Source organism: Eucyclogobius newberryi, unplaced genomic scaffold (assembly GCF_026437365.1).
Source record: "Eucyclogobius newberryi isolate DKJ021-1_F unplaced genomic scaffold, fEucNew1.0.hap1 SCAF_123, whole genome shotgun sequence".
NCBI lineage: Eukaryota > Metazoa > Chordata > Actinopteri > Gobiiformes > Gobiidae > Eucyclogobius > Eucyclogobius newberryi.
Genome location: NW_027315750.1, coordinates 1 through 69,553, shown reverse-complemented (window position 1 = coordinate 69,553; position 69,553 = coordinate 1). Strand labels below are relative to the sequence as shown.

Below are 69,553 nucleotides of genomic sequence, written 5' to 3'. Positions count from 1 at the left end.
TAGTATAGCACCATATGCCCCTGAGGGACTTAGAGTAAAAACCGAAATAGTACACTATACCTAAAGACTCTGTCGTTTTTCGGCAATAGTACACTATATACCGTTGGACTTAGTCGTTTTTTGGGCTCGTGGAAATAAGCGTTCAGCTCAAGAGTCCCGGGCTAAATCACGCTGCTCCCGAGAAATTCCTACGCTGCTCTCACGCGGGATGTGCAAAATGGTAATGCTGGGAGGGACGGGCGGGCGGTTTTTGAGAATGACGTTTTTCGCAATCGAAACAGGTACATTTCCTGGTTGTGCGGCTACCGGGGGAGGAGCTCGTTTGACGGACACACGAGAACCGCGATCGATGGGCCCCGTTCTGGTTTTATCCAGCTTCCAAGGCTCCTTCACAGCCGTAATCTCAAGTCATGGTTCGGAGGTGCGGAGGTGAGCGTCGGATCACGGAGCCTCTGAATGGAGCCCCGCCCTCCGCGCTCCTCCGCGCTCTAAGCGCCGCTCAGACCCGGCATGAGAGGGTCTATTTTCGGCTTGATTTTACCAGACTCCCGGGCACTTCCAGAAGCTTGCTGTTTGCTCTGATTGCTCGGGGCAGAGCACAGTGTCACGCTGACCACGGGCTGTACGTGGAGGTGAGAGCTGGTTGTAAGGCGGATCACGGAGCCTCTGAATGGAGCCCCACGCTCCGCGCTCCTCCGCGCTCTAAGCGCCGCTCAGACCCGGCATGAGAGGGTCTATTTTCGGCTTGATTTTACCAGACTCGTGGGCACTTCCAGAAGCTTGCTGTTTGCTCTGATTGCTCGGGGCAGAGCACAGTGTCACGCTGACCACGGGCTGTACGTGGAGGTGAGAGCTGGTTGTAAGGCGGATCACGGAGCCTCTGAATGGAGCCCCACGCTCCGCGCTCCTCCGCGCTCTAAGCGCCGCTCAGACCGGGCATGAGAGGGTCTATTTTCGGCTTGATTTTACCAGACTCCCGGGCACTTCCAGAAGCTTCCTGTTTGCTCTGATTGCTCGGGGCAGAGCACAGTGTCACGCTGACCACGGGCTGTACGTGGAGGTGAGAGCTGGTTGTAAGGCGGATCACGGAGCCTCTGAATGGAGCCCCACGCTCCGCGCTCCTCCGCGCTCTAAGCGCCGCTCAGACCGGGCATGAGAGGGTCTATTTTCGGCTTGATTTTACCAGACTCCCGGGCACTCCTCGCCACAGGGGATTCTGGTCTCTGAATGGAGGCGTGGGTTCAAATCCCACTCCTGACAAAAAAAATTATTTCCTTTGGAAAGGAAGCCATTTTTACACCCTAAATTACAAGCACATATGCGTGACAATGGACTGAAAACTTGTCGTATTGGCTTAACCTTTTAAGCGCCAAAGTTGCAGAAATGCAACTTTACCGTACAAGGAAATTAATGAAATAATAGTAGAAAATGAATCACTTCAGTCATTGGTCGGTTCGGTGCAACTTCCCTTTATTAGCCAGGTATGATCCAGGGCAGATCCGGTAAGGAAAAAAATGGCTGGAGGAAGTACACGTGGCATGCAATTTACAGCAGATTCTGACTCTGAAGGGTATTATCTCCCCGAGAGTGACGATGGATTTCCAAGTGGAGATGAAGGGACTTCGAAACAACGGACAGGTGCAAAGGACAGACGGAGGCGAGGAACCAGTGGAACCAGTGGCTGCAGTAAAACTTGCCCGGTGGATGAGAGCTGGGACATGCTGAGAGAGGTCGAGGTATTTGAGGCATGGATCAAACCTTTTGAAGACCCAGTTGGCTACACAGGAGAGATGGATCTGATGGATGCTAATCCATTTGATATTCTGTCACTCTTTCTGACCGATCAGTTTTGGACTTTCATTACTGATGAGACAAATAGATATGCACATCAGTGTATGGCACCTATGATTCTGAAGCCACATTCAAGATTTCTTGAGTGGTATGATGTATCAGTCACCGAAATGAAAGCTTTCTTCGCTTTGCATCTCTCCATGGGCCTTGTTGAGAAACCTGAAATTGAGGATTACTGGGGAACATTTTGGCTTACACAAACGCCTGGATTTGGAAATGTAATGTCAAGAAACAGATTTGAAATCATTCTTTCGTTCTTTCATTTTGTCAACAATAATGATTATGTGAGAACAGGCGAGCCCGGGCACGATAAACTGTTCAAAGTCCGCCCAATAATAGATTTGATTATTCCCAAATTTGCAGCAGTTTACAGTCCAATCAAGGAGCTTTCTTTAGATGAAATGACAATAGCTTTCAAGGGGAGATCTTCACTAAAATGTTACTCTCCGAATAAACCTGACAAATATGGCTATAGAGTGTATGCCCTGAGTGAAAGCTGTTCAGGGTATGTTTTGCGCTGGTCAATGCACACTGGACAGTACAAAAATAATGCAAGCAACATCAGTGCAACACACGCAGTTGTCCGTGAGTTGGTTTCTCCCTTTAGGGGCAAAGGACACGAGATTTACATGGACAGTTACTATACCTCGCCTGTAATTGCAAATGAATTAGCAGATTTGGAAACTGGACTGTGTGGGACGGTAAGGATTACCAGGTTGGGGATGCCAAAATGCCTTGGTAAAAGTGTCTTACAGCTGAAAAAAGGAGATGACCCAGTTTTTTGCAGAAAGGGAAAACTCCTGGCTTGTGCTTGGCACGATACTAAACGTCTCACCATGTTGTCCACAGTCTATGGAAATGATTGTGTTCAGAGGAGGATCCGATCCAAGACAGATGACACTGGCTTCCGTGACATCAAAAGACCTGTATGTGTCGACCAGTACAACGCCTACATGGGTGGAGTGGACACTGCTGACCAGAGGATGAAGACATACCTCTTTCCACACAGGTCCCGGAAATGGTATCATCGCATATTCAATGCCATTATAAGCATAAGTATTGTCAACTCACACATCATATACACCAAATCCACTCCAGGCCCACACAAACCTTTAAAGGTTTACATTCAGAACATTATTGATGCATTACTGGCTGATCACTCCAAAAAACAAGAGAGGCGCTCAAGACCGGAGGGTGAAATGCCACAGAGACTCACAGAGCGTCATTGGCTTTGTCAAGCAGAGCGACGTCCAGACTGCGCCGTGTGCTCTGACCGCTCTCGTACCAAAGGCAGGCGGCAAACAAAGTACAGGTGCCGTCAGTGTGGCGTTGGCCTCTGTGCGGTTCCATGCAACGAGAGATACCATACGCTAAAAAACTTTAAATGCTGTCATTTGGATATGTAAAAGTGCAGGGTACCTTGACCCTGGATGGACATCTTTTCTGTGATGGCTCTCTCCTTTCTTCACTGCTTTCTCCACAACCTGCCTGGCACCAATGATGGATGTATAAGTTGGAAAAATAAAAAAAATGAAAAAAATACATAATAAATACCGTGTTTGTCATCATTTGGTCAGAACTTGTAATCAGGGCCCGAGTTTGAAGATGTGAGCAAAAGGGGTGAAAATGGGTTAAAATGTGAAAGAAACACCAAAATGAGCAAAATGAAATAATCCCCCATCATCAGTGCACTGTTTGCCCCCAGAAAAGCACTCCCCTGGGGCCTGGAGGTGATCTGACCACCAGAATATAGTACCATATACCCCTGCTGGACTTAGAAAAAAAACCGAGCTTCCAGCCAATAGTACACTATACCCGAGGGACTCTGTCGTTTTTCGGCAATAGTACACTATACCGGAGGGACTCTGTCGTTTTTCGGCAATAGTACACTATACCCGAGGGACTCTGTCATTTTTCGGCAATAGTACACTATACCCGAGCGACTCTGTCGTTTTTCCGGGCCGTAGTATGAAGTTGTGAGCAAAAGGGGTGAAAATGGGTTAAAATGTGAAAAAACACCAAAATGAGCAAAATGAAATAATCCCCCATCATCAGTGCACTGTTTGCCCCCAGAAAAGCACTCCCCTGGGGCCTGGAGGTGATCTGACCATCATAGTATAGCACCATATGCCCCTGAGGGACTTAGAGTAAAAACCGAAATAGTACACTATACCTGAAAAGACTCTGTCATTTTTCGGCAATAGTACACTATACCCGAGCGACTCTGTCGTTTTTCCAAGCCGTAGTATGAAGTTGTGAGCAAAAGGGGTGAAAATGGGTTAAAATGTGAAAAAACACCAAAATGAGCAAAATGAAATAATCCCCCATCATCAGTGCACTGTTTGCCCCCAGAAAAGCACTCCCCTGGGGCCTGGAGGTGATCTGACCATCATAGTATAGCACCATATGCCCCTGAGGGACTTAGAGTAAAAACCGAAATAGTACACTATACCTGAAAAGACTCTGTCATTTTTCGGCAATAGTACACTATACCCGAGCGACTCTGTCGTTTTTCCGGGCCGTAGTATGAAGTTGTGAGCAAAAGGGGTGAAAATGGGTTAAAATGTGAAAAAACACCAAAATGAGCAAAATGAAATAATCCCCCATCATCAGTGCACTGTTTACCCCCAGAAAAGCACTCCCCTGGGGCCTGGAGGTGATCTGACCATCATAGTATAGCACCATATGCCCCTGAGGGACTTAGAGTAAAAACCGAAATAGTACACTATACCTAAAGACTCTGTCGTTTTTCGGCAATAGTACACTATATACCGTTGGACTTAGTCGTTTTTTGGGCTCGTGGAAATAAGCGTTCAGCTCAAGAGTCCCGGGCTAAATCACGCTGCTCCCGAGAAATTCCTACGCTGCTCTCACGCGGGATGTGCAAAATGGTAATGCTGGGAGGGACGGGCGGGCGGTTTTTGAGAATGACGTTTTTCGCAATCGAAACAGGTACATTTCCTGGTTGTGCGGCTACCGGGGGAGGAGCTCGTTTGACGGACACACGAGAACCGCGATCGATGGGCCCCGTTCTGGTTTTATCCAGCTTCCAAGGCTCCTTCACAGCCGTAATCTCAAGTCATGGTTCGGAGGTGCGGAGGTGAGCGTCGGATCACGGAGCCTCTGAATGGAGCCCCGCCCTCCGCGCTCCTCCGCGCTCTAAGCGCCGCTCAGACCCGGCATGAGAGGGTCTATTTTCGGCTTGATTTTACCAGACTCCCGGGCACTTCCAGAAGCTTGCTGTTTGCTCTGATTGCTCGGGGCAGAGCACAGTGTCACGCTGACCACGGGCTGTACGTGGAGGTGAGAGCTGGTTGTAAGGCGGATCACGGAGCCTCTGAATGGAGCCCCACGCTCCGCGCTCCTCCGCGCTCTAAGCGCCGCTCAGACCCGGCATGAGAGGGTCTATTTTCGGCTTGATTTTACCAGACTCGTGGGCACTTCCAGAAGCTTGCTGTTTGCTCTGATTGCTCGGGGCAGAGCACAGTGTCACGCTGACCACGGGCTGTACGTGGAGGTGAGAGCTGGTTGTAAGGCGGATCACGGAGCCTCTGAATGGAGCCCCACGCTCCGCGCTCCTCCGCGCTCTAAGCGCCGCTCAGACCGGGCATGAGAGGGTCTATTTTCGGCTTGATTTTACCAGACTCCCGGGCACTTCCAGAAGCTTCCTGTTTGCTCTGATTGCTCGGGGCAGAGCACAGTGTCACGCTGACCACGGGCTGTACGTGGAGGTGAGAGCTGGTTGTAAGGCGGATCACGGAGCCTCTGAATGGAGCCCCACGCTCCGCGCTCCTCCGCGCTCTAAGCGCCGCTCAGACCGGGCATGAGAGGGTCTATTTTCGGCTTGATTTTACCAGACTCCCGGGCACTCCTCGCCACAGGGGATTCTGGTCTCTGAATGGAGGCGTGGGTTCAAATCCCACTCCTGACAAAAAAAATTATTTCCTTTGGAAAGGAAGCCATTTTTACACCCTAAATTACAAGCACATATGCGTGACAATGGACTGAAAACTTGTCGTATTGGCTTAACCTTTTAAGCGCCAAAGTTGCAGAAATGCAACTTTACCGTACAAGGAAATTAATGAAATAATAGTAGAAAATGAATCACTTCAGTCATTGGTCGGTTCGGTGCAACTTCCCTTTATTAGCCAGGTATGATCCAGGGCAGATCCGGTAAGGAAAAAAATGGCTGGAGGAAGTACACGTGGCATGCAATTTACAGCAGATTCTGACTCTGAAGGGTATTATCTCCCCGAGAGTGACGATGGATTTCCAAGTGGAGATGAAGGGACTTCGAAACAACGGACAGGTGCAAAGGACAGACGGAGGCGAGGAACCAGTGGAACCAGTGGCTGCAGTAAAACTTGCCCGGTGGATGAGAGCTGGGACATGCTGAGAGAGGTCGAGGTATTTGAGGCATGGATCAAACCTTTTGAAGACCCAGTTGGCTACACAGGAGAGATGGATCTGATGGATGCTAATCCATTTGATATTCTGTCACTCTTTCTGACCGATCAGTTTTGGACTTTCATTACTGATGAGACAAATAGATATGCACATCAGTGTATGGCACCTATGATTCTGAAGCCACATTCAAGATTTCTTGAGTGGTATGATGTATCAGTCACCGAAATGAAAGCTTTCTTCGCTTTGCATCTCTCCATGGGCCTTGTTGAGAAACCTGAAATTGAGGATTACTGGGGAACATTTTGGCTTACACAAACGCCTGGATTTGGAAATGTAATGTCAAGAAACAGATTTGAAATTATTCTTTCGTTCTTTCATTTTGTCAACAATAATGATTATGTGAGAACAGGCGAGCCCGGGCACGATAAACTGTTCAAAGTCCGCCCAATAATAGATTTGATTATTCCCAAATTTGCAGCAGTTTACAGTCCAATCAAGGAGCTTTCTTTAGATGAAATGACAATAGCTTTCAAGGGGAGATCTTCACTAAAATGTTACTCTCCGAATAAACCTGACAAATATGGCTATAGAGTGTATGCCCTGAGTGAAAGCTGTTCAGGGTATGTTTTGCGCTGGTCAATGCACACTGGACAGTACAAAAATAATGCAAGCAACATCAGTGCAACACACGCAGTTGTCCGTGAGTTGGTTTCTCCCTTTAGGGGCAAAGGACACGAGATTTACATGGACAGTTACTATACCTCGCCTGTAATTGCAAATGAATTAGCAGATTTGGAAACTGGACTGTGTGGGACGGTAAGGATTACCAGGTTGGGGATGCCAAAATGCCTTGGTAAAAGTGTCTTACAGCTGAAAAAAGGAGATGACCCAGTTTTTTGCAGAAAGGGAAAACTCCTGGCTTGTGCTTGGCACGATACTAAACGTCTCACCATGTTGTCCACAGTCTATGGAAATGATTGTGTTCAGAGGAGGATCCGATCCAAGACAGATGACACTGGCTTCCGTGACATCAAAAGACCTGTATGTGTCGACCAGTACAACGCCTACATGGGTGGAGTGGACACTGCTGACCAGAGGATGAAGACATACCTCTTTCCACACAGGTCCCGGAAATGGTATCATCGCATATTCAATGCCATTATAAGCATAAGTATTGTCAACTCACACATCATATACACCAAATCCACTCCAGGCCCACACAAACCTTTAAAGGTTTACATTCAGAACATTATTGATGCATTACTGGCTGATCACTCCAAAAAACAAGAGAGGCGCTCAAGACCGGAGGGTGAAATGCCACAGAGACTCACAGAGCGTCATTGGCTTTGTCAAGCAGAGCGACGTCCAGACTGCGCCGTGTGCTCTGACCGCTCTCGTACCAAAGGCAGGCGGCAAACAAAGTACAGGTGCCGTCAGTGTGGCGTTGGCCTCTGTGCGGTTCCATGCAACGAGAGATACCATACGCTAAAAAACTTTAAATGCTGTCATTTGGATATGTAAAAGTGCAGGGTACCTTGACCCTGGATGGACATCTTTTCTGTGATGGCTCTCTCCTTTCTTCACTGCTTTCTCCACAACCTGCCTGGCACCAATGATGGATGTATAAGTTGGAAAAATAAAAAAAATGAAAAAAATACATAATAAATACCGTGTTTGTCATCATTTGGTCAGAACTTGTAATCAGGGCCCGAGTTTGAAGATGTGAGCAAAAGGGGTGAAAATGGGTTAAAATGTGAAAGAAACACCAAAATGAGCAAAATGAAATAATCCCCCATCATCAGTGCACTGTTTGCCCCCAGAAAAGCACTCCCCTGGGGCCTGGAGGTGATCTGACCACCAGAATATAGTACCATATACCCCTGCTGGACTTAGAAAAAAAACCGAGCTTCCAGCCAATAGTACACTATACCCGAGGGACTCTGTCGTTTTTCGGCAATAGTACACTATACCGGAGGGACTCTGTCGTTTTTCGGCAATAGTACACTATACCCGAGGGACTCTGTCATTTTTCGGCAATAGTACACTATACCCGAGCGACTCTGTCGTTTTTCCGGGCCGTAGTATGAAGTTGTGAGCAAAAGGGGTGAAAATGGGTTAAAATGTGAAAAAACACCAAAATGAGCAAAATGAAATAATCCCCCATCATCAGTGCACTGTTTGCCCCCAGAAAAGCACTCCCCTGGGGCCTGGAGGTGATCTGACCATCATAGTATAGCACCATATGCCCCTGAGGGACTTAGAGTAAAAACCGAAATAGTACACTATACCTGAAAAGACTCTGTCATTTTTCGGCAATAGTACACTATACCCGAGCGACTCTGTCGTTTTTCCAAGCCGTAGTATGAAGTTGTGAGCAAAAGGGGTGAAAATGGGTTAAAATGTGAAAAAACACCAAAATGAGCAAAATGAAATAATCCCCCATCATCAGTGCACTGTTTGCCCCCAGAAAAGCACTCCCCTGGGGCCTGGAGGTGATCTGACCATCATAGTATAGCACCATATGCCCCTGAGGGACTTAGAGTAAAAACCGAAATAGTACACTATACCTGAAAAGACTCTGTCATTTTTCGGCAATAGTACACTATACCCGAGCGACTCTGTCGTTTTTCCGGGCCGTAGTATGAAGTTGTGAGCAAAAGGGGTGAAAATGGGTTAAAATGTGAAAAAACACCAAAATGAGCAAAATGAAATAATCCCCCATCATCAGTGCACTGTTTACCCCCAGAAAAGCACTCCCCTGGGGCCTGGAGGTGATCTGACCATCATAGTATAGCACCATATGCCCCTGAGGGACTTAGAGTAAAAACCGAAATAGTACACTATACCTAAAGACTCTGTCGTTTTTCGGCAATAGTACACTATATACCGTTGGACTTAGTCGTTTTTTGGGCTCGTGGAAATAAGCGTTCAGCTCAAGAGTCCCGGGCTAAATCACGCTGCTCCCGAGAAATTCCTACGCTGCTCTCACGCGGGATGTGCAAAATGGTAATGCTGGGAGGGACGGGCGGGCGGTTTTTGAGAATGACGTTTTTCGCAATCGAAACAGGTACATTTCCTGGTTGTGCGGCTACCGGGGGAGGAGCTCGTTTGACGGACACACGAGAACCGCGATCGATGGGCCCCGTTCTGGTTTTATCCAGCTTCCAAGGCTCCTTCACAGCCGTAATCTCAAGTCATGGTTCGGAGGTGCGGAGGTGAGCGTCGGATCACGGAGCCTCTGAATGGAGCCCCGCCCTCCGCGCTCCTCCGCGCTCTAAGCGCCGCTCAGACCCGGCATGAGAGGGTCTATTTTCGGCTTGATTTTACCAGACTCCCGGGCACTTCCAGAAGCTTGCTGTTTGCTCTGATTGCTCGGGGCAGAGCACAGTGTCACGCTGACCACGGGCTGTACGTGGAGGTGAGAGCTGGTTGTAAGGCGGATCACGGAGCCTCTGAATGGAGCCCCACGCTCCGCGCTCCTCCGCGCTCTAAGCGCCGCTCAGACCCGGCATGAGAGGGTCTATTTTCGGCTTGATTTTACCAGACTCGTGGGCACTTCCAGAAGCTTGCTGTTTGCTCTGATTGCTCGGGGCAGAGCACAGTGTCACGCTGACCACGGGCTGTACGTGGAGGTGAGAGCTGGTTGTAAGGCGGATCACGGAGCCTCTGAATGGAGCCCCACGCTCCGCGCTCCTCCGCGCTCTAAGCGCCGCTCAGACCGGGCATGAGAGGGTCTATTTTCGGCTTGATTTTACCAGACTCCCGGGCACTTCCAGAAGCTTCCTGTTTGCTCTGATTGCTCGGGGCAGAGCACAGTGTCACGCTGACCACGGGCTGTACGTGGAGGTGAGAGCTGGTTGTAAGGCGGATCACGGAGCCTCTGAATGGAGCCCCACGCTCCGCGCTCCTCCGCGCTCTAAGCGCCGCTCAGACCGGGCATGAGAGGGTCTATTTTCGGCTTGATTTTACCAGACTCCCGGGCACTCCTCGCCACAGGGGATTCTGGTCTCTGAATGGAGGCGTGGGTTCAAATCCCACTCCTGACAAAAAAAAATATTTCCTTTGGAAAGGAAGCCATTTTTACACCCTAAATTACAAGCACATATGCGTGACAATGGACTGAAAACTTGTCGTATTGGCTTAACCTTTTAAGCGCCAAAGTTGCAGAAATGCAACTTTACCGTACAAGGAAATTAATGAAATAATAGTAGAAAATGAATCACTTCAGTCATTGGTCGGTTCGGTGCAACTTCCCTTTATTAGCCAGGTATGATCCAGGGCAGATCCGGTAAGGAAAAAAATGGCTGGAGGAAGTACACGTGGCATGCAATTTACAGCAGATTCTGACTCTGAAGGGTATTATCTCCCCGAGAGTGACGATGGATTTCCAAGTGGAGATGAAGGGACTTCGAAACAACGGACAGGTGCAAAGGACAGACGGAGGCGAGGAACCAGTGGAACCAGTGGCTGCAGTAAAACTTGCCCGGTGGATGAGAGCTGGGACATGCTGAGAGAGGTCGAGGTATTTGAGGCATGGATCAAACCTTTTGAAGACCCAGTTGGCTACACAGGAGAGATGGATCTGATGGATGCTAATCCATTTGATATTCTGTCACTCTTTCTGACCGATCAGTTTTGGACTTTCATTACTGATGAGACAAATAGATATGCACATCAGTGTATGGCACCTATGATTCTGAAGCCACATTCAAGATTTCTTGAGTGGTATGATGTATCAGTCACCGAAATGAAAGCTTTCTTCGCTTTGCATCTCTCCATGGGCCTTGTTGAGAAACCTGAAATTGAGGATTACTGGGGAACATTTTGGCTTACACAAACGCCTGGATTTGGAAATGTAATGTCAAGAAACAGATTTGAAATCATTCTTTCGTTCTTTCATTTTGTCAACAATAATGATTATGTGAGAACAGGCGAGCCCGGGCACGATAAACTGTTCAAAGTCCGCCCAATAATAGATTTGATTATTCCCAAATTTGCAGCAGTTTACAGTCCAATCAAGGAGCTTTCTTTAGATGAAATGACAATAGCTTTCAAGGGGAGATCTTCACTAAAATGTTACTCTCCGAATAAACCTGACAAATATGGCTATAGAGTGTATGCCCTGAGTGAAAGCTGTTCAGGGTATGTTTTGCGCTGGTCAATGCACACTGGACAGTACAAAAATAATGCAAGCAACATCAGTGCAACACACGCAGTTGTCCGTGAGTTGGTTTCTCCCTTTAGGGGCAAAGGACACGAGATTTACATGGACAGTTACTATACCTCGCCTGTAATTGCAAATGAATTAGCAGATTTGGAAACTGGACTGTGTGGGACGGTAAGGATTACCAGGTTGGGGATGCCAAAATGCCTTGGTAAAAGTGTCTTACAGCTGAAAAAAGGAGATGACCCAGTTTTTTGCAGAAAGGGAAAACTCCTGGCTTGTGCTTGGCACGATACTAAACGTCTCACCATGTTGTCCACAGTCTATGGAAATGATTGTGTTCAGAGGAGGATCCGATCCAAGACAGATGACACTGGCTTCCGTGACATCAAAAGACCTGTATGTGTCGACCAGTACAACGCCTACATGGGTGGAGTGGACACTGCTGACCAGAGGATGAAGACATACCTCTTTCCACACAGGTCCCGGAAATGGTATCATCGCATATTCAATGCCATTATAAGCATAAGTATTGTCAACTCACACATCATATACACCAAATCCACTCCAGGCCCACACAAACCTTTAAAGGTTTACATTCAGAACATTATTGATGCATTACTGGCTGATCACTCCAAAAAACAAGAGAGGCGCTCAAGACCGGAGGGTGAAATGCCACAGAGACTCACAGAGCGTCATTGGCTTTGTCAAGCAGAGCGACGTCCAGACTGCGCCGTGTGCTCTGACCGCTCTCGTACCAAAGGCAGGCGGCAAACAAAGTACAGGTGCCGTCAGTGTGGCGTTGGCCTCTGTGCGGTTCCATGCAACGAGAGATACCATACGCTAAAAAACTTTAAATGCTGTCATTTGGATATGTAAAAGTGCAGGGTACCTTGACCCTGGATGGACATCTTTTCTGTGATGGCTCTCTCCTTTCTTCACTGCTTTCTCCACAACCTGCCTGGCACCAATGATGGATGTATAAGTTGGAAAAATAAAAAAAATGAAAAAAATACATAATAAATACCGTGTTTGTCATCATTTGGTCAGAACTTGTAATCAGGGCCCGAGTTTGAAGATGTGAGCAAAAGGGGTGAAAATGGGTTAAAATGTGAAAGAAACACCAAAATGAGCAAAATGAAATAATCCCCCATCATCAGTGCACTGTTTGCCCCCAGAAAAGCACTCCCCTGGGGCCTGGAGGTGATCTGACCACCAGAATATAGTACCATATACCCCTGCTGGACTTAGAAAAAAAACCGAGCTTCCAGCCAATAGTACACTATACCCGAGGGACTCTGTCGTTTTTCGGCAATAGTACACTATACCGGAGGGACTCTGTCGTTTTTCGGCAATAGTACACTATACCCGAGGGACTCTGTCATTTTTCGGCAATAGTACACTATACCCGAGCGACTCTGTCGTTTTTCCGGGCCGTAGTATGAAGTTGTGAGCAAAAGGGGTGAAAATGGGTTAAAATGTGAAAAAACACCAAAATGAGCAAAATGAAATAATCCCCCATCATCAGTGCACTGTTTGCCCCCAGAAAAGCACTCCCCTGGGGCCTGGAGGTGATCTGACCATCATAGTATAGCACCATATGCCCCTGAGGGACTTAGAGTAAAAACCGAAATAGTACACTATACCTGAAAAGACTCTGTCATTTTTCGGCAATAGTACACTATACCCGAGCGACTCTGTCGTTTTTCCAAGCCGTAGTATGAAGTTGTGAGCAAAAGGGGTGAAAATGGGTTAAAATGTGAAAAAACACCAAAATGAGCAAAATGAAATAATCCCCCATCATCAGTGCACTGTTTGCCCCCAGAAAAGCACTCCCCTGGGGCCTGGAGGTGATCTGACCATCATAGTATAGCACCATATGCCCCTGAGGGACTTAGAGTAAAAACCGAAATAGTACACTATACCTGAAAAGACTCTGTCATTTTTCGGCAATAGTACACTATACCCGAGCGACTCTGTCGTTTTTCCGGGCCGTAGTATGAAGTTGTGAGCAAAAGGGGTGAAAATGGGTTAAAATGTGAAAAAACACCAAAATGAGCAAAATGAAATAATCCCCCATCATCAGTGCACTGTTTACCCCCAGAAAAGCACTCCCCTGGGGCCTGGAGGTGATCTGACCATCATAGTATAGCACCATATGCCCCTGAGGGACTTAGAGTAAAAACCGAAATAGTACACTATACCTAAAGACTCTGTCGTTTTTCGGCAATAGTACACTATATACCGTTGGACTTAGTCGTTTTTTGGGCTCGTGGAAATAAGCGTTCAGCTCAAGAGTCCCGGGCTAAATCACGCTGCTCCCGAGAAATTCCTACGCTGCTCTCACGCGGGATGTGCAAAATGGTAATGCTGGGAGGGACGGGCGGGCGGTTTTTGAGAATGACGTTTTTCGCAATCGAAACAGGTACATTTCCTGGTTGTGCGGCTACCGGGGGAGGAGCTCGTTTGACGGACACACGAGAACCGCGATCGATGGGCCCCGTTCTGGTTTTATCCAGCTTCCAAGGCTCCTTCACAGCCGTAATCTCAAGTCATGGTTCGGAGGTGCGGAGGTGAGCGTCGGATCACGGAGCCTCTGAATGGAGCCCCGCCCTCCGCGCTCCTCCGCGCTCTAAGCGCCGCTCAGACCCGGCATGAGAGGGTCTATTTTCGGCTTGATTTTACCAGACTCCCGGGCACTTCCAGAAGCTTGCTGTTTGCTCTGATTGCTCGGGGCAGAGCACAGTGTCACGCTGACCACGGGCTGTACGTGGAGGTGAGAGCTGGTTGTAAGGCGGATCACGGAGCCTCTGAATGGAGCCCCACGCTCCGCGCTCCTCCGCGCTCTAAGCGCCGCTCAGACCCGGCATGAGAGGGTCTATTTTCGGCTTGATTTTACCAGACTCGTGGGCACTTCCAGAAGCTTGCTGTTTGCTCTGATTGCTCGGGGCAGAGCACAGTGTCACGCTGACCACGGGCTGTACGTGGAGGTGAGAGCTGGTTGTAAGGCGGATCACGGAGCCTCTGAATGGAGCCCCACGCTCCGCGCTCCTCCGCGCTCTAAGCGCCGCTCAGACCGGGCATGAGAGGGTCTATTTTCGGCTTGATTTTACCAGACTCCCGGGCACTTCCAGAAGCTTCCTGTTTGCTCTGATTGCTCGGGGCAGAGCACAGTGTCACGCTGACCACGGGCTGTACGTGGAGGTGAGAGCTGGTTGTAAGGCGGATCACGGAGCCTCTGAATGGAGCCCCACGCTCCGCGCTCCTCCGCGCTCTAAGCGCCGCTCAGACCGGGCATGAGAGGGTCTATTTTCGGCTTGATTTTACCAGACTCCCGGGCACTCCTCGCCACAGGGGATTCTGGTCTCTGAATGGAGGCGTGGGTTCAAATCCCACTCCTGACAAAAAAAAATATTTCCTTTGGAAAGGAAGCCATTTTTACACCCTAAATTACAAGCACATATGCGTGACAATGGACTGAAAACTTGTCGTATTGGCTTAACCTTTTAAGCGCCAAAGTTGCAGAAATGCAACTTTACCGTACAAGGAAATTAATGAAATAATAGTAGAAAATGAATCACTTCAGTCATTGGTCGGTTCGGTGCAACTTCCCTTTATTAGCCAGGTATGATCCAGGGCAGATCCGGTAAGGAAAAAAATGGCTGGAGGAAGTACACGTGGCATGCAATTTACAGCAGATTCTGACTCTGAAGGGTATTATCTCCCCGAGAGTGACGATGGATTTCCAAGTGGAGATGAAGGGACTTCGAAACAACGGACAGGTGCAAAGGACAGACGGAGGCGAGGAACCAGTGGAACCAGTGGCTGCAGTAAAACTTGCCCGGTGGATGAGAGCTGGGACATGCTGAGAGAGGTCGAGGTATTTGAGGCATGGATCAAACCTTTTGAAGACCCAGTTGGCTACACAGGAGAGATGGATCTGATGGATGCTAATCCATTTGATATTCTGTCACTCTTTCTGACCGATCAGTTTTGGACTTTCATTACTGATGAGACAAATAGATATGCACATCAGTGTATGGCACCTATGATTCTGAAGCCACATTCAAGATTTCTTGAGTGGTATGATGTATCAGTCACCGAAATGAAAGCTTTCTTCGCTTTGCATCTCTCCATGGGCCTTGTTGAGAAACCTGAAATTGAGGATTACTGGGGAACATTTTGGCTTACACAAACGCTTGGATTTGGAAATGTAATGTCAAGAAACAGATTTGAAATCATTCTTTCGTTCTTTCATTTTGTCAACAATAATGATTATGTGAGAACAGGCGAGCCCGGGCACGATAAACTGTTCAAAGTCCGCCCAATAATAGATTTGATTATTCCCAAATTTGCAGCAGTTTACAGTCCAATCAAGGAGCTTTCTTTAGATGAAATGACAATAGCTTTCAAGGGGAGATCTTCACTAAAATGTTACTCTCCGAATAAACCTGACAAATATGGCTATAGAGTGTATGCCCTGAGTGAAAGCTGTTCAGGGTATGTTTTGCGCTGGTCAATGCACACTGGACAGTACAAAAATAATGCAAGCAACATCAGTGCAACACACGCAGTTGTCCGTGAGTTGGTTTCTCCCTTTAGGGGCAAAGGACACGAGATTTACATGGACAGTTACTATACCTCGCCTGTAATTGCAAATGAATTAGCAGATTTGGAAACTGGACTGTGTGGGACGGTAAGGATTACCAGGTTGGGGATGCCAAAATGCCTTGGTAAAAGTGTCTTACAGCTGAAAAAAGGAGATGACCCAGTTTTTTGCAGAAAGGGAAAACTCCTGGCTTGTGCTTGGCACGATACTAAACGTCTCACCATGTTGTCCACAGTCTATGGAAATGATTGTGTTCAGAGGAGGATCCGATCCAAGACAGATGACACTGGCTTCCGTGACATCAAAAGACCTGTATGTGTCGACCAGTACAACGCCTACATGGGTGGAGTGGACACTGCTGACCAGAGGATGAAGACATACCTCTTTCCACACAGGTCCCGGAAATGGTATCATCGCATATTCAATGCCATTATAAGCATAAGTATTGTCAACTCACACATCATATACACCAAATCCACTCCAGGCCCACACAAACCTTTAAAGGTTTACATTCAGAACATTATTGATGCATTACTGGCTGATCACTCCAAAAAACAAGAGAGGCGCTCAAGACCGGAGGGTGAAATGCCACAGAGACTCACAGAGCGTCATTGGCTTTGTCAAGCAGAGCGACGTCCAGACTGCGCCGTGTGCTCTGACCGCTCTCGTACCAAAGGCAGGCGGCAAACAAAGTACAGGTGCCGTCAGTGTGGCGTTGGCCTCTGTGCGGTTCCATGCAACGAGAGATACCATACGCTAAAAAACTTTAAATGCTGTCATTTGGATATGTAAAAGTGCAGGGTACCTTGACCCTGGATGGACATCTTTTCTGTGATGGCTCTCTCCTTTCTTCACTGCTTTCTCCACAACCTGCCTGGCACCAATGATGGATGTATAAGTTGGAAAAATAAAAAAAATGAAAAAAATACATAATAAATACCGTGTTTGTCATCATTTGGTCAGAACTTGTAATCAGGGCCCGAGTTTGAAGATGTGAGCAAAAGGGGTGAAAATGGGTTAAAATGTGAAAGAAACACCAAAATGAGCAAAATGAAATAATCCCCCATCATCAGTGCACTGTTTGCCCCCAGAAAAGCACTCCCCTGGGGCCTGGAGGTGATCTGACCACCAGAATATAGTACCATATACCCCTGCTGGACTTAGAAAAAAAACCGAGCTTCCAGCCAATAGTACACTATACCCGAGGGACTCTGTCGTTTTTCGGCAATAGTACACTATACCGGAGGGACTCTGTCGTTTTTCGGCAATAGTACACTATACCCGAGGGACTCTGTCATTTTTCGGCAATAGTACACTATACCCGAGCGACTCTGTCGTTTTTCCGGGCCGTAGTATGAAGTTGTGAGCAAAAGGGGTGAAAATGGGTTAAAATGTGAAAAAACACCAAAATGAGCAAAATGAAATAATCCCCCATCATCAGTGCACTGTTTGCCCCCAGAAAAGCACTCCCCTGGGGCCTGGAGGTGATCTGACCATCATAGTATAGCACCATATGCCCCTGAGGGACTTAGAGTAAAAACCGAAATAGTACACTATACCTGAAAAGACTCTGTCATTTTTCGGCAATAGTACACTATACCCGAGCGACTCTGTCGTTTTTCCAAGCCGTAGTATGAAGTTGTGAGCAAAAGGGGTGAAAATGGGTTAAAATGTGAAAAAACACCAAAATGAGCAAAATGAAATAATCCCCCATCATCAGTGCACTGTTTGCCCCCAGAAAAGCACTCCCCTGGGGCCTGGAGGTGATCTGACCATCATAGTATAGCACCATATGCCCCTGAGGGACTTAGAGTAAAAACCGAAATAGTACACTATACCTGAAAAGACTCTGTCATTTTTCGGCAATAGTACACTATACCCGAGCAACTCTGTCGTTTTTCCGGGCCGTAGTATGAAGTTGTGAGCAAAAGGGGTGAAAATGGGTTAAAATGTGAAAAAACACCAAAATGAGCAAAATGAAATAATCCCCCATCATCAGTGCACTGTTTACCCCCAGAAAAGCACTCCCCTGGGGCCTGGAGGTGATCTGACCATCATAGTATAGCACCATATGCCCCTGAGGGACTTAGAGTAAAAACCGAAATAGTACACTATACCTAAAGACTCTGTCGTTTTTCGGCAATAGTACACTATATACCGTTGGACTTAGTCGTTTTTTGGGCTCGTGGAAATAAGCGTTCAGCTCAAGAGTCCCGGGCTAAATCACGCTGCTCCCGAGAAATTCCTACGCTGCTCTCACGCGGGATGTGCAAAATGGTAATGCTGGGAGGGACGGGCGGGCGGTTTTTGAGAATGACGTTTTTCGCAATCGAAACAGGTACATTTCCTGGTTGTGCGGCTACCGGGGGAGGAGCTCGTTTGACGGACACACGAGAACCGCGATCGATGGGCCCCGTTCTGGTTTTATCCAGCTTCCAAGGCTCCTTCACAGCCGTAATCTCAAGTCATGGTTCGGAGGTGCGGAGGTGAGCGTCGGATCACGGAGCCTCTGAATGGAGCCCCGCCCTCCGCGCTCCTCCGCGCTCTAAGCGCCGCTCAGACCCGGCATGAGAGGGTCTATTTTCGGCTTGATTTTACCAGACTCCCGGGCACTTCCAGAAGCTTGCTGTTTGCTCTGATTGCTCGGGGCAGAGCACAGTGTCACGCTGACCACGGGCTGTACGTGGAGGTGAGAGCTGGTTGTAAGGCGGATCACGGAGCCTCTGAATGGAGCCCCACGCTCCGCGCTCCTCCGCGCTCTAAGCGCCGCTCAGACCCGGCATGAGAGGGTCTATTTTCGGCTTGATTTTACCAGACTCGTGGGCACTTCCAGAAGCTTGCTGTTTGCTCTGATTGCTCGGGGCAGAGCACAGTGTCACGCTGACCACGGGCTGTACGTGGAGGTGAGAGCTGGTTGTAAGGCGGATCACGGAGCCTCTGAATGGAGCCCCACGCTCCGCGCTCCTCCGCGCTCTAAGCGCCGCTCAGACCGGGCATGAGAGGGTCTATTTTCGGCTTGATTTTACCAGACTCCCGGGCACTTCCAGAAGCTTCCTGTTTGCTCTGATTGCTCGGGGCAGAGCACAGTGTCACGCTGACCACGGGCTGTACGTGGAGGTGAGAGCTGGTTGTAAGGCGGATCACGGAGCCTCTGAATGGAGCCCCACGCTCCGCGCTCCTCCGCGCTCTAAGCGCCGCTCAGACCGGGCATGAGAGGGTCTATTTTCGGCTTGATTTTACCAGACTCCCGGGCACTCCTCGCCACAGGGGATTCTGGTCTCTGAATGGAGGCGTGGGTTCAAATCCCACTCCTGACAAAAAAAATTATTTCCTTTGGAAAGGAAGCCATTTTTACACCCTAAATTACAAGCACATATGCGTGACAATGGACTGAAAACTTGTCGTATTGGCTTAACCTTTTAAGCGCCAAAGTTGCAGAAATGCAACTTTACCGTACAAGGAAATTAATGAAATAATAGTAGAAAATGAATCACTTCAGTCATTGGTCGGTTCGGTGCAACTTCCCTTTATTAGCCAGGTATGATCCAGGGCAGATCCGGTAAGGAAAAAAATGGCTGGAGGAAGTACACGTGGCATGCAATTTACAGCAGATTCTGACTCTGAAGGGTATTATCTCCCCGAGAGTGACGATGGATTTCCAAGTGGAGATGAAGGGACTTCGAAACAACGGACAGGTGCAAAGGACAGACGGAGGCGAGGAACCAGTGGAACCAGTGGCTGCAGTAAAACTTGCCCGGTGGATGAGAGCTGGGACATGCTGAGAGAGGTCGAGGTATTTGAGGCATGGATCAAACCTTTTGAAGACCCAGTTGGCTACACAGGAGAGATGGATCTGATGGATGCTAATCCATTTGATATTCTGTCACTCTTTCTGACCGATCAGTTTTGGACTTTCATTACTGATGAGACAAATAGATATGCACATCAGTGTATGGCACCTATGATTCTGAAGCCACATTCAAGATTTCTTGAGTGGTATGATGTATCAGTCACCGAAATGAAAGCTTTCTTCGCTTTGCATCTCTCCATGGGCCTTGTTGAGAAACCTGAAATTGAGGATTACTGGGGAACATTTTGGCTTACACAAACGCCTGGATTTGGAAATGTAATGTCAAGAAACAGATTTGAAATCATTCTTTCGTTCTTTCATTTTGTCAACAATAATGATTATGTGAGAACAGGCGAGCCCGGGCACGATAAACTGTTCAAAGTCCGCCCAATAATAGATTTGATTATTCCCAAATTTGCAGCAGTTTACAGTCCAATCAAGGAGCTTTCTTTAGATGAAATGACAATAGCTTTCAAGGGGAGATCTTCACTAAAATGTTACTCTCCGAATAAACCTGACAAATATGGCTATAGAGTGTATGCCCTGAGTGAAAGCTGTTCAGGGTATGTTTTGCGCTGGTCAATGCACACTGGACAGTACAAAAATAATGCAAGCAACATCAGTGCAACACACGCAGTTGTCCGTGAGTTGGTTTCTCCCTTTAGGGGCAAAGGACACGAGATTTACATGGACAGTTACTATACCTCGCCTGTAATTGCAAATGAATTAGCAGATTTGGAAACTGGACTGTGTGGGACGGTAAGGATTACCAGGTTGGGGATGCCAAAATGCCTTGGTAAAAGTGTCTTACAGCTGAAAAAAGGAGATGACCCAGTTTTTTGCAGAAAGGGAAAACTCCTGGCTTGTGCTTGGCACGATACTAAACGTCTCACCATGTTGTCCACAGTCTATGGAAATGATTGTGTTCAGAGGAGGATCCGATCCAAGACAGATGACACTGGCTTCCGTGACATCAAAAGACCTGTATGTGTCGACCAGTACAACGCCTACATGGGTGGAGTGGACACTGCTGACCAGAGGATGAAGACATACCTCTTTCCACACAGGTCCCGGAAATGGTATCATCGCATATTCAATGCCATTATAAGCATAAGTATTGTCAACTCACACATCATATACACCAAATCCACTCCAGGCCCACACAAACCTTTAAAGGTTTACATTCAGAACATTATTGATGCATTACTGGCTGATCACTCCAAAAAACAAGAGAGGCGCTCAAGACCGGAGGGTGAAATGCCACAGAGACTCACAGAGCGTCATTGGCTTTGTCAAGCAGAGCGACGTCCAGACTGCGCCGTGTGCTCTGACCGCTCTCGTACCAAAGGCAGGCGGCAAACAAAGTACAGGTGCCGTCAGTGTGGCGTTGGCCTCTGTGCGGTTCCATGCAACGAGAGATACCATACGCTAAAAAACTTTAAATGCTGTCATTTGGATATGTAAAAGTGCAGGGTACCTTGACCCTGGATGGACATCTTTTCTGTGATGGCTCTCTCCTTTCTTCACTGCTTTCTCCACAACCTGCCTGGCACCAATGATGGATGTATAAGTTGGAAAAATAAAAAAAATGAAAAAAATACATAATAAATACCGTGTTTGTCATCATTTGGTCAGAACTTGTAATCAGGGCCCGAGTTTGAAGATGTGAGCAAAAGGGGTGAAAATGGGTTAAAATGTGAAAGAAACACCAAAATGAGCAAAATGAAATAATCCCCCATCATCAGTGCACTGTTTGCCCCCAGAAAAGCACTCCCCTGGGGCCTGGAGGTGATCTGACCACCAGAATATAGTACCATATACCCCTGCTGGACTTAGAAAAAAAACCGAGCTTCCAGCCAATAGTACACTATACCCGAGGGACTCTGTCGTTTTTCGGCAATAGTACACTATACCGGAGGGACTCTGTCGTTTTTCGGCAATAGTACACTATACCCGAGGGACTCTGTCATTTTTCGGCAATAGTACACTATACCCGAGCGACTCTGTCGTTTTTCCGGGCCGTAGTATGAAGTTGTGAGCAAAAGGGGTGAAAATGGGTTAAAATGTGAAAAAACACCAAAATGAGCAAAATGAAATAATCCCCCATCATCAGTGCACTGTTTGCCCCCAGAAAAGCACTCCCCTGGGGCCTGGAGGTGATCTGACCATCATAGTATAGCACCATATGCCCCTGAGGGACTTAGAGTAAAAACCGAAATAGTACACTATACCTGAAAAGACTCTGTCATTTTTCGGCAATAGTACACTATACCCGAGCGACTCTGTCGTTTTTCCAAGCCGTAGTATGAAGTTGTGAGCAAAAGGGGTGAAAATGGGTTAAAATGTGAAAAAACACCAAAATGAGCAAAATGAAATAATCCCCCATCATCAGTGCACTGTTTGCCCCCAGAAAAGCACTCCCCTGGGGCCTGGAGGTGATCTGACCATCATAGTATAGCACCATATGCCCCTGAGGGACTTAGAGTAAAAACCGAAATAGTACACTATACCTGAAAAGACTCTGTCATTTTTCGGCAATAGTACACTATACCCGAGCGACTCTGTCGTTTTTCCGGGCCGTAGTATGAAGTTGTGAGCAAAAGGGGTGAAAATGGGTTAAAATGTGAAAAAACACCAAAATGAGCAAAATGAAATAATCCCCCATCATCAGTGCACTGTTTACCCCCAGAAAAGCACTCCCCTGGGGCCTGGAGGTGATCTGACCATCATAGTATAGCACCATATGCCCCTGAGGGACTTAGAGTAAAAACCGAAATAGTACACTATACCTAAAGACTCTGTCGTTTTTCGGCAATAGTACACTATATACCGTTGGACTTAGTCGTTTTTTGGGCTCGTGGAAATAAGCGTTCAGCTCAAGAGTCCCGGGCTAAATCACGCTGCTCCCGAGAAATTCCTACGCTGCTCTCACGCGGGATGTGCAAAATGGTAATGCTGGGAGGGACGGGCGGGCGGTTTTTGAGAATGACGTTTTTCGCAATCGAAACAGGTACATTTCCTGGTTGTGCGGCTACCGGGGGAGGAGCTCGTTTGACGGACACACGAGAACCGCGATCGATGGGCCCCGTTCTGGTTTTATCCAGCTTCCAAGGCTCCTTCACAGCCGTAATCTCAAGTCATGGTTCGGAGGTGCGGAGGTGAGCGTCGGATCACGGAGCCTCTGAATGGAGCCCCGCCCTCCGCGCTCCTCCGCGCTCTAAGCGCCGCTCAGACCCGGCATGAGAGGGTCTATTTTCGGCTTGATTTTACCAGACTCCCGGGCACTTCCAGAAGCTTGCTGTTTGCTCTGATTGCTCGGGGCAGAGCACAGTGTCACGCTGACCACGGGCTGTACGTGGAGGTGAGAGCTGGTTGTAAGGCGGATCACGGAGCCTCTGAATGGAGCCCCACGCTCCGCGCTCCTCCGCGCTCTAAGCGCCGCTCAGACCCGGCATGAGAGGGTCTATTTTCGGCTTGATTTTACCAGACTCGTGGGCACTTCCAGAAGCTTGCTGTTTGCTCTGATTGCTCGGGGCAGAGCACAGTGTCACGCTGACCACGGGCTGTACGTGGAGGTGAGAGCTGGTTGTAAGGCGGATCACGGAGCCTCTGAATGGAGCCCCACGCTCCGCGCTCCTCCGCGCTCTAAGCGCCGCTCAGACCGGGCATGAGAGGGTCTATTTTCGGCTTGATTTTACCAGACTCCCGGGCACTTCCAGAAGCTTCCTGTTTGCTCTGATTGCTCGGGGCAGAGCACAGTGTCACGCTGACCACGGGCTGTACGTGGAGGTGAGAGCTGGTTGTAAGGCGGATCACGGAGCCTCTGAATGGAGCCCCACGCTCCGCGCTCCTCCGCGCTCTAAGCGCCGCTCAGACCGGGCATGAGAGGGTCTATTTTCGGCTTGATTTTACCAGACTCCCGGGCACTTCCAGAAGCTTGCTGTTTGCTCTGATTGCTCGGGGCAGAGCACAGTGTCACGCTGACCACGGGCTGTACGTGGAGGTGAGAGCTGGTTGTAAGGCGGATCACGGAGCCTCTGAATGGAGCCCCACGCTCCGCGCTCCTCCGCGCTCTAAGCGCCGCTCAGACCCGGCATGAGAGGGTCTATTTTCGGCTTGATTTTACCAGACTCGCGGGCACTTCCAGAAGCTTGCTGTTTGCTCTGATTGCTCGGGGCAGAGCACAGTGTCACGCTGACCACGGGCTGTACGCGGAGGTGACCCGCTCCGTGATCTTAGCTTCGCCCAGACCCAGGGCCATCCACCCCGCACACGGCCAGACTTTGCCCGGCCAGGGAGCACCTTCTGCGGGTCGGAGGCTCCGGGTCGGAGCCCCTGGAGCCTGGAGCCCTCACCGGGCCCCGAACTCGGCTGCCGGAGGCAGTGCAGTGCCTCATGGATAAAAGTGCACCCAGCCGGTCTCGAACTCGCGTGTACCATGAAAATAGTACAAATCATGGTTCTATGTATACCAGACAAGGAGCTTGGTCGACGGGCACACATGACCCGCCATAGTAGGGCCCCGTTCTGGTTTTATCCAGCTTCGAAGGCTCCTGCGCACTGCGGGTTTGTTTACATTTTGCGGCTGTGGTTTGCTCCGGCTAACCTCACGCCGGACACGTTGGAAGCGAGGCCGAGACAGAGGTCCCACCAGGCGCGGGGCGTCAGTCTGACTGGCTTCCCCCGCGCCTGGCCCCTTGTCTCCGGAGATGGGACCGTCACTCACCCCCGCACTGAAGGACGCGCGGCTTGAAGGATGATGGCTGTGCTTAGCCCCTGTGCCAGGGGCTCTGAGCCAGTCCCCTTCAGCCTCAACGCGTCCGGTGGGAACACAGTCCGGGTCCATTGTCACTCACCCCTGCGCAGAAGGACGCGCGGCTTGGAGGATGATGGCTGCGCTTAGCCCCTGGCACAGGGGCTCTGCACCAGTCCCCTTCAGCCTCAACGCGTCCGGTGGAACAACAGTCCAGGCCCTCTGTCACTCACCCCCGCACTGAAGGACGCGCGGCTTGAAGGATGATGGCTGTGCTTAGCCCCTGTGCCAGGGGCTCTGAGCCAGTCCCCTTCAGCCTCAACGCGTCCGGTGGGAACACAGTCCGGGTCCACTGTCACTCACCCCTGCGCAGAAGGACGCGCGGCTTGGAGGATGATGGCTGCGCTTAGCCCCTGGCACAGGGGCTCTGCACCAGTCCCCTTCAGCCTCAACGCGTCCGGTGGAACAACAGTCCAGGCCCACTGTCACTCACCCCCGCACTGAAGGACGCGCGGCTTGGAGGATGATGGCTGTGCTTAGCCCCTGTGCCAGGGGCTCTGAGCCAGTCCCCTTCAGCCTCAACGCGTCCGACGGAACCACAATCCGGGCCCATTGTCACTCACCCCCGCGCAGCAGGAGGCGCGGCTTGAAGGATGATGGCTGCGCTTTGCCCCTGGGCCCAAGGGCTCTGCGCCAGTCCCCTTCAGCCTCAACGTGTCCGATGGCTCTGCGCGGGGCGGGGGGCAGGGCCGGCGCATACTTTTGGTCCGACTCCGGTCCCTTCCTCGTCTCTGAGTTTGTCAAATGCAGCGCCTGTCCAGGGCTCACTTTGCTATCAACTGTGGCTGGTCACCGCCATCGTAGGGCCCCGTTCTGGTTTCATCCAGCTTCGAAGGCTCCTGCGCACTGCGGGGTTGTAGGCATTTGTGGTCCTGATTTGCGCTGGCTCACCCTCACGCTGGACACAGCGCCAGATGATATATTTGGTCCGACTCCGGTCCCTTCCTTGTCTCTGAGTTTGTCAAATGCAGCGCCTGTCCAGGGCTCACTTTGCTATCAACTGTGGCTGGTCACCGCCATCGTAGGGCCCCGTTCTGGTTTCATCCAGCTTCGAAGGCTCCTGCGCACTGCGGGGTTGTAGGCATTTGTGGTCCAGAGCCCCGGCTCTAAATTAAACCTGTTACCCTAGTAGGCCGGCCTCCGGGTCCCCCCTCTCTTCTTCGGTTATGGAGTACATTGGGCGCGGGGGCAGCCAGTGGAGGGCAAGGGCCCTGCCTCCAAGTGTGGTGTAGGGGACAGGGGAGCCAGGGCCTTGGGGTCCTGGTGCTTTTTATCTTTTAAAGTGGCTCAGAGTACCAAGGGCACGGACTTCCAGGGGGCTGCACCAAGGGTGTGTAGCTCGTGTGGGGGTGCTTAAGTGTGGGTACCCGGGGACGAAAGGTGGGCCGGGGCCGGCGCGAGCCTCTGTGGTGAGTGCTGGGCCGTTCCCTTGGTACTCCAGTCAGAGTACCAAGGGCACGGACTTCCATGGTATAGTACCAAGGGCACGGACCTCCAGGGGGCTGAACCAAGGGTGTGTAGCCCGTGTGGGGGTGCTTAAGTGTGGGTCCCCGGGTTCGAAGGGAGGGCCTGGTCCCCGGTGGTCATCCCCGGAGTCCCAGAGCCTGCAACCCGGGGAAGAGTGGCCCGTCCCCAGACTGAGTTTGGGGGAATGCGGGGTGGCTCTGGAGGGGCTCCAGGGGTTCCAGGGGGTGCTCGGCGGAGGCCATGCCCAGCCCGAGTGGCCCGTCCCCAGACTGAGTTTGGGGGAATGCGGGGTGGCTCTGGAGGGGCTCCAGGGGTTCCAGGGGGTGCTCGGCGGAGGCCATGCCCAGCCAGAGTGGCCCTTCCCCGGGCAGAATCTGGGGAGAGTGGGGGGTGGCTCTGGAGGTTCTCCGGGGGCTCCAGGGGTTCCAGGGGGTGCTCAGTGGGGGCCATGCCCAGCCAGAGTGGCCCGTCCCCAGACTGAGTTTGGGGGAATGCGGGGTGGCTCTGGAGGGGCTCCAGGGGTTCCAGGGGGTGCTCGGCGGAGGCCATGCCCAGCCAGAGTGGCCCTTCCCCGGGCAGAATCTGGGGAGAGTGGGGGGTGGCTCTGGAGGTGCTCCGGGGGCTCCAGGGGTTCCAGGGGGTGCTCAGTGGGGGCCATGCCCAGCCAGAGTGGCCCGTCCCCAGACTGAGTTTGGGGGAATGCGGGGTGGCTCTGGAGGGGCTCCAGGGGTTCCAGGGGGTGCTCGGCGGAGGCCATGCCCAGCCAGAGTGGCCCTTCCCCGGGCAGAATCTGGGGAGAGTGGGGGGTGGCTCTGGAGGTGCTCCGGGGGCTCCAGGGGTTCCAGGGGGTGTTCAGTGGAGGCCATGCCCAGCCAGAGTGGCCCGTCCCCAGACTGAGTTTGGGGGAATGCGGGGTGGCTCTGGAGGGGCTCCAGGGGTTCCAGGGGGTGCTCGGCGGAGGCCATGCCCAGCCCGAGTGGCCCGTCCCCAGACTGAGTTTGGGGGAATGCGGGGTGGCTCTGGAGGGGCTCCAGGGGTTCCAGGGGGTGCTCGGCGGAGGCCATGCCCAGCCAGAGTGGCCCGTCCCCAGACTGAGTTTGGGGGAATGCGGGGTGGCTCTGGAGGGGCTCCAGGGGTTCAAGGGGGTGCTCGGCGGAGGCCATGCCCAGCCAGAGTGGCCATTCCCCGGGCAGAATCTGGGGAGAGTGGGGGGTGGCTCTGGAGGTGCTCCGGGGGCTCCAGGGGTTCCAGGGGGTGCTCAGTGGGGGCCATGCCCAGCCAGAGTGGCCCGTCCCCAGACTGAGTTTGGGGGAATGCGGGGTGGCTCTGGAGGGGCTCCAGGGGTTCCAGGGGGTGCTCGGCGGAGGCCATGCCCAGCCAGAGTGGCCCTTCCCCGGGCAGAATCTGGGGAGAGTGGGGGGTGGCTCTGGAGGTGCTCCGGGGGCTCCAGGGGTTCCAGGGGGTGTTCAGTGGAGGCCATGCCCAGCCAGAGTGGCCCGTCCCAAGACTGAGTTTGGGGGAATGCGGGGTGGCTCTGGAGGGGCTCCAGGGGTTCCAGGGGGTGCTCGGCGGAGGCCATGCCCAGCCCGAGTGGCCCGTCCCCAGACTGAGTTTGGGGGAATGCGGGGTGGCTCTGGAGGGGCTCCAGGGGTTCCAGGGGGTGCTCGGCGGAGGCCATGCCCAGCCAGAGTGGCCCGTCCCCAGACTGAGTTTGGGGGAATGCGGGGTGGCTCTGGAGGGGCTCCAGGGGTTCCAGGGGGTGCTCGGCGGAGGCCATGCCCAGCCAGAGTGGCCCTTCCCCGGGTAGAATCTGGGGAGAGTGGGGGGTGGCTCTGGAGGTGCTCCGGGGGCTCCAGGGGTTCCAGGGGTGCTCAGTGGGGGCCATGCCCAGCACGAGTGGCCCGTCCCCAGACTGAGTTTGGGGGAATGCGGGGTGGCTCTGGAGGGGCTCCAGGGGTTCCAGGGGGTGCTCGGCGGAGGCCATGCCCAGCCCGAGTGGCCCGTCCCCAGACTGAGTTTGGGGGAATGCGGGGTGGCTCTGGAGGGGCTCCAGGGGTTCCAGGGGGTGCTCGGCGTAGGCCATGCCCAGCCAGAGTGGCCCTTCCCCGGGCAGAATCTGGGGAGAGTGGGGGGTGGCTCTGGAGGTGCTCCGGGGGCTCCAGGGGTTCCAGGGGGTGCTCAGTGGGGGCCATGCCCAGCCAGAGTGGCCCGTTCCCAGACTGAGTTTGGGGGAATGCGGGGTGGCTCTGGAGGGGCTCCAGGGGTTCCAGGGGGTGCTCGGCGGAGGCCATGCCCAGCCAGAGTGGCCCTTCCCCGGGCAGAATCTGGGGAGAGTGGGGGGTGGCTCTGGAGGTGCTCCGGGGGCTCCAGGGGTTCCAGGGGGTGTTCAGTGGAGGCCATGCCCAGCCAGAGTGGCCCGTCCCCAGACTGAGTTTGGGGGAATGCGGGGTGGCTCTGGAGGGGCTCCAGGGGTTCCAGGGGGTGCTCGGCGGAGGCCATGCCCAGCCCGAGTGGCCCGTCCCCAGACTGAGTTTGGGGGAATGCGGGGTGGCTCTGGAGGGGGTCCAGGGGTTCCAGGGGGTGCTCGGCGGAGGCCATGCCCAGCCAGAGTGGCCCGTCCCCAGACTGAGTTTGGGGGAATGCGGGGTGGCTCTGGAGGGGCTCCAGGGGTTCCAGGGGGTGCTCGGCGGAGGCCATGCCCAGCCAGAGTGGCCATTCCCCGGGCAGAATCTGGGGAGAGTGGGGGGTGGCTCTGGAGGTGCTCCGGGGGCTCCAGGGGTTCCAGGGGGTGCTCAGTGGGGGCCATGCCCAGCCAGAGTGGCCCTTCCCCGGGGTGAGTCTGGAGGAGTGGGGGGTGGCTCTGGAGGGGCTCCAGGGGTTCCAGGGGGTGCTCGGCGGAGGCCATGCCCAGCCAGAGTGGCCCTTCCCCGGGCAGAGTCTGGGGAGAGTGGGGGGTGGCTCTGGAGGTGCTCCGGGGGCTCCAGGGGGTGCTCAGTGGAGGCCATGCCCAGCCAGAGTGGCCCTTCCCCGGGCAGAATCTGGGGAGAGTGGGGGGTGGCTCTGGAGGTGCTCCGGGGGCTCCAGGGGGTGCTCAGTGGAGGCCATGCCCAGCCAGAGTGGCCCTTCCCCGGGCAGAATCTGGGGAGAGTGGGGGGTGGCTCTGGAGGTGCTCCGGGGGCTCCAGGGGGTGCTCAGTGGAGGCCATGCCCAGCCAGAGTGGCCCTTCCCCGGGCAAAGTCTGGCCGTGTGCGGGGTGGGTGAACCCTGCTCCGCCTCACGCGAGTTCGAGACCGGCTGGGTGCACCTTTATCCATGAGGCACTGCACTGCCTCCGGCAGCCGAGTTCGGGGCCCAGTGAGGGCTCCAGGCTCCAGGGGCTCCGACCCGGAGCCTCCGACCCGCAGAAGGTGCTCCCTGGCCGGGCAAAGTCTGGCCGTGTGCGGGGTGGGTGAACCCTGCTCCACCTCACGCGAGTTCGAGACCGGCTGGGTGCACCTTTATCCATGAGGCACTGCACTGCCTCCGGCAGCCGAGTTCGGGGCCCAGTGAGGGCTCCAGGCTCCAGGGGCTCCGACCCGGAGCCTCCGACCCGCAGAAGGTGCTCCCTGGCCGGGCAAAGTCTGGCCGTGTGCGGGGTGGGTGAACCCTGCTCCGCCTCACGCGAGTTCGAGACCGGCTGGGTGCACCTTTATCCATGAGGCACTGCACTGCCTCCGGCAGCCGAGTTCGGGGCCCAGTGAGGGCTCCAGGCTCCAGGGGCTCTGACCCGGAGCCTCCGACCCGCAGAAGGTGCTCCCTGGCCGGGCAAAGTCTGGCCGTGTGCGGGGTGGGTGAACCCTGCTCCGCCTCACGCGAGTTCGAGACCGGCTGGGTGCACTTTTATCCAAGAATCAACTGGAGTGTGGAGCTTCTACGGGCCTCCAGGGGCACTGCCGACCCAGAGCTGTGCCCCGGCTTCAGTTCTCTGTATCTCAGGAAGTTTTTTATTTATACATTTATTTCATCCATAATCTCTGGCGCCTAAAGGGTTATCAGCCGAGCGCGCTGGCCAATTGCGCCACAGAGACAAACAGCCCGCTAAATAAAATATTTGCGACTCGACAAGCCGCAATATCTTTTTTTTTAAAGCGAGCCAGCAACATTCGAAAGTTCAGCCCCTGTCCAATCAACTGTGTTTAATGGAGAGGGAGGGCATCAATCTTTCTACCTTTGAGCTAAATCCCCTGTACCAATGTAGCTATAAAAAAACTGGAAGTCTTTCAATCAATCGACTCTCGCCAATTTATTGCGCACTCAATATACTGCAGTTAATCTGGATATTGAGGAAAAATCGCAAGATAATGTTATTTGACATAATGCCGATGTATTTGCTTACTTTTTCAAGCACACTTGGCAATTGAACCTCGTTCAGCAGTGTCTTTCATCAGATGGTAAAGCGAGCAGATTTTCCATTGTAAAAAACTAATATGTTCTCTCACCATTAGCGACTCTGGTGGGTTTCACGATTCAGGGACTTACGCATAGTCTAATCAAACAAACAATAGTCAATAACTCTTTCGTGTAGTTTATTTATCAAATGGGCAATCAAAAAGGGCACCGGAGCAGAAATGCGCACAGGTAAATCACAGGTGATGTTATATCAGATTTAACAACAGATTTCATGCAGATAATGTTAAACCAGGGTTTTGCCTTTGATAATCAAACGTGTCTGTGCTAATCTATATCAAAAAGAGGGAAAGTGAGAAGCTAAGGGAGGAGGAACAGCTGAGTTCTACCCAAATCACGCCACAAAAGAACCGCACACTGAACTCGGCTTACGATTTTGTAGAACTCGGTCCGGCTGGTCCTTGTCCGCGGACGAGATCCGTGGCGAGGCAGGGGCGTGGAGCGGTGTGGCGGGCGAAGGCAGTGGCGTGCCGCGATGTCCGTGACGCGGGGCGGCAGCGGTGGCGCGAGACGGCGCGTAGAGCGGTGTGGCGGGCGAAGGCAGTGGCGTGCCGAGATGTCCGTGACGCGGGGCGGCAGCGGTGGCGCGAGGTGGCGCGTGGCGATGTCCGGGAGTTCCTTTGCGGTAGAACGCTTTAGCGGCGTGTTAGCTCCTCACGCGGCCTTTACTCAGATGAGAACGTAGCGCTGATCCACGTAAACGGCGTAGATTACTTCAAAAATAGGAGAAGCGAAGTAGAAAAGAAAGTCTCTGTCCGGTTTAGCGCTTAAGCTTAGTTCCAGGTGTTTCCAGGTGTTTTCAGAGTTCAGGGGGGCAATGAGGCTGGCCTAGTCTTGTCGACCCACGTGGCGGACGCTTTGTTGAGACAAAGGAAAAGTAAACAGGCTCGTCCGTGGAGACGGCTTCAAAGAGATAGACAAAGGCTTGAACAAAAAAAAAAGAAGAAGAGAGCAAGAAGAGAAGAGAGGAGAAGAGAGCGTTCCAAGCTCGGAGCGTCTTTTTGTCACCTAGCGCCGCAGGGCACGCTGGGAGCGAAAGGGGCGGGCGCTACTGCGACGACACTTTAAACACTTTTGGCAGTTTGTGCACATTATTTCTTGAGGTAGATACATTTTACATCTTCTTTCACCTGTGATGGGCACTCGAGTTAAAGCATTGGGAATATAAAACCTTAAACAGTGGAAAAATACGTAACACAAGGTGAAACATGCGGTGTACGGAGTTGATTCGGACAAACATTCATGGCATAATCACATAAAACATAGTTTTCATCGGGGCGTCCTCCTGTAAGACTGTGGGGGAGAAGGTCTGTTATCGCCAAAGTCACAGCGGCTCCCTGCGGTGAGGGAGAGAGGGAGAAAGAAAACCCCCCAATGTTCAAAGAGAGATTTTCTGTTATCTGGCCGTGGAATGTCCATCTCCATTCCCCTACACTTGCAATGAGTTCAAATATAGGACAAACCGATTGTCAGGAGTGGGATTAGAACCCATTCCTCCACTTGTAGACCAAATTTGCTTACGCTTAGGTAGGAGTTTACCTTGACCCTGACACCTTGGACATTTCAGCGATGCTGACATTGAGCTCCCTTATCTCAAAGATAATGTTCCAAAAATCAGTACAAAGTAAATGCTTTGGCAACCTTACACTAGATGAAGTCTTTCCAATTATGTACAGTCCATATAAAGAGATGACTTTAACAGGTGATGAGAATTGAGTGAAATAGTTGAAATCTCATTGTTACAGAGGGTTTAATAATTCTTCTTTCGGTTCCAACAGAAGAAAATTTATGACCAAGATTTCACGGGTTGTAAAGGCAAGCAGTCCATAAAGCTTAAAATCAACTCCGCCCAACGTGGGGCTCGAACCCACGACCCTGAGATTAAGAGTTTTATATTCCCAATGCTTTAACTCGAGTGCCCATCACAGGTGAAAGAAGATGTAAAATGTATCTACGCTCCCAGCGTGCCCTGCGGCGCTAGGTGACAAAAAGACGCTCCGAGCTTGGAACGCTCTCTTCTCCTCTCTTCTCTTCTTGCTCTCTTCTTCTTTTTTTTTTGTTCAAGCCTTTGTCTATCTCTTTGAAGCCGTCTCCACGGACGAGCCTGTTTACTTTTCCTTTGTCTCAACAAAGCGTCCGCCACGTGGGTCGACAAGACTAGGCCAGCCTCATCGCCCCCCTGAACTCTGAAAACACCTGGAAACACCTGGAACTAAGCTTAAGCGCTAAACCGGACAGAGACTTTCTTTTCTACTTCGCTTCTCCTATTTTTGAAGTAATCTACGCCGTTTACGTGGATCAGCGCTACGTTCTCATCTGAGTAAAGGCCGCGTGAGGAGCTAACACGCCGCTAAAGCGTTCTACCGCAAAGGAACTCGCCACGCGCCACCTCGCGCCACCGCTGCCGCCCCGCGTCACGGACATCTCGGCACGCCACTGCCTTCGCCTGCCACACCGCTCTACGCGCCGTCTCGCGCCACCGCTGCCGCCCCGCGTCACGGATATCGCGGCACGCCACTGCCTTCGCCCGCCACACCGCTCCACGCCGCTGCCTCGCCACGGATCTCGTCCGCGGACAAGGACCAGCCGGACCGAGTTCTACAAAATCGTAAGCCGACTTCAGTGTGCGGTTCTTTTGTGGCGTGATTTGGGTAGAACTCAGCTGTTCCTCCTCCCTTAGCTTCTCACTTTCCCTCTTTTTGATATAGATTATTATAGACACGTTTGATTATCAAAGGCAAAACCCTGGTTTAACATTATCTGCATGAAATCTGCTGTTAAATCTGATATAACATCACCTGTGATTTACCTGTGCGCATTTCTGCTCCGGTGCCCTTTTTGATTGCCCTTTTGATAAATAAACTACACGAAAGAGTTATTGACTATTGTTTGTTTGATTAGACTATGCGTAAGTCCCTGAATCGTGAAACACCCTTCAGACCTTTTAACGAGCGCGATTAAGGACCGTATCTTAGCTTTTTGGGTTTTACCCTGGTGCCCCGTCTTGTCTCGTTTCTGCTAAGAAATCTTCCTTAATCGTAAACTGAATACCTGTAGTTTGAGACCCTACACAAGGATGTGAATAGCCTGTTGGCTCCTGCTTCACTAAAGGTTCTATATCCATTCACTACACAGCTTTCTTGGATGCACTACTGCTGTTACGGCTCTCGACTGACATCTCAATTGCAATAGACTTTAAAAAGAAGCATTAGCTTGATGTGGACTTTTAAAGGACGCAGTAGTTTGATGTGACAACAACCACATCAAACTCCTTTAAAAAGAGACAGCAGTTTGATGTGTTTTTTTACCAAAGTATAGGTACGGTCATTTGTGCTACTGTAATAACGGATCTGATTCTGTATACTCACAGTTCACACAAATAAAGTGTCAGGATGGCCGAGCGGTCTAAGGCGCCAGACTCAAGGTAAACTCCTTCCTCGCCACAGGGGATTCTGTTCTCTGAATGGCGGCGTGGGTTCAAATCCCACTCCTGACAAAAAAAAAATATTTCCTTTGGAAAGGAAGCCATTTTTACATCCTAAATTACAAGCACATATGTGTGACAATGGACTGAAAACTTGTCGTATTGGCTTAAGATTTCAAATGAAGTGTTACTTCCGATGATGAATTGTGATGTGATGGCCAATCTACTACGTAGATGCTGTACTGTCAAACCATTGAGTACATTCAAAGTGAACTGTATCATATGTCTTATACTGTAATTGTGACCACTCACTGAGAAATTAAAGTGATTAATTTACCAGACTTAGAACTGAAAAATTCTGGGTTTTCTGAAAGAGCTCTTTTACATTTTTTAATTAGAGATTGAAAAGTATCCCTGAATAAACAGAGTAAATGCACTCTTTTCACTCCTTGTTTCTCAGTTTGATGGTAAGGATTGATTGATTGATGTAGACCGTTTTTGGATGACTGTTTTGCTTTTGTGAAAAAGGGGAATCAGACAAAAGTTGCAAAGGCATTCAAAGGCTGTGAGTTCGAGACCCACCAGAGTCACTGCTGTAACCCCTGTTATCTACATTGGTAAATAGGAAAGCCTGCTTGTGTTATTAACTGATGAAAGGAACTGCTAAATTTGGTTCAATTACCACAGAATCCCAGTGTGCTATAGGCTGGCCACTGCTTGGTAGGAGTTTCCCGTACGTGAGTGACTGTTCCTTCCTTCCTTCACGTCCCGCTCAACCTCGTCTTCTTCTAAAGAGTTTGGCGCTGTCCTCAGAAGCTTTGGTCTTACTCAGCACCTGAGTGGCCCCACCAAGGGCAAAGGGCACACTCTGGACCTGCTAATGACAAAGCGGGTTAATATTTCAAATTACAGTGTGGTAAATGTTACTTTGATGGTTTCTGTATTTCTCCAGGTGCAATGAGTTTGCAGTCTTCTTTGCAAGACTCAGTTCAGAACATTAAAAATACCATTATTTGCAGATAACAAGCACGCAGCCAGCTAGACAACTGGAGTTAACCCATTTTGCATTTGTGGCTGACAAAACTTTCCAAGAGATCACCACAAGTCTGAGTTCCACTACATGCTGCCTTTATGCATTGCCTACTAGATTTTTAAAGTCTATGGTGAGCAGTCTGTTGGCTCCAATCAATCAAAAAGTCAACATGTTGCTTGGATCTGGAATTTTCCCAAGATCCTTAAAACTGCAGTCATTAAGCCTGTCTTAAAGAAGAGCAGTCTTGATGCCACAGTGCTAAATAATTACCGGCCCATCTCAAACCTACTACTACTCAGTTGTCCATTCAAGCATGCAAATTATTTACAACGACAGAAAATGCGCTGCTGTTACAAATTGGAATAAGATGGAAAATTATCCCTGCACACACAGATTAACTGCACTCTTTTCACTTTTTGATTCTCAGTTTGTTGGCAAGGAATGACTGATGTGGACCCATTTTGGATGAAAACCGTGTTTTGCGTTTGTGGAAATGAGCATCATGGAAGGATGTATGGGCTCTGTGGCGCAATGGATAGCGCATTGGACTTCTAGGCATAATTTGCAAGGGTATTCAAAGGTTGTGGGTTCGAGTCCCACCAGAGTCGCTAATGGTGAGAGAACATACTAGTTTTTTTACAATGGAAAATCTGCTCGCTTTACTATCTGATGAAAGGCACTGCTGAACGAGGTTCAATTGCCAAGTGTGCTTGAAAAAGTAAGCAAATACATCGGCATTATGTCAAATAACATTATCTTGCAATTTTTCCTCAATATCCAGATTAACTGCAGTATATTGAGTGCGCAATAAATTGGCGAGAGTCGATTGATTGAAAGACTTCCAGTTTTTTTATAGCTACATTGGTACAGGGGATTTAGCTCAAAGGTAGAAAGATTGATGCCCTCGCTCTCCATTAAACACAGTTGATTGGACAGGGGCTGAACTTTCGAATGTTGCTGGCTCTCTTTAAAAAAAAAGATATTGCGGCTTGTCGACTCGCAAATATTTTATTGAGCGGGCTGTTTGTCTCTGTGGCGCAATTGGCCAGTGCGCTCGGCTGTTAACCGGGAGGTTGGTGGTTCGAGCCCACCCAGGGATGATTGGAAGAGGTATAGCAGGCAAAATCTATGAGGTAATATTGGTCACTGAATATCTAGCTGAAACAGGTTGGAGCAGTTTTTAAGAGGCGCTGTGGCTTAGATGGTCAAAGTGCCTGTCTAGTAAACAGGAGATCCTGGGTTCAAATCCCAGCAGTGCCTTCATGATAGCCTTTTAAGCAAATCAGTTGTTTACATGTACAGAAAAACTTATCACTGAAAGAGCTCTTTTACATTTTTTAATTAGAGATTGAAAAGTATCCCTGAATAAACAGAGTAAATGCACTCTTTTCACTCCTTGTTTCTCAGTTTGATGGTAAGGATTGATTGATTGATGTAGACCGTTTTTGGATGACTGTTTTGCTTTTGTGAAAAAGGGGAATCAGACAAAAGTTGCAAAGGCATTCAAAGGCTGTGAGTTCGAGACCCACCAGAGTCACTGCTGTAACCCCTGTTATCTACATTGGTAAATAGGAAAGCCTGCTTGTGTTATTAACTGATGAAAGGAACTGCTAAATTTGGTTCAATTACCACAGAATCCCAGTGTGCTATAGGCTGGCCACTGCTTGGTAGGAGTTTCCCGTACGTGAGTGACTGTTCCTTCCTTCCTTCACGTCCCGCTCAACCTCGTCTTCTTCTAAAGAGTTTGGCGCTGTCCTCAGAAGCTTTGGTCTTACTCAGCACCTGAGTGGCCCCACCAAGGGCAAAGGGCACACTCTGGACCTGCTAATGACAAAGCGGGTTAATATTTCAAATTACAGTGTGGTAAATGTTACTTTGATGGTTTCTGTATTTCTCCAGGTGCAATGAGTTTGCAGTCTTCTTTGCAAGACTCAGTTCAGAACATTAAAAATACCATTATTTGCAGATAACAAGCACGCAGCCAGCTAGACAACTGGAGTTAACCCATTTTGCATTTGTGGCTGACAAAACTTTCCAAGAGATCACCACAAGTCTGAGTTCCACTACATGCTGCCTTTATGCATTGCCTACTAGATTTTTAAAGTCTATGGTGAGCAGTCTGTTGGCTCCAATCAATCAAAAAGTCAACATGTTGCTTGGATCTGGAATTTTCCCAAGATCCTTAAAACTGCAGTCATTAAGCCTGTCTTAAAGAAGAGCAGTCTTGATGCCACAGTGCTAAATAATTACCGGCCCATCTCAAACCTACTACTACTCAGTTGTCCATTCAAGCATGCAAATTATTTACAACGACAGAAAATGCGCTGCTGTTACAAATTGGAATAAGATGGAAAAGTATCCCTGCACACACAGATTAACTGCACTCTTTTCACTTTTTGATTCTCAGTTTGTTGGCAAGGAATGACTGATGTGGACCCATTTTGGATGAAAACCGTGTTTTGCGTTTGTGGAAATGAGCATCATGGAAGGATGTATGGGCTCTGTGGCGCAATGGATAGCGCATTGGACTTCTAGGCATAATTTGCAAGGGTATTCAAAGGTTGTGGGTTCGAGTCCCACCAGAGTCGCTAATGGTGAGAGAACATACTAGTTTTTTTACAATGGAAAATCTGCTCGCTTTACTATCTGATGAAAGGCACTGCTGAACGAGGTTCAATTGCCAAGTGTGCTTGAAAAAGTAAGCAAATACATCGGCATTATGTCAAATAACATTATCTTGCAATTTTTCCTCAATATCCAGATTAACTGCAGTATATTGAGTGCGCAATAAATTGGCGAGAGTCGATTGATTGAAAGACTTCCAGTTTTTTTATAGCTACATTGGTACAGGGGATTTAGCTCAAAGGTAGAAAGATTGATGCCCTCGCTCTCCATTAAACACAGTTGATTGGACAGGGGCTGAACTTTCGAATGTTGCTGGCTCTCTTTAAAAAAAAAGATATTTCGGCTTGTCGACTCGCAAATATTTTATGGAGCGGGCTGTTTGTCTCTGTGGTTGAATTGGCCAGCGCGCTCGGCTGTTAACCAGGAGGTTGGTGGTTCGAGCCCACCCAGGGACGATTGGAAGAGGTATAGCAGGCAAAATCTATGAGGTAATATTGGTCACTGAATATCTAGCTGAAACAGGTTGGAGTAGCTTTTAAGAGGCGCTGTGGCTTAGATGGTCAAAGTGCCTGTCTAGTAAACAGGAGATCCTGGGTTCAAATCCCAGCAGTGCCTTCATGACAGCCTTTCAAGCAAATCAGTTGTTTACATGTACAGAAAAACTTATCACTGAAAGAGCTCTTTTACATTTTTTAATTAGAGATTGAAAAGTATCCCTGAATAAACAGAGTAAATGCACTCTTTTCACTCCTTGTTTCTCAGTTTGATGGTAAGGATTGATTGATTGATGTAGACCGTTTTTGGATGACTGTTTTGCTTTTGTGAAAAAGGGGAATCAGACAAAAGTTGCAAAGGCATTCAAAGGCTGTGAGTTCGAGACCCACCAGAGTCACTGTTGTAACCCCTGTTATCTACATTGGTAAATAGGAAAGCCTGCTTGTGTTATTAACTGATGAAAGGAACTGCTGAATTTGGTTCAAATACCACAGAATCCCAGTGTGCTATAGGCTGGCCACTGCTTGGTAGGAGTTTCCCGTACGTGAGTGACTGTTCCCTCCTTCCTTCACGTCCCGCTCAACCTCGTCTTCTTCTAAAGAGTTTGGCGCTGTCCTCAGAAGCTTTGGTCTTACTCAGCACCTGAGTGGCCCCACCAAGGGCAAAGGGCACACTCTGGACCTGCTAATGACAAAGCGGGTTAATATTTCAAATTACAGTGTGGTAAATGTTACTTTGATGGTTTCTGTATTTCTCCAGGTGCAATGAGTTTGCAGTCTTCTTTGCAAGACTCAGTTCAGAACATTAAAAATACCATTATTTGCAGATAACAAGCACGCAGCCAGCTAGACAACTGGAGTTAACCCATTTTGCATTTGTGGCTGACAAAACTTTCCAAGAGATCACCACAAGTCTGAGTTCCACTACATGCTGCCTTTATGCATTGCCTACTAGATTTTTAAAGTCTATGGTGAGCAGTCTGTTGGCTCCAATCAATCAAAAAGTCAACATGTTGCTTGGATCTGGAATTTTCCCAAGATCCTTAAAACTGCAGTCATTAAGCCTGTCTTAAAGAAGAGCAGTCTTGATGCCACAGTGCTAAATAATTACCGGCCCATCTCAAACCTACTACTACTCAGTTGTCCATTCAAGCATGCAAATCATTTACAACGACAGAAAATGCGCTGCTGTTACAAATTGGAATAAGATGGAAAAGTATCCCTGCACACACAGATTAACTGCACTCTTTTCACTTTTTGATTCTCAGTTTGTTGGCAAGGAATGACTGATGTGGACCCATTTTGGATGAAAACCGTGTTTTGCGTTTGTGGAAATGAGCATCATGGAAGGATGTATGGGCTCTGTGGCGCAATGGATAGCGCATTGGACTTCTAGGCGTAATTTGTAAGGGCATTCAAAGGTTGTGGGTTCGAGTCCCACCAGAGTCGCTAATGGTGAGAGAACATACTACTTTTTTTACAATGGAAAATCTGCTCGCTTTACTATTTGATGAAAGGCACTGCTGAACGAGGTTCAATTGCCAAGTGTGCTTGAAAAAGTAAGCAAATACATCGGCATTATGTCAAATAACATTATCTTGCAATTTTTCCTCAATATCCAGATTAACTGCAGGATATTGAGTGCGCAATAAATTGGCGAGAGTCGATTGATTGAAAGACTTCCAGTTTTTTTATAGCTACATTGGTACAGGGGATTTAGCTCAAAGGTAGAAAGATTGATGCCCTCGCTCTCCATTAAACACAGTTGATTGGACAGGGGCTGAACTTTCGAATGTTGCTGGCTCTCTTTAAAAAAAAAGATATTGCGGCTTGTCGACTCGCAAATATTTTATTGAGCGGGCTGTTTGTCTCTGTGGCGCAATTGGCCAGCGCGCTCGGCTGTTATCCGGGAGGTTGGTCGTTCGAGCCCACCCAGGGACGATTGGAAGAGGTATAGCAGGCAAAATCTATGAGGTAATATTGGACACTGAATATCTAGCTGAAACAGGTTGGAGTAGCTTCTAACCCTTTAAGCGCCAAAGTCGCAGAAATGCAACTTTACCGTACAAGGAAATTAATGAAATAATAGTAGAAAATGAATCACTTCAGTCATTGGTCGGTTCGGTGCAACTTCCCTTTATTAGCCAGGTATGATCCAGGGCAGATCCGGTAAGGAAAAAAATGGCTGGAGGAAGTACACGTGGCATGCAATTTACAGCAGATTCTGACTCTGAAGGGTATTATCTCCCCGAGAGTGACGATGGATTTCCAAGTGGAGATGAAGGGACTTCGAAACAACGGACAGGTGCAAAGGACAGACGGAGGCGAGGAACCAGTGGAACCAGTGGCTGCAGTAAAACTTGCCCGGTGGATGAGAGCTGGGACATGCTGAGAGAGGTCGAGGTATTTGAGGCATGGATCAAACCTTTTGAAGACCCAGTTGGCTACACAGGAGAGATGGATCTGACGGATGCTAATCCATTTGATATTCTGTCACTCTTTCTGACCGATCAGTTTTGGACTTTCATTACTGATGAAACAAATAGATATGCACATCAGTGTATGGCACCTATGATTCTGAAGCCACATTCAAGATTTCTTGAGTGGTATGATGTATCAGTCACCGAAATGAAAGCTTTCTTCGCTTTGCATCTCTCCATGGGCCTTGTTGAGAAACCTGAAATCGAGGATTACTGGGGAACATTTTGGCTTACACAAACGCCTGGATTTGGAAATGTAATGTCAAGAAACAGATTTGAAATCATTCTTTCGTTCTTTCATTTTGTCAACAATAATGATTATGTGAGAACAGGCGAGCCCGGGCACGATAAACTGTTCAAAGTCCGCCCAATAATAGATTTGATTATTCCCAAATTTGCAGCAGTTTACAGTCCAATCAAGGAGCTTTCTTTAGATGAAATGACAATAGCTTTCAAGGGGAGATCTTCACTAAAATGTTACTCTCCGAATAAACCTGACAAATATGGCTATAGAGTGTATGCCCTGAGTGAAAGCTGTTCAGGGTATGTTTTGCGCTGGTCAATGCACACTGGACAGTACAAAAATAATGCAAGCAACATCAGTGCAACACACGCAGTTGTCCGTGAGTTGGTTTCTCCCTTTACGGGCAAAGGACACGAGATTTACATGGACAGTTACTATACCTCGCCTGTAATTGCAAATGAATTAGCAGATTTGGAAACTGGACTGTGTGGGACGGTAAGGATTACCAGGTTGGGGATGCCAAAATGCCTTGGTAAAAGTGTCTTACAGCTGAAAAAAGGAGATGACCCAGTTTTTTGCAGAAAGGGAAAACTCCTGGCTTGTGCTTGGCACGATACTAAACGTCTCACCATGTTGTCCACAGTCCATGGAAATGATTGTGTTCAGAGGAGGATCCGATCCAAGACAGATGACACTGGCTTCCGTGACATCAAAAGACCTGTATGTGTCGACCAGTACAACGCCTACATGGGTGGAGTGGACACTGCTGACCAGAGGATGAAGACATACCTCTTTCCACACAGGTCCCGGAAATGGTATCATCGCATATTCAATGCCATTATAAGCATAAGTATTGTCAACTCACACATCATATACACCAAATCCACTCCAGGCCCACACAAACCTTTAAAGGTTTACATTCAGAACATTATTGATGCATTACTGGCTGATCACTCCAAAAAACAAGAAAGGCGCTCAAGACCGGAAAGTGAAATGCCACAGAGACTCACAGAGCGTCATTGGCTTTGTCAAGCAGAGGGACGTCCAGACTGCGCCGTGTGCTCTGACCGCTCTCGTACCAAAGGCAGGCGGCAAACAAAGTACAGGTGCCGTCAGTGTGGCGTTGGCCTCTGTGCGGTTCCATGCAACGAGAGATACCATACGCTAAAAAACTTTAAATGCTGTCATTTGGATATGTAAAAGTGCAGGGTACCTTGACCCTGGATGGACATCTTTTCTGTGATGGCTCTCTCCTTTCTTCACTGCTTTCTCCACAACCTGCCTGGCACCAATGATGGATGTATAAGTTGGAAAAATAAAAAAAATGAAAAAAATACATAATAAAAACCGTGTTTGTCATCATTTGGTCAGAACTTGTAATCAGGGCCCGAGTTTGAAGATGTGAGAAAAAGGGGTGAAAATGGGTTAAAATGTGAAAAAACACCAAAATGAGCAAAATGAAATAATCCCCCATCATCAGTGCACAGTTTGCCCCCAGAAAAGCACTCCCCTGGGGCCTGGAGGTGATCTGACCACCAGAATATAGTACCATATACCCCTGCTGGACTTAGAAAAAAAACCGAGCTTCCAGCCAATAGTACACTATACCCGAGGGACTCTGTCGTTTTTCGGCAATAGTACACTATACCCGAGGGACTCTGTCGTTTTTCGGCAATAGTACACTATACCCGAGGGACTCTGTCGTTTTTCGGCAATAGTACACTATACCCGAGGGACTCTGTCGTTTTTCGGCAATAGTACACTATACCCGAGGGACTCTGTCGTTTTTCGGCAATAGTACACTATACCCGAGCGACTCTGTCGTTTTTCCGGGCCGTAGTATGAAGTTGTGAGCAAAAGGGGTGAAAATGGGTTAAAATGTGAAAAAACACCAAAATGAGCAAAATGAAATAATCCCCCATCATCAGTGCACTGTTTGCCCCCAGAAAAGCACTCCCCTGGGGCCTGGAGGTGATCTGACCATCATAGTATAGCACCATATGCCCCTGAGGGACTTAGAGTAAAAACCGAAATAGTACACTATACCTGAAAAGACTCTGTCATTTTTCGGCAATAGTACACTATACCCGAGCGACTCTGTCGTTTTTCCGGGCCGTAGTATGAAGTTGTGAGCAAAAGGGGTGAAAATGGGTTAAAATGTGAAAAAACACCAAAATGAGCAAAATGAAATAATCCCCCATCATCAGTGCACTGTTTGCCCCCAGAAAAGCACTCCCCTGGGGCCTGGAGGTGATCTGACCATCATAGTATAGCACCATATGCCCCTGAGGGACTTAGAGTAAAAACCGAAATAGTACACTATACCTGAAAAGACTCTGTCATTTTTCGGCAATAGTACACTATACCCGAGCGACTCTGTCGTTTTTTCGGGCCGTAGTATGAAGTTGTGAGCAAAAGGGGTGAAAATGGGTTAAAATGTGAAAAAACACCAAAATGAGCAAAATGAAATAATCCCCCATCATCAGTGCACTGTTTGCCCCCAGAAAAGCACTCCCCTGGGGCCTGGAGGTGATCTGACCATCAGAGTATAGCACCATATGCCCCTGAGGGACTTAGAGTAAAAACCGAAATAGTACACTATACCTAAAGACTCTGTCGTTTTTCGGCAATAGTACACTATATACCGTTGGACTTAGTCGTTTTTTGGGCTCGTGGGAATAAGCGTTCAGCTCAAGATTCCCGGGCTAAATCACGCTGCTCCCGAGAAATTCTTACGCTGCTCTCACGCGGAATGTGCAAAATGGTAATGCTGGGAGGGAGGGGCGGGCGGTTTTTGAGAATGACGTTTTTCGCAATCGAAACAGGTACATTTCCTGGTTGTGCGGCTACCGGGCAAGGAGCTCGTTTGACGGGCACACGAGAACCGCGATCGATGGGCCCCGTTCTGGTTTTATCCAGCTTCCAAGGCTCCTTCACAGCCGTAATGTCAAGTCATGGTTCGGAGGTGCGGAGGTGAGCGTCGGATCACGGAGCCTCTGAATGGAGCCCCGCGCTCCGCGCTCCTCCGGGCTCTAAGCGCCGCTCAGACCCGGCATGAGAGGGTCTATTTTCGGCTTGATTTTACCAGACTCCCGGGCACTTCCAGAAGCTTCCTGTTTGCTCTGATTGCTCGGGGCAGAGCATGGTGTCACGCTGACCACGGGCTGTACGCGGAGGTGAGAGCTGGTTGTAAGGCGGATCACGGAGGCTCTGAATGGAGCCCCGCGCTCCGCGCTCCTCCGGGCTCTAAGCGCCGCTCAGACCCGGCATGAGAGGGTCTATTTTCGGCTTGATTTTACCAGACTCCCGGGCACTTCCAGAAGCTTCCTGTTTGCTCTGATTGCTCGGGGCAGAGCACGGTGTCACGCTGACCACGGGCTGTACGCGGAGGTGACCCGCTCCGTGATCTTAGCGCCGCCCAGACCCAGGGCCATCCACCCCGCACACGGCCAGACTTTGCCCGGCCAGGGAGCACCTTCTGCGGGTCGGAGGCTCCGGGTCGGAGCCCCTGGAGCCTGGAGCCCTCACCGGGCCCCGAACTCGGCTGCCGGAGGCAGTGCAGTGCCTCATGGATAAAAGGCACCCAGCCGTCCAACTCGCGTGAGGCGGAGCAGGGATCATCCATGAATCAACCATGAAAATGGTACAAATCATGGTTCTATGTATACCAGACAAAGAGCTTGGTCTATTGGCACTCAAGACCCGCCATCGTAGGGCCCCGTTCTGGTTTTATCCAGCTTCGAAGGCTCCTGCGCACTGCGGGTTTGTTTACATTTTGCGGCTGTGGTTTGCTCCGGCTAACCTCACGCCGGACACGTTGGAAGCGAGGCCGAGACAGAGGTCCCACCAGGCGCGGGGCTTCAGTCTGACTGGCTTCCCCCGCGCCTGGCCCCTTGTCTCCGGAGATGGGACCGTCACTCACCCCCGCACTGAAGGACGCGCGGCTTGAAGGATGATGGCTGCGCTTAGCCCCTGTGCCAGGGGCTCTGAGCCAGTCCCCTTCAGCCTCAACGCGTCCGGTGGGAACACAGTCCAGGCCCTCTGTCACTCACCCCCGCACTGAAGGACGCGCGGCTTGAAGGATGATGGCTGTGCTTAGCCCCTGTGCCAGGGGCTCTGAGCCAGTCCCCTTCAGCCTCAACGCGTCCGGTGGGAACACAGTCCGGGTCCACTGTCACTCACCCCTGCGCAGAAGGACGCGCGGCTTGGAGGATGATGGCTGCGCTTAGCCCCTGGCACAGGGGCTCTGCACCAGTCCCCTTCAGCCTCAACGCGTCCGGTGGAACAACAGTCCAGGCCCACTGTCACTCACCCCCGCACTGAAGGACGCGCGGCTTGGAGGATGATGGCTGCGCTTAGCCCCTGTTACAGGGGCTCTGCGCCAGTCTCCTTCAGCCTCAACGCGTCCGACGGAACCACAGTCCGAGCCCATTGTCACTCACCCCCGCGCAGCAGGAGGCGCGGCTTGAAGGATGATGGCTGCGCTTAGCCCCTGGGCCCAAGGGCTCTGCGCCAGTCCCCTTCAGCCTCAACGTGTCCGATGGCTCTGCGCGGGGCGGGGGGCAGGGCCGGCGCATATTTTTGGTCCGACTCCGGTCCCTTCCTCGTCTCTGAGTTTGTCAAATGCAGCGCCTGTCCAGGGCTCACTTTGCTATCAACTGGCTGGTCACCGCCATCGTAGGGCCCCGTTCTGGTTTCATCCAGCTTCGAAGGCTCCTGCGCACTGCGGGGTTGTTGGCATTTGTGGTCCTGATTTGCGCTGGCTCACCCTTACGCTGGACACAGCGCCAGATGATATATTTGGTCCGACTCCGGTCCCTTCCTCGTCTCTGAGTTTGTCAAATGCAGCGCCTGTCCAGGGCTCACTTTGCTATCAACTGGCTGGTCACCGCCATCGTAGGGCCCCGTTCTGGTTTCATCCAGCTTCGAAGGCTCCTGCACACTGCGGGGTTGTTGGCATTTGTGGTCCTGATTTGCGCTGGCTCACCCTTACGCTGGACACAGCGCCAGATGATATATTTGGTCCGACTCCGGTCCCTTCCTCGTCTCTGAGTTTGTCAAATGCAGCGCCTGTCCAGGGCTCACTTTGCTATCAACTGGCTGGTCACCGCCATCGTAGGGCCCCGTTCTGGTTTCATCCAGCTTCGAAGGCTCCTGCGCACTGCGGGGTTGTTGGCATTTGTGGTCCTGATTTGCGCTGGCTCACCCTTACGCTGGACACAGCGCCAGATGATATATTTGGTCCGACTCCGGTCCCTTCCTCGTCTCTGAGTTTGTCAAATGCAGCGCCTGTCCAGGGCTCACTTTGCTATCAACTGGCTGGTCACCGCCATCGTAGGGCCCCGTTCTGGTTTCATCCAGCTTCGAAGGCTCCTGCGCACTGCGGGGTTGTTGGCATTTGTGGTCCTGATTTGCGCTGGCTCACCCTTACGCTGGACACAGCGCCAGATGATATATTTGGTCCGACTCCGGTCCCTTCCTCGTCTCTGAGTTTGTCAAATGCAGCGCCTGTCCAGGGCTCACTTTGCTATCAACTGGCTGGTCACCGCCATCGTAGGGCCCCGTTCTGGTTTCATCCAGCTTCGAAGGCTCCTGCGCACTGCGGGGTTGTTGGCATTTGTGGTCCTGATTTGCGCTGGCTCACCCTTACGCTGGACACAGCGCCAGATGATATATTTGGTCCGACTCCGGTCCCTTCCTCGTCTCTGAGTTTGTCAAATGCAGCGCCTGTCCAGGGCTCACTTTGCTATCAACTGGCTGGTCACCGCCATCGTAGGGCCCCGTTCTGGTTTCATCCAGCTTCGAAGGCTCCTGCGCACTGCGGGGTTGTTGGCATTTGTGGTCCAGAGCCCCGGCTCTAAATTAAACCTGTTACCCTAGTAGGCCGGCCTCCGGGTCCCCCTCTCTTCTTCGGTTATGGAGTACATTGGGCGCGGGGGCAGCCAGTGGAGGGCAAGGGCCCTGCCTCCAAGTGTGGTGTAGGGGACAGGGGAGCCAGGGCCTTGGGGTCCTGGTGCTTTTTATCTTTTAAAGTGGCTCAGAGTACCAAGGGCACGGACTTCCAGGGGGCTGCACCAAGGGTGTGTAGCTCGTGTTGGGGTGCTTAAGTGTGGGTACCCGGGGACGAAAGGTGGGCCGGGGCCGGCGCGAGCCTCTGTGGTGAGTGCTGGGCCGTTCCCTTGGTACTCCAGTCGGAGTACTCCAGTCGGAGTACCAAGGGCACGGACTTCCATGGTATAGTACCAAGGGCACGGACCTCCAGGGGGCTGAAACAAGGGTGTGTAGCCCGTGTGGGGGTGCTTAAGTGTGGGTCCCCGGGTTCGAAGGGAGGGCCTGGTCCCCGGTGGTCATCCCCGGAGTCCCAGAGCCTGCAACCCGGGGAAGAGTGGCCCGTCCCCATACTGAGTTTGGGGGAATGCGGGGTGGCTCTGGAGGGGCTCCAGGGGTTCCAGGGGGTGCTCGGCGGAGGCCATGCCCAGCCAGAGTGGCCCTTCCCCGGGCAGAATCTGGGGAGAGTGGGGGGTGGCTCTGGAGGTGCTCCGGGGGCTCCAGGGGTTCCAGGGGGTGCTCAGTGGGGGCCATGCCCAGCCAGAGTTGCCCTTCCCCGGGGTGAGTCTGGAGGAGTGGGGGGTGGCTCTGGAGGGGCTCCAGGGGTTCCAGGGGGGTGCTCGGCGGAGGCCATGCCCAGCCAGAGTGGCCCTTCCCCGAGCATAGTCTGGGGAGAGTGGGGGGTGGCTCTGGAGGTGCTCCAGGGGTTCCAGGGGGTGCTCAGTGGGGGCCATGCACAGCCAGAGTGGCCCTTCCCCGGGGTGAGTCTGGAGGAGTGGGGGGTGGCTCTGGAGGGGCTCCAGGGGTTCCAGGGGGTGCTCGGCGGAGGCCATGCCCAGCCAGAGTGGCCCTTCCCCGGGCAGAGTCTGGAGGAGTGGGGGGTGGCTCTGGAGGTGCTCCGGGGGCTCCAGGGGTTCCAGGGGGTGCTCAGCGGAGGCCATGCCCAGCCAGAGTGGCCCTTCCCCGGGCAGAGTCTGGAGGAGTGGGGGGTGGCTCTGGAGGTGCTCCGGGGGCTCCAGGGGGTGCTCAGTGGAGGCCATGCCCAGCCAGAGTGGCCCTTCCCCGGGCAGAATCTGGGGAGAGTGGGGGGTGGCTCTGGAGGTGCTCCGGGGGCTCCAGGGGTTCCAGGGGGTGCTCAGTGGGGGCCATGCCCAGCCAGAGTGGCCCTTCCCCGGGGTGAGTCTGGAGGAGTGGGGGGTGGCTCTGGAGGTGCTCCGGGGGCTCCAGGGGGTGCTCAGTGGAGGCCATGCCCAGCCAGAGTGGCCCTTCCCCGGGCAGAGTCTGGAGGAGTGGGGGGTGGCTCTGGAGGTGCTCCGGGGGCTCCAGGGGTTCCAGGGGGTGCTCAGTGGGGGCCATGCCCAGCCAGAGTGGCCCTTCCCCGGGCAAAGTCTGGAGGAGTGGGGGGTGGCTCTGGAGGGGTTCCAGGGGGTGCTCGGCGGAGGCCATGCCCAGCCAGAGTGGCCCTTCCCCGGGCATAGTCTGGGGAGAGTGGGGGGTGGCTCTGGAGGTGCTCCGGGGGCTCCAGGGGGTGCTCAGTGGAGGCCATGCCCAGCCAGAGTGTCCCTTCCCCGGGCAGAGTCTGGAGGAGTGGGGGGTGGCTCTGGAGGTGCTCCGGGGGCTCCAGGGGTTCCAGGGGGTGCTCAGCGGAGGCCATGCCCAGCCAGAGTGTCCCTTCCCCGGGCAGAGTCTGGAGGAGTGGGGGGTGGCTCTGGAGGTGCTCCGGGGGCTCCAGGGGTTCCAGGGGGTGCTCAGCGGAGGCCATGCCCAGCCAGAGTGGCCCTTCCCCGGGCAGAGTCTGGAGGAGTGGGGGGTGGCTCTGGAGGTGCTCCGGGGGCTCAAGGGGGTGCTCAGTGGAGGCCATGCCCAGCCAGAGTGGCCCTTCCCCGGGGTGAGTCTGGAGGAGTGGGGGGTGGCTCTGGAGGTGCTCCGGGGGCTCCAGGGGGTCCTCAATGGAGGCCATGCCCAGCCAGAGTGGCCCTTCCCCGGGCAGAGTCTGGAGGAGTGGGGGGTGGCTCTGGAGGTGCTCAGGGGGCTCCAGGGGGTGCTCAGCGGAGGCCATGCCCAGCCAGAGTGTCCCTTCCCCGGGCAGAGTCTGGAGGAGTGGGGGGTGGCTCTGGAGGTGCTCCGGGGGCTCCAGGGGTTCCAGGGGGTGCTCAGTGGGGGCCATGCCCAGCCAGAGTGGCCCTTCCCCGGGCAGAGTCTGGAGGAGTGGGGGGTGGCTCTGAAGGTGCTCCGGGGGCTCAAGGGGGTGCTAAGTGGAGGTCATGCCCAGCCAGAGTGGCCCTTCCCCGGGCAGAATCTGGGGAGAGTGGGGGGTGGCTCTGGAGGTGCTCCGGGGGCTCCAGGGGGTGCTCAGTGGAGGCCATGCCCAGCCAGAGTGGCCCTTCCCCGGGGTGAGTCTGGAGGAGTGGGGGGTGGCTCTGGAGGTGCTCCGGGGGCTCCAGGGGGTGCTCAGTGGAGGCCATGCCCAGCCAGAGTGGCCCTTCCCTGGGCAGAGTCTGGAGGAGTGGGGGGTGGCTCTGGAGGTGCTCCGGGGGCTCCAGGGGTTCCAGGGGGTGCTCAGTGGGGGCCATGCCCAGCCAGAGTGGCCCTTCCCCGGGGTGAGTCTGGAGGAGTGGGGGGTGGCTCTGGAGGTGCCCCGGGGGCTCCAGGGGGTGCTCAGTGGAGGCCATGCCCAGCCAGAGTGTCCCTTCCCCGGGCAGAGTCTGGAGGAGTGGGGGGTGGCTCTGGAGGTGCTCCGGGGGCTCCAGGGGTTCCAGGGGGTGCTCAGTGGGGGCCATGCCCAGCCAGAGTGCCCCTTCCCCGGGCAAAGTCTGGAGGAGTGGGGGGTGGCTCTGGAGGGGTTCCAGGGGGTGCTGGGCGGAGGCCATGCCCAGCCAGAGTGGCCCTTCCCCGGGCATAGTCTGGGGAGAGTGGGGGGTGGCTCTGGAGGTGCTCCGGGGGCTCCAGGGGGTGCTCAGTGGAGGCCATGCCCAGCCAGAGTGTCCCTTTCCCGGGGAGAGTCTGGAAGAGTGGGGGGTGGCTCTGGAGGTGCTCCGGGGGCTCCAGGGGTTCCATGGGGTGCTCAGCGGAGGCCATGCCCAGCCAGAGTGTCCCTTCCCCGGGCAGAGTCTGGAGGAGTGGGGGGTGGCTCTGGAGGTGCTCCGGGGGCTCCAGGGGTTCCAGGGGGTGCTCAGCGGAGGCCATGCCCAGCCAGAGTGGCCCTTCCCCGGGCAGAGTCTGGAGGAGTGGGGGGTGGCTCTGGAGGTGCTCCGGGGGCTCCAGGGGGTGCTCAGTGGAGGCCATGCCCAGCCAGAGTGGCCCTTCCCCGGGCAGAGTCTGGAGGAGTGGGGGGTGGCTCTGGAGGTGCTCCGGGGGCTCCAGGGGGTGCTCAGTGGAGGCCATGCCCAGCCAGAGTGGCCCTTCCCCGGGCAGAATCTGGGGAGACTGGGGGGTGGCTCTGGAGGTGCTCCGGGAGCTCCAGGGGTTCCAGGGGGTGCTCAGTGGGGGCCATGCCCAGCCAGAGTGGCCCTTCCCCGGGGTGAGTCTGGAGGAGTGGGGGGTGGCTCTGGAGGTGCTCCGGGGGCTCCAGGGGGTGCTCAGTGGAGGCCATGCCCAGCCAGAGTGGCCCTTCCCCGGGCAGAGTCTGGAGGAGTGGGGGGTGGCTCTGGAGGTGCTCCGGGGGCTCCAGGGGTTCCAGGGGGTGCTCAGTGGGGGCCATGCCCAGCCAGAGTGGCCCTTCCCCGGGCAAAGTCTGGAGGAGTGGGGGGTGGCTCTGGAGGGGTTCCAGGGGGTGCTCGGCGGAGGCCATGCCCAGCCAGAGTGGCCCTTCCCCGGGCATAGTCTGGGGAGAGTGGGGGGTGGCTCTGGAGGTGCTCCGGGGGCTCCAGGGGGTGCTCAGTGGAGGCCATGCCCAGCCAGAGTGTCCCTTCCCCGGGCAGAGTCTGGAGGAGTGGGGGGTGGCTCTGGAGGTGCTCCGGGGGCTCAAGGGGGTGCTCAGTGGAGGCCATGCCCAGCCAGAGTGGCCCTTCCCCGGGCAGAGTCTGGAGGAGTGGGGGGTGGCTCTGGAGGTGCTCCGGGGGCTCCAGGGGTTCCAGGGGGTGCTCAGCGGAGGCCATGCCCAGCCAGAGTGGCCCTTCCCCGGGCAGAGTCTGGAGGAGTGGGGGGTGGCTCTGGAGGTGCTCCGGGGGCTCCAGGGGTTCCAGGGGGTGCTCAGCGGAGGCCATGCCCAGCCAGAGTGGCCCTTCCCCGGGCAGAGTCTGGAGGAGTGGGGGGTGGCTCTGGAGGTGCTCCGGGGGCTCCAGGGGTTCCAGGGGGTGCTCAGTGGGGGCCATGCCCAGCCAGAGTGGCCCTTCCCCGGGGTGAGTCTGGAGGAGTGGGGGGTGGCTCTGGAGGTGCTCCGGGGGCTCCAGGGGGTGCTCAGTGGAGGCCATGCCCAGCCAGAGTGTCCCTTCCCCGGGCAGAGTCTGGAGGAGTGGGGGGTGGCTCTGGAGGTGCTCCGGGGGCTCCAGGGGTTCCAGGGGGTGCTCAGTGGGGGCCATGCCCAGCCAGAGTGGCCCTTCCCCGGGCAAAGTCTGGAGGAGTGGGGGGTGGCTCTGGAGGGGTTCCAGGGGGTGCTCGGCGGAGGCCATGCCCAGCCAGAGTGGCCCTTCCCCGGGCATAGTCTGGGGAGAGTGGGGGGTGGCTCTGGAGGTGCTCCAGGGGTTCCAGGGGGTGCTCGGCGGAGGCCATGCCCAGCCAGAGTGGCCCTTCCCCGGGCAGAGTCTGGAGGAGTGGGGGGTGGCTCTTGAGGTGCTCCGGGGGCTCCAGGGGTTCCAGGGGGTGCTCAGCGGAGGCCATGCCCAGCCAGAGTGGCCCTTCCCCGGGCAGAGTCTGGAGGAGTGGGGGGTGGCTCTGGAGGTGCTCCGGGGGCTCCAGGGGGTGCTCAGTGGAGGCCATGCCCAGCCAGAGTGGCCCTTCCCCGGGCAGAATCTGGGGAGAGTGGGGGGTGGCTCTGGAGGTGCTCCGGGGGCTCCAGGGGTTCCAGGGGGTGCTCAGTGGGGGCCATGCCCAGCCAGAGTGGCTCTTCCCCGGGGTGAGTCTGGAGGAGTGGGGGGTGGCTCTGGAGGTGCTCCGGGGGCTCCAGGGGGTGCTCAGTGGAGGCCATGCCCAGCCAGAGTGGCCCTTCCCCGGGCAGAGTCTGGAGGAGTGGGGGGTGGCTCTGGAGGTGCTCCGGGGGCTCTAGGGGTTCCAGGGGGTGCTCAGTGGGGGCCATGCCCAGCCAGAGTGGCCCTTCCCCGGGCAAAGTCTGGAGGAGTGGGGGGTGGCTCTGGAGGGGTTCCAGGGGGTGCTCGGCGGAGGCCATGCCCAGCCAGAGTGGCCCTTCCCCGGGCATAGTCTGGGGAGAGTGGGGGGTGGCTCTGGAGGTGCTCTGGGGGCTCCAGGGGGTGCTCAGTGGAGGCCATGCCCAGCCTGAGTGGCCCTTCCCCGGGCAGAGTCTGGAGGAGTGGGGGGTGGCTCTGGAGGTGCTCCGGGGGCTCCAGGGGTTCCAGGGGGTGCTCAGTGGGGGCCATGCCCAGCCAGAGTGGCCCTTCCCCGGGCAAAGTCTGGCCGTGTGCGGGGTGGATGATCCCTGCTCCGCCTCACGCGAGTTCGAGACCGGCTGGGTGCCCTTTTATCCATGAGGCACTGCACTGCCTCCGGCAGCCGAGTTCGGGGCCCGGTGAGGGCTCCAGGCTCCAGGGGCTCCGACCCGGAGCCTCCGACCCGCAGAAGGTGCTCCCTGGCCGGGCAAAGTCTGGCCGTGTGCGGGGTGGATGATCCCTGCTCCGCCTCACGCGAGTTCGAGACCGGCTGGGTGCCCTTTTATCCATGAGGCACTGCACTGCCTCCGGCAGCCGAGTTCGGGGCCCGGTGAGGGCTCCAGGCTCCAGGGGCTCCGACCCGGAGCCTCCGACCCGCAGAAGGTGCTCCCTGGCCGGGCAAAGTCTGGCCGTGTGCGTGGTGGATGATCCCTGCTCCACCTCACGCGAGTTCGAGACCGGCTGGGTGCCCTTTTATCCATGAGGCACTGCACTGCCTCCGGCAGCCGAGTTCGGGGCCCGGTGAGGGCTCCAGGCTCCAGGGGCTCCGACCCGGAGCCTCCGACCCGCAGAAGGTGCTCCCTGGCTGGGCAAAGTCTGGCCGTGTGCGGGGTGGATGATCCCTGCTCTGCCTCACGCGAGTTCGAGACCGGCTGGGTGCCCTTTTATCCATGAGGCACTGCACTGCGTCCGGCAGCCGAGTTCGGGGCCCGGTGAGGGCTCCAGGCTCCAGGGGCTCCGACCCGGAGCCTCCGACCCGCAGAAGGTGCTCCCTGGCCGGGCAAAGTCTGGCCGTGAGCGGGGTGGATGATCCCTGCTCCGCCTCACGCGAGTTCGAGACCGGCTGGGTGCCCTTTTATCCAAGAATCAACTGGAGTGTGGAGCTTCTACGGGCCTCCAGGGGCACTGCCGACCCAGAGCTGTGCCCCGGCTTCAGTTCTCTGTATCTCAGGAAGTTTTTTATTTATACATTTATTTCATCCATAATCTCTGGCGCCTAAAGGGTTAAGCAGGTGGCATCCTTTGCTGGTCAGGGGGAAGAGAAAGGTATGTTTCCAGCAGGGTTCTAAGAAATATGAAGCAATGCCAATGGATTTCTTGCCCATCAGCTTGACCACCTGGCCACCACAATACTGCATCTTTGGAAAATTACAGTGAAAGCGTGAGACCAATAAAAAAAAATCAAGATATGCTTGTCCAGTCAAGAATTGCTGGAAAACATGACTGATCCCAAATGAAGCAAAGTATGCGCTCTACCGCTGACCCACTTTGTCTAAGAGAAATGCTCCAAAAAGAAACACCAACCAACCTGCTAGTCTATAGATGCATAGAAAAGCTAAAGGTTGATAACAAATTTTCACATGCTGCGCCCAAATCGATACCATGTTGCTATGCCTCTCTTCACCTCCGTCCAGCTTGAATGTACTCGTAACCACAGCGAGTCTTGTACATAATGCAGCTACAAGTGTTCCAGCAGGACAGACTAGATACTCCCATACCGGAAGTTGAACCCGGGCCACCTGGCTGAGAGCCAGGAATCCTAACCGCTAGACCATATGGGAAGGATTTAAGAAGGTAAGAGTTGATTTAATGGTAAATAAGATAAGATAAGATAAGATAAGATAAGATAAGATAAGATAAGATAAGATAAGATAAGATAAGATAAGATAAGATAAGATAAGATAAGATAAGATCAGATCAGATCAGATCAGATCAGATCAGATCAGATCAGATCAGATCAGATCAGATCAGATCAGATCAGATCAGATCAGATCAGATCAGATAAGATATTCCTTTATTGTCCCACATGGGCACGATGGGTTCATACACAGGCCCCAGATGTACAAGGTTGTGGTCCGAGCTGCCCAGGGGAGGGAGGGGGAAAGAGGAATAAGCCTCCTTGGTGTTGGCAAAAAACAAGTCCAATGTTCTATTGTTTCTGGTGGGGCAGGTAACATACTGGGTGTATGTTGGTAGAACAGAAGAGGGAGAAGCGTGGTTAAAGTCACCAGAGACGAGGGAGAGAGCCTGTGGGTGCTGTGTTTGCAGCCTACAAGTGCAGGAGAGCAGTGCTTCACAAGCATATTCAGTATTGGCAGACGGGGCCACATAGACTGCGATCGAAATCACATGTGAGAACTCCCGGGGCAGATAATATATCTTTTCTTCCCGCATTCTCTCGTTCTGTCCGCCCGCAGCAGATGAAAATTGTCCAAACCTACAATAGAGTCTGGCATTTCTGCTGTTAACCAGGTCTCTGTGAAAATCAAGACACTGCTGTCCCTATAAATCCTCTGGGACCGCATGAGGCTCGCTATTTCCGTCATTTTATTTTGAAGGGACCTCACGTTACCCATGACTACGGCGGGAACCGACTTCCTGTTTGTCCCTCTCTTCTCTCGGAGTTTACGTCCAGCCCGTCTGCTTCGTTGCGTTTTCCTTAGGATGTCCGCCGGGATAACGTGACGATCTCCGGGTAAGACGACTGTTCTCCGCAGTTTCATTAGTTCGTCCTTTGTGTAAGCGCGGTACGGCGCCGGCCGGGGGGCGGGGCCGGAGCCGGGGGACTCAGAGCCAAGACACATCGCCACGACACGACGAAAACACTCAATCCAGCCGAATAAAGTCAAAAACAGTTGAATTAAAAACGATTCCAGCGCGTGTCCCTATCCTACAGTAAAATAGAAAAAAAATTACTAACTATATTTACAAAATATAGGAGATAAAGCACAATAAGTGTGAGAAAAAAGAGAGAGCGTTTACACCGGGCTGCTAGCTGTACCAGCGCCTTATGACGTATAAAGAAGGCCTCATTGATGCTTGAGAGTTAAGGAACAGTTCTGTATGTAATAGATATAAGCCCATTCCACGTGCAACAAGTCTAGTGATTAGTATTTTCCTTGTGGCTCAGCCTATTAGACCATGGACCTGAAATCCACAATCCCGGATTTTGGAGGCTAGTATCCTGTGCATATTGCTTATGGGGTTATGTACCCATAATAGACTCAAATTGCTTCAGAATGTCTAATCATGGGTCTTTTTTTACCTACATCTTCTTTCACTACTCAGCTATCCTTTTCCCCAAAAAAGAAATAACAATGTAGGATGGAAAAAAGAAATGTGCTGCTAGATTCAAAGCAAATGTGGAACTGGGAGCTTGCGCTGAAGATCGGCTTCCATCATCCAACACATTACTGACTAGCTTGGTTCATTTGGATTGACAATCGCAATAATGCAAGTAAAAAAAATCTAGCAGAGGATGGTTTCGATCCATCGACCTCTGGGTTATGGGCCCAGCACGCTTCCGCTGCGCCACTCTGCTGAATGGCTATGATCATGGGACTCAAACCCACAATCCCTGGTTCAAGAGGCCAGTGCGTAATGCCCATGGGGCTGTATACGTCTAATAGACTCAAATTGCTTCAAAATATGAAATCTAATTTTAAAGGAATGTGGAACTGGGATCTTGCTACGAAAGACTGTGCTCTAACACTGAGCTACATAACCATCTCTTGCCTGTCATGATTATTTTCCAAGCAAGACCTGGAGTCAACACTTTTCACTTTGTGCCATCAACAGAATATTGAATGGAGATGCAGGGGATTGAAACAAGGATTTCATACATGCCCTCGTTCTGAAAGAATGGCTCCGAAATTAAACATCACCAAACATGCTGGTTTATAGAATAGAACGAAATCTCAAAATCTGTGCTGCTAAACACACGTTGCTGACAGGAATCTAACCTGCGCGGGGAAACCCCAATGGATTTCAAGTCCATCGCCTTAACCTCTCGGCCACAACAACAAGACACCTTTAAACTGTGTTTAAGAAAGTGAAAATTACCCACATTATTTTCTGAAACTAGCGCAATTACATTACCAGATTTAACTCTCCATGAATTCATGGAGACAGCATGTTTTACTAAGCATTCTAAGCTCAGGTTTGGCGAGACATACCTATACTGGAAGTTGGGAATGTCGCCCAGGCTGCCTGAATGGGCCACTTTGTCTCACCTTCCTGCAGGTAGTGTGGATGGATGAAATAATATTGTTTGAATTTTATAAGTGCTGCAAGGTTCAAAGGTAATGCGGGACTGGGAGCTTGCACTGAATCACCACATGTGCTGATTTGAAATATTTCAGTGAAGGTCTCTAAAATTCACTGCATTGTAATCTGGCAATTAGCAAAGACTACAGTGTCGCCTGGAGATGCTGGGAATTGAACCCAGGACCTCATACATGCTAAGCATGCGCTCTACCACTGAGCTACATCCCCTACTGTAACAATGCCTTAAATGATAGAATGGACAAAAACAGAACAGATAGAATAGAAACAACAGAAACAGTGACCAGATAGACAATTCAATTCTTGATTTTTTTTTAAATTCCAATTTGACTGGTTGTGACACAAAGGTTTGTCCCATTGTTACTTTACTTACATGTGCGTCACTTTTTGTGTGTTACAGTAACTTTTTTGGCCTGATCACCCAGTCCACAAGTGTTCCTGTACCTATATATTTACAAATCAAGCACTGTTAAGCAGGTGGCATCCTTTGCTGGTCAGGGGGAAGAGAAAGGTATGTTTCCAGCAGGGTTCTAAGAAATATGAAGCAATGCCAATGGATTTCTTGCCCATCAGCTTGACCACCTGGCCACCACAATACTGCATCTTTGGAAAATTACAGTGAAAGCGTGAGACCAATAAAAAAAAATCAAGATATGCTTGTCCAGTCAAGAATTGCTGGAAAACATGACTGATCCCAAATGAAGCAAAGTATGCGCTCTACCGCTGACCCACTTTGTCTAAGAGAAATGCTCCAAAAAGAAACACCAACCAACCTGCTAGTCTATAGATGCATAGAAAAGCTAAAGGTTGATTACGAATTTTCGCATGCTGCGCCCAAATCGATACCATGTTTCTATGCCTCTCTTCACCTCCGTCCAGCTTGAATGTACTCGTAACCACAGCGAGTCCTGTACATAATGCAGCTACAAGTGTTCCAGCAGGACAGACTAGATATTCCCATACCGGGAGTTGAACCTGGGCCACCTGGATGAGAGCCAGGAATCCTAACCGCTAGACCATATGGGAAGGATTTAAGAAGGTAAGAGTTGATTTAATGGTAAATAAGATAAGATAAGATAAGATAAGATAAGATAAGATAAGATAAGATCAGATCAGATCAGATCAGATCAGATCAGATCAGATAAGATAAGATAAGATATTCCTTTATTGTCCCACATGGGCACGATGGGTTCATACACAGGCCCCAGATGTACAAGGTTGTGGTCCGAGCTGCCCAGGGGAGGGAGGGGGAAAGAGGAATAAGCCTCCTTGGTGTTGGCAAAAAACAAGTCCAATGTTCTATTGTTTCTGGTGGGGCAGGTAACATACTGGGTGTATGATGGTAGAACAGAAGAGGGAGAAGCGTGGTTAAAGTCACCAGAGACGAGGGAGAGAGCCTGTGGGTGCTGTGTTTGCAGCCTACAAGTGCAGGAGAGCAGTGCTTCACAAGCATATTGAGCATTGGCAGACGGGGCCACATAGACTGCGATCAAAATCACATGTGAGAACTCCCGGGGCAGATAATATATCTTTTCTTCCCGCATTCTCTCGTTCTGTCCGCCCGCAGCAGATGAAAATTGTCCAAACCTACAATAGAGTCTGGCATTTCTGCTGTTAACCAGGTCTCTGTGAAAATCAAGACACTGCTGTCCCTATAAATCCTCTGGGACCGCATGAGGCTCGCTATTTCCGTCATTTTATTTTGAAGGGACCTCACGTTACCCATGACTACGGCGGGAACCGACTTCCTGTTTGTCCCTCTCTTCTCTCGGAGTTTACGTCCAGCCCGTCTGCTTCGTTGCGTTTTCCTTAGGATGTCCGCCGGGATAACGTGACGATCTCCAGGTAAGACGACTGTTCTCCGCAGTTTCATTAGTTCCTCCTTTGTGTAAACGCGGTACGGCGCCGGCCGGGGGGCGGGGCCGGAGCCGGGGGACTCAGAGCCAAGACACATCGCCACGACACGACGAAAACACTCAATCCAGCCGAATAAAGTCAAAAACAGTTGAATTAAAAACGATTCCAGCGCGTGTCCCTATCCTACAGTAAAATAGAAAAAATATACTAACTATATTTACAAAATATAGGAGATAAAGCACAAAAAGTGTGAGAAAAAAGAGAGAGCGTTTACACCGGGCTGCTAGCTGTACCAGCGCCTTATGACGTATAAAGAAGGCCTCATTGATGCTTGAGAGTTAAGGAACAGTTCTGTATGTAATAGATATAAGCCCATTCCACGTGCAACAAGTCTAGTGATTAGTATTTTCCTTGTGGCTCAGCCTATTAGACCATGGACCTGAAATCCACAATCCCGGATTTTGGAGGCTAGTATCCTGTGCATATTGCTTATGGGGTTATGTACCCATAATAGACTCAAATTGCTTCAGAATGTCTAATCATGGGTCTTTTTTGACCTACATCTTCTTTCACTACTCAGCTATCCTTTTCCCCAAAAAAGAAATAACAATGTAGGATGGAAAAAAGAAATGTGCTGCTAGATTCAAAGCAAATGTGGAACTGGGAGCTTGCGCTGAAGATCGGCTTCCATCATCCAACACATTACTGACTAGCTTGGTTCATTTGGATTGACAATCGCAATAATGCAAGTAAAAAAAATCTAGCAGAGGATGGTTTCGATCCATCGACCTCTGGGTTATGGGCCCAGCACGCTTCCGCTACGCCACTCTGCTGAATGGCTATGATCATGGGACTCAAACCCACAATCCCTGGTTCAAGAGGCCAGTGCGTAATGCCCATGGGGCTGTATACGTCTAATAGACTCAAATTGCTTCAAAATATGAAATCTAATTTTAAAGGAATGTGGAACTGGGATCTTGCTACGAAACACTGTGCTCTAACACTGAGCTACATAACCATCTCTTGCCTGTCATGACTATTTTCCAAGCAAAACCTGGAGTCAACACTTTTCACTTTGTGCCATCAACAGAATATTGAATGGAGATGCAGGGGATTGAAACAAGGATTTCATACATGCCCTCGTTCTGTAAGAAAGGCTCCGAAATTAAACATGCTGGTTTATAGAACAGAACGAAATCTCAAAATCTGTGTTGCTAAACACACGTCGCTGACAGGAATCGAACCTGCGCGGGGAAACCCCAATGGATTTTAAGTCCATCGCCTTAACCTCTCGGCCACAACAAAAATACACATTTAAACTGTGTTTAAGAAAGTGGAAATTATCCACATTATTTTCTGAAACTAGCACAATTACATTACCAGATTTAACTCTCCATGAATTCATGGAGACAGCATGTTTTACTAAGCATTCTAAGCTCAGGTTTGGCGAGACATACCTATACTGGAAGTTGGGAATGTCGCCCAGGCTGCCTGAATGGGCCACTTTGTCTCACCTTCCTGCAGGTAGTGTGGATGGATGAAATAATATTGTTTGAATTTTATAAGTGCTGCAAGGTTCAAAGGTAATGCGGGACTGGGAGCTTGCACTGAATCACCACATGTGCTGATTTGAAATATTTCAGTGAAGGTCTCTAAAATTCACTACAGTGTAATCTGGCAATTAGCAAAGACTACAGAATCGCCTGGAGATGCTGGGAATTGAACCCAGGACCTCATACATGCTAAGCATGCGCTCTACCACTGAGCTACATCCCCTTCTGTAACAATGCCTTAAATGATAGAATGGACAAAAACAGAACAGACAGAATAGAAACAACAGAAACAGTGACCAGATAGACAATTCAATTCTTGATTTTTTTTTTAAATTCCAATTTGACTGGTTAGGACACAAAGGTTTGTCCCATTGTTACTTTACTTACATGTGCGTCACTTTTTGTGTGTTACAGTAACTTTTTTGGCCTGATCACCCAGTCCACAATTGTTCCTGTACCTATATATTTACGAATCAAGCACTGTTAAGCAGGTGGCATCCTTTGCTGGTCAGGGGGAAGAGAAAGGTATGTTTCCAGCAGGGTTCTAAGAAATATGAAGCAATGCCAATGGATTTCTTGCCCATCAGCTTGACCACCTGGCCACCACAATACTGCATCTTTGGAAAATTACAGTGAAAGCGTGAGACCAATAAAAAAAAATCAAGATATGCTTGTCCAGTCAAGAATTGCTGGAAAACATGACTGATCCCAAATGAAGCAAAGTATGCGCTCTACCGCTGACCCACTTTGTCTAAGAGAAATGCTCCAAAAAGAAACACCAACCAACCTGCTAGTCTATAGATGCATAGAAAAGCTAAAGGTTGATTACAAATTTTCGCATGCTGCGCCCAAATCGATACCATGTTGCTATGCCTCTCTTCACCTCCGTCCAGCTTGAATGTACTCGTAACCACAGCGAGTCTTGTACATAATGCAGCTACAAGTGTTCCAGCAGGACAGACTAGATATTCCCATACCGGGAGTTGAACCCGGGTCACCTGGATTCTTTAGCTAAACAGCCCTAAACAGAATCCCATTCATTTCCTATGGTAGTGTTAAACCACTACGGATGTAATATACTTTTGGCCAGCGGCGGCGCTGTGGCGAGAGCGCGCCATGTTTGAATGCAGAGTGACGTCATTCATTCAATGTGACCGGGACAAGTTTAGCACTAGATCTGCTCCTGTTTTCACCTTCTTATGGACATTTTACTGCCCCAGAACACTCGTATTTTGTGGCATTTATAACGGGCATTTGAAGACGTTTTCAGGTAAAGTTCGTCTTGTGTTTTGCACTTTTGAAACTGTGTTTTTAGTCACATAAAGTCACTGCTACTTCCATGTCTCTGTTGAACAACTAAACGCGACTTTTCTGTCAGTTTTGTGTGATATTCAGCCCTGTGAAGTTAAAGTTTATTACATTTAAAGGTTTGCAGTTGTGCAGTTTTATATAAGGTGCAATATTACGTGATCTGTGTGTTGTGTTGTCTCTTATTGTGCATAAAAGTAGTTGTAGCTTCAACAATTCATCACAAGTAAGAGAGACTTTGTCCCACAATGGGGAAATGCCTTCACTTCATGTTAATGTGGAGGACATTCCACAACTGTTACCTAGCAACAGACTGTAAACAAGAGCCAAAATCCATATGAATGACTCAACAATTCCTCCTGTCCTCCTCTGCCCCATCCTCCTCTGTCCTGTCCTCTGCCCCGTCCTCCTCTGCCCCGTACTCCTCTGTCCTGTCCTCCTCTGCCCTGTCCTCCTCTGTCCTGTCCTCCTCTCTCCTGTCCTCCTCTGCCCTGTCCTCTTTTCCACCCACTCGTGTCCCCACCACCTCTCCTCGTGAGCCCTTGGGTGAGTATAACTACATAAATCATGTGTTCCTTGGTTTGTGTGGAGTCACACAGAGTCACACCGTGTAGAGGAGCAGTCACTTCTGTTTCATTTCATGTCTTTTCCTTTAGTAGTGGCTGAAGAGGACGCGCTGGAGAGGACAATGCTCAGCATCTCCGTCCAAACAACACGTGGATGTGTGTAATGTGTCTGTAACGCTTAAGCTCCATTTTGGATTTATCATGTGTTAAAAAGGTTTGTCTTTTATTCCAGCCGTGTCCAGTCGCTGCTGAGCTCCATCATCCTCAGGTTTACAGAAGTTCACACACAGATGTCCTGCCATGAAAGACACTTTGGGACACGTTCTGTCCTGTGCATGAGTTCAGTTGTTCCTGACCCTGTTCAGGTCCTGCTCTGAATTCATGCACCTGTGATGAGAGTAAGTCATATTATCTGGTGTTCAATATGAATGAGTGAGAGCTTCTTCTGCTCATTCACACTAACATTGCTAAATAAAACAGCAATATAAACTTACTTATGATATAAACAACAGGTCAAATGTAAGTGTGCGTTGTTACTAACAGCTAAATATGACTCATTATTCTTCTTCTTCTCTTACAGCAACTGTTCTGGAGGAACCACAGGATGTAAGAGCTTTTACTTGTTGCTTATTCACTGTAAGATCAAAGTTGATCAAACGTATCATATATTTCTTTCCTCTCTTCAGCTGCTGCAGATGTGCTGCCCCTTAAGCCTCCAGTGCCACTTCCACAGGAGCTGAGGTTTGTTCTGCCCGAGTCTGGAAGTACTTCAGCTCCAGGTCTGACATTTTAATAGAATAATCTAAACAAACATAAACCTATATTGTGGTGTTTTGGTTGTTTCAGATGCAGCTCGTCCCACACATTCTGCATCTGATGCTCCTGGAGAAGAGACAACCCAAAGTGAGTGAGCTCCATGTGTGTCTGTGTCTGTCTCAGTCAAACCATCACAGAGTGAACAGATGAATGCTTCATGCTCCATGTGTGTCTGTGTCTGTCTCAGTCAAACCATCACAGAGTGAACAGATGAATGCTTCATGCTCCATGTGTGTCTGTGTCTGTCTCAGTCAAACCATCACAGAGTGAACAGATGAATGCTTCATGCTCCATGTGTGTCTGTGTCTGTCTCAGTCAAACCATCACAGAGTGAACAGATGAATACTTCATGCTGACTGTAGTTTCACAGCCAGTGCAGTGGTTCTAAATGTGTGTCATGTGTTGTATTTCATGTGCACACGTGTTGCTTATCACTAAAACATTCATCTGTTTTGTTCTGTAGTTCCTCCTCCAGTGAAGCTTCAGCCGCAGTCGTCACAACAGGCCGCCTCCCCCTCCACTGCCCCTGAGCCAATCAGCCAACAGCGCGCTACACCCGACCACAAAACTACATATTTGTCATTACATCATCATCATCACATCAAATTATTAAATGCATCATCTTCACTCAACATCAGCCCGAAAAAGCTGGAGCAAACACAGACACTCTGGCAGCACCACAACTCTGCCTGTCGTCACCACGACAACTGTCGTCACCACGACCATCACCTCGTCTCCTACAGCTCTGACCATCACCGTCTCTTTCTCAGGACGCCCTGAGCAGCAGCCCTGAAGAAACACCACCTTTAAGGACATTGTGGACACAGAGTTCTTCCAGAGGGAGCTGGAGGCCACAAGACAGAGAGAGGAGGAAAGGAAGCAACAGAAGAGGAAGAGAGAGGAGTCACCTGCCCCAGGGAGAACGTGCAGGTTCTGCCCCAGGGAGAACGTGCAGGTTCTGCCCCAGGGAGAACGTGCAGGTTCTGCAAACTGGTGCTGAAGCAGGCCCCGCACAGTCCTCACATCCACACATACTTCCCTGGACTGTATATATCTGTATATTTAATGTAAATACTACTGTCAAGTAATGAATGCTGTCTGAAGTGTAAATAAATTAAACTTAATATTTCTGGTATTTTCCCTGTCAATAAATATTCTTAAAAGTACATGTTTTTTTGTGTTTTCTTTCCAATATAACAATACAACAATATTCTTTAAATGATTGAGATATCATATCATTAACAATATGAGTCATTGTTTTATTTCTCTGCAGAACATAAACTGAACACAATAGTACAGTTCAGTGCTGCAGTGTTAGAGATGTGATAGTGTGACCTCTGACCCCTGCGGACTAAACACCTGGAGTTTTCTGACCCACTCCAAGTTTATTTATGCAGAAGGTGTGACGTGGGTAAATCTCTTAAGGTGAAGCAGAAATCACTATTTGTGATCAATTTGTGATTTTATTAAAATTGCAAATCAGTACCAGCAGCTGCATGTGAGTCCTTCTCATGATCTGACCTTTTAACAAGTGCAAACTGACACACCAACTCATAAACTTTATACATTTAATGTTTTGATCCTTTGAAACGTTCCTCTTCTTCTGGGCACAGCAGGAATTGAACTCTGGTTTCTTGAGATGAATTTGTGAACGAACACGAATCTCTGCATTCTGATTGGTTGGCCTTCATCACAGTGGCACATGGCACACAGGCTCATTCTGATTGGCTGGCGCTCTATGCCCACTATCCACGGCTGGCCCCTGGATGAGTGCCAGGAATCCTAACCGCTAGACCATATGGGAAGGCTTTGAGAAGGTAAGAGTTGATTTCATGGTAAAGAAGATAAACCAATGGGAACGAGAAGTGAACCTGGTTTTGTCTGACCAAGAGTGTAGAGTGTTTAATCGAAAGAAAAGAAAAAAGGACACACAGAAATAGTTCATTTTCTCTCTACGTTATGCCACACGTTTCCCTCCCTTGCCTAATTTATTCGATAAAGTAGCCGAAATAGCTCAGTTGGGAGAGCGTTAGATTGAATATTTAAAGGTCCCTGGTTCAATCCTGGGTTTCGGCAGGTATACCTGAATGTTAGTCTTTGCTCAAAAATACAATAAATAGGAATGCTGGGTCTATTTAATATTTTGCGAGATCAGGACATAAATGGCCTGGAAAGGATCTATAAAACATAAACAGCATGCTTTCGTTGGAACATTGTTAGCATGAACATGTTTGGTAACATGTTTGGTTTTGCTGAATGTTGTACCCAAGACCTTCTGCGTGTAGGGCAGATGTGATGACCACCACACAATGAAACCATGAAGCAGAAGTTTGCCTACTTCAATGCTGCTCTCTTTGATATAGCCCAATGATCAAATGTCATACTTATTTTCAAAACAGGACATCCTGTAGAAAGGTGTGGTTCAACGGTATAGCAGCTAGCGCTCTGAATCCAGAGTTTTTCTTCATTTCTAATTGCAATTAGAGGTGTTACCCAGGGACGACTGCTCACCTTGCCAGAGCAAGCAAGAAATACAATCCCAGAAGTAACCACTGTATGTAATTATGTAAGGAAACCAGGAAATCATTACGGCGCTGGGGCTTCCTTGGTCAAAGGGCCTGTTTAGTTAACAGGAAATGCCTACTCTTTTGTCTATGAAAAATATTTACAAGGACAGTAAAGCCCACAAGAAGAGCCCTCAAACCCATACCTTTCTCCCTCAAGTTTACTGCTGCTACACTTTGCATTAAGAGAGGGAAAAGTATTGCTGCACATCAAGATTGTTTGCACTGTTTGCACTCCTTGTTTCTCATTTTTTGGGCAAGGGATGATTGATGTAAAGACTTGTAGCTTTGGATCACCGTTATCCTTCCAAGGAGCAGTCTGCGGTTCCATGGTGTAATGGTTAGCACACTTTGAATCCAGCGATCCGAGTTCAAATCTCAGTGGAACCTTGAGTGCCCCGAGAGTAGCGTTACTCTTTTGAAAAAGTGCAGAAACATGAAGAATCTTTGGGTAAAATCTGTGCTTACCCCCTGAAAGGAGCCAACCAAAGCATACAAACTAAACAAAGCTGTTAAAATCTGGAGCTGGTTTTCTTATGACCAAGCTTATGATTCAACGCCTGGATTACAAAAGGCGTAAACGTTTCACCGCATTGCAAAAGAAAATCAAATGAAAAGCATTGATGTGTTGAAGGAATCCTTTGACTTGGAGAGACAGGACTTTTATAGGACTTATTATAAGCAAGAAATGAAACAAAGAAATGACCACTATAATCCTCTGACAGTAATCTTTGTTGAAGCCAATCAATCAGAACTTGCGAGGGGAATCATTTCTAAATGATCTCAATGCATTGGTAATCTGGACAACGTTCTGCTAAGTATATTCTAAACCAATGGGAACGAGAAGTGAACCTGGTTTTGTCTGACCAAGAGTGTGGAAATGTGGGAACAGCCCTGAGGAAGACCACAAAATCACATGCCTGAAGGGGAAAAATATCTTTTTTTCACCACACCATGTCAAAGTGCCCATTATTCACAAGGAAATGCTAACTGCTGGAGAACCCAGCAGGCAAACCACTATCAGGTGTTTTGGGGCTGTGCTGTTGCTCAAAAATAATGGACTGAAATTCACAGGGCACTGCAGACTGTTTTTGACTTTGCCATCCAACTCAAATTTAAAACTATGTACTTGGGCCTCAACACTCCTGCCATGGACACAAAAATGGATACCCTTGGAACACACTTTTGGCTGTAGAGAAAAAGGCCATCACAAAGAAATGCTCGACACCAACCACGCCAACGATCAAAGACTTGACTGACATAGTAACAGACATTAGACATTGGATGAATGGAAAACAGTGACATTCAGGCTTAATTTGGATAAGCACTAATTTGATCGACTTTGGACCAAGTAGGACCCCTATTTTCATTTAAATGTGATTTTGTTTTTATTTTATGTTTAGTGCTATTTATGTTCTTTTTATTTCGATTTTTGCTCCCTGGTCGTGTCCTGTATTGTTTAATGTTTAATCGAAAGAAAAGAAAAAAGGACACACAGAACTAGTTAATTTTCTCGCTACTTTATGCCACACGTTTCGCTCCCTTGCCTAATTTGCTGAAAAATTAGCCGAAATAGCTCAGTTGGGAGAGCGTTAGACTGAAGATCTAAAGGTCCCTGGTTCAATCCCGGGTTTCGGCAGGTGTACCTGAATGTTAGTCTTTGCTCAAAAATACAATAAATAGGAATGCTGGGTCTATTTAATATTTTGCGAGATCAGGACATAAATGGCCTGGAAAGGATCTATAAAACATAAACAGCATTCTTTCGTTGGAACATTGTTAGCATGAACATGTTTGGTAACATGTTTGGTTTTGCTGAATGTTGTACCCAAGACCTTCTGCGTGTAGGGCAGATGTGATGACCACCACACAATGAAACCATGAAGCAGAAGTTTGCCTACTTCAATGCTGCTCTCTTTGATATAGCCCAATGATCAAATGTCATACTTATTTTCAAAACAGGACATCCTGTAGAAAGGTGTGGTTCAACGGTATAGCCGTTAGCGCTCTGAATCCAGAGTTTTTCTTCATTTCTTATTGCAATTAGAGGCACAAGTCTTTTATGGATACGCTCTTGTCTCTGTGGCGCAATCGGCTAGCGCATTCGGCTGTTAACCGAAAGGTTGGTGGTTAGAGCCCACCCAGGGACGACTGCTCACCTTGCCAGAGCAAGCAAGAAATACAATGCCAAAAGTAACCACTGTATGTAATTATGTAAGGAAACCAGGAAATCGTTATGGCGCTGCGGCTTCCTTGGTCAAAGGGCCTGTTTAGTAAACAGGAAATGCCTACTCTTTTGTGTATGAAAAATATTTACAAGGACAGAAAAGCCCACAAGAAGAGCCCTCAAACCCATACCTTTCTCCCTCAAGTTTACTGCTGCTACACTTTGCATTAAGAGAGGGAAAAGTATTGCTGCACATCAAGATTATTTGCACTGTTTTAACTCCTTGTTTCTCATTTTTTTGGCAAGGGATGATTGACGTAAAGACTTGTAGCTTTGGATGACCGTTATCCTTCCAAGGAGGAGTCTGCGGTTCCATGGTGTAATGGTTAGCACTCTGGACTCTGAATCCAGCGATCCGAGTTTAAATCTCGGTGGAACCTTGAGTGCCCCGAGAGCAGCGCTACTCTTTTGAAAAAGTGCAGAAACAAGAAGAATCTTTGGGTAAAATCTGTGCTTACCCCCTGAAAGGAGCCAACCAAAGCATACAAACTAAACAAAGCTGTTAAAATCTGGAGCTGGTTTTCTTATGACCAAGCTTATGATTCAACGCCTGGATTACAAAAGGCGTAAACGTTTCACCGCATTGCAAAAGAAAATCAAATGAAAAGCATTGATGTGTTGAAGGAATCCTTTGACTTGGAGAGACAGGACTTTAATAGGACTTATTATAAGCAAGAAATGAAACAAAGAAATGACCACTATAATCCTCTGACAGTAATCTTTGTTGAAACCAATCAATCAGAACTTGCGAGGGGAATCATTTCTAAATGATCTCAATGCATTGGTAATCTGGACAACGTTCTGCTAAGTATATTCTAAACCAATGGGAATGAGAAGTTAACCTGGATTTGTCTGACCAAGAGTGTGGAAATGTAGGAACAGCCCTGAGGAAGACCACAAAATCACATGCCTGAAGGGGAAAAATATGTTTTTTTCACCACACCATGTCAAAGTGCCCATTATTCACAAGGAAATGCTAACTGCTGGAGAACCCAGCAGGCAAACCACTATCAGGTGTTTTGGGGCTGTGCTGTTGCTCAAAAATAATGGACTGAAATTCACAGGGCACTGCAGACTGTTTTTGACTTTTCCATCCCACTCAAATTTAAAACTATGTACTTGGGCCTCAACACTCCTGCCATGGACACAATAAATGGATACCCTTGGAACATACTTTTGGCTGTAGAGAAAAAGGCCATCACAAAGAAATGCTCGACACCAACCACGCCAAAGATCAAAGACTTGACTGACATAGTAACAGACATTAGACATTGGATGAATGGAAAACAGTGACATTCAGGCTTAATTTGGATAAGCACTAATTTGATTGACTTGGACCAAGTAGGACCCTTATTTTCATTTAAATGTGATTTTGTTTTTATTTTATTTTATGTTATGTTATGTTTTATGTAACTATTAAGTTCTTTTAATTACGATTTTTGCTCCCTGGTCGTGTCCTGTATTGTTTTATGTTTAATCAAAAGAAAAGAAAAAAGGACACACAGAACTAGTTCATTTTCTCGCTACGTTATTCCTGGTTCAATCCTGGGTTTCGGCAGGTGTACCTGAATGTTAGTCTTTGCTCAAAAATACAATGAATAGGAATGCTGGGTCTATTGGATATTTTGCGAGATCAGGACATAAATGGCCTGGAAAGGATCTATAAAACATAAACAGCAAGCTTTCGTTGGAACATTGTTAGCATGAACATGTTTGGTAACATGTTTGGTTTCGCTGAATGTTGTACCCAAGACCTTCTGCGTGTAGGGCAGATGTGATGACCACCACACAATGAAACCATGAAGCAGAAGTTTGCCTACTTCAATGCTGCTCTCTTTGATATATCCCAATGATCAAATGTCATACTTATTTTCAAAACAGGACATCCTGTAGAAAGGTGTGGTTCAACGGTATAGCGGTTAGCGCTCTGAATCCAGAGTTTTTCTTCATTTCTTATTGCAATTAGAGCCACAAGTCTTTTATGGATATGCCCTAGATTCTCGTCTCTGTGGCGCAATCGGCTAGCGCGTTCGGCTGTAAACCGAAAGGTTGGTGGTTCGAGCCCACCCAGGGACGACTGCTCACCTTGCCAGAGCAAGCAA

The 69,553-nt window shown here is 50.5% G+C and overlaps 16 non-coding genes across 16 annotated transcripts; 10 read left to right on the top strand and 6 right to left on the bottom strand.

Annotated features, from left to right (window-relative positions):
- The first annotated feature begins 33,993 nt into the window (after positions 1–33,993).
- trnal-caa (transfer RNA leucine (anticodon CAA)) lies at positions 33,994–34,103 on the top strand. The gene is made up of 2 exons: positions 33,994–34,031; positions 34,065–34,103. It is a non-coding gene; the product is annotated as a tRNA-Leu (tRNA).
- A 1,478-nt stretch (positions 34,104–35,581) lies between these two features.
- trnar-ucu (transfer RNA arginine (anticodon UCU)) lies at positions 35,582–35,672 on the top strand. The gene is given in 2 exon segments: positions 35,582–35,618; positions 35,637–35,672. It is a non-coding gene; the product is annotated as a tRNA-Arg (tRNA).
- A 578-nt stretch (positions 35,673–36,250) lies between these two features.
- On the top strand, positions 36,251–36,324 carry trnat-agu (transfer RNA threonine (anticodon AGU)). The gene has a single exon. It is a non-coding gene; the product is annotated as a tRNA-Thr (tRNA).
- A 1,237-nt stretch (positions 36,325–37,561) lies between these two features.
- trnar-ucu (transfer RNA arginine (anticodon UCU)) lies at positions 37,562–37,652 on the top strand. The gene is given in 2 exon segments: positions 37,562–37,598; positions 37,617–37,652. It is a non-coding gene; the product is annotated as a tRNA-Arg (tRNA).
- A 578-nt stretch (positions 37,653–38,230) lies between these two features.
- trnat-agu (transfer RNA threonine (anticodon AGU)) lies at positions 38,231–38,304 on the top strand. The gene has a single exon. It is a non-coding gene; the product is annotated as a tRNA-Thr (tRNA).
- Positions 38,305–39,541: 1,237 nt separating this feature from the next.
- On the top strand, positions 39,542–39,632 carry trnar-ucu (transfer RNA arginine (anticodon UCU)). The gene is given in 2 exon segments: positions 39,542–39,578; positions 39,597–39,632. It is a non-coding gene; the product is annotated as a tRNA-Arg (tRNA).
- Positions 39,633–53,985: 14,353 nt separating this feature from the next.
- On the bottom strand, positions 53,986–54,057 carry trnae-cuc (transfer RNA glutamic acid (anticodon CUC)). Its single transcript has one exon. It is a non-coding gene; the product is annotated as a tRNA-Glu (tRNA).
- A 2,160-nt stretch (positions 54,058–56,217) lies between these two features.
- Positions 56,218–56,299, bottom strand: trnas-uga (transfer RNA serine (anticodon UGA)). The gene has a single exon. It is a non-coding gene; the product is annotated as a tRNA-Ser (tRNA).
- A 399-nt stretch (positions 56,300–56,698) lies between these two features.
- trnaa-agc (transfer RNA alanine (anticodon AGC)) lies at positions 56,699–56,770 on the bottom strand. Its single transcript has one exon. It is a non-coding gene; the product is annotated as a tRNA-Ala (tRNA).
- Positions 56,771–57,514: 744 nt separating this feature from the next.
- Positions 57,515–57,586, bottom strand: trnae-cuc (transfer RNA glutamic acid (anticodon CUC)). The gene has a single exon. It is a non-coding gene; the product is annotated as a tRNA-Glu (tRNA).
- A 2,054-nt stretch (positions 57,587–59,640) lies between these two features.
- On the bottom strand, positions 59,641–59,719 carry trnal-uaa (transfer RNA leucine (anticodon UAA)). Its single transcript has one exon. It is a non-coding gene; the product is annotated as a tRNA-Leu (tRNA).
- A 402-nt stretch (positions 59,720–60,121) lies between these two features.
- On the bottom strand, positions 60,122–60,193 carry trnaa-agc (transfer RNA alanine (anticodon AGC)). The gene has a single exon. It is a non-coding gene; the product is annotated as a tRNA-Ala (tRNA).
- Positions 60,194–64,663: 4,470 nt separating this feature from the next.
- trnaf-gaa (transfer RNA phenylalanine (anticodon GAA)) lies at positions 64,664–64,736 on the top strand. The gene has a single exon. It is a non-coding gene; the product is annotated as a tRNA-Phe (tRNA).
- A 2,054-nt stretch (positions 64,737–66,790) lies between these two features.
- Positions 66,791–66,863, top strand: trnaf-gaa (transfer RNA phenylalanine (anticodon GAA)). The gene has a single exon. It is a non-coding gene; the product is annotated as a tRNA-Phe (tRNA).
- Positions 66,864–67,759: 896 nt separating this feature from the next.
- On the top strand, positions 67,760–67,831 carry trnaq-cug (transfer RNA glutamine (anticodon CUG)). The gene has a single exon. It is a non-coding gene; the product is annotated as a tRNA-Gln (tRNA).
- Positions 67,832–69,453: 1,622 nt separating this feature from the next.
- trnay-gua (transfer RNA tyrosine (anticodon GUA)) lies at positions 69,454–69,527 on the top strand. Its single transcript has one exon. It is a non-coding gene; the product is annotated as a tRNA-Tyr (tRNA).
- The last annotated feature ends 26 nt before the right edge of the window (positions 69,528–69,553 follow it).